Source organism: Megalops cyprinoides, chromosome 15 (genome assembly GCF_013368585.1).
Source record: "Megalops cyprinoides isolate fMegCyp1 chromosome 15, fMegCyp1.pri, whole genome shotgun sequence".
Taxonomy (NCBI): domain Eukaryota; kingdom Metazoa; phylum Chordata; class Actinopteri; order Elopiformes; family Megalopidae; genus Megalops; species Megalops cyprinoides.
The window spans coordinates 1,097,501-1,155,000 of NC_050597.1; the positions used below are offsets into that span (position 1 = coordinate 1,097,501).

Genomic DNA, 57,500 nt, shown 5'->3' on the forward strand with positions numbered 1-57,500 from the left:
CAGTGTGGGAGGTGGTCTCAGTGCATGTGTCAGTGTGGGAGGTGGTCTCAGTGAGTGTGTCAGTGTGGAAGATGGTCTCAGTGAGTGTGTGGTGGTGTGGAAGATGGTCTCAGTGAGTGTGTGGTGGTGTGGAAGATGGTCTCAGTGCGTGTGTCAGTGTGGGAGATGGTCTCAGTGCGTGTGTCAGTGTGGGAGATGGTCTCAGTGCATGTGTCAGTGTGGAAGATGGTCTCAGTGAGTGTGTGGTGGTGTGGAAGATGGTCTCAGTGAGTGTGTGTCAGTGTGGGAGATGGTCTCAGTGCATGTGTCAGTGTGGGAGATGGTCTCAGTGAGTGTGTCAGTGTGGGAGGTGGTCTCAGTGAGTGTGTCAGTGTGGGAGGTGGTCTCAGTGCATGTGTCAGTGTGGGAGGTGGTCTCAGTGAGTGTGTGCATTGAAGGTTTGCATGTGTCTCGCCCCCACTCTGCCGGGGGTGGAGCAGTTGCCGTTGCTGTGGTGATGAGTCTAAATGTGGAACTGGGTGAAAAAGGTTAGGTGAAAAGAGAGATAATGTAAAATAGAAGGTCTTTGTGCCATCAAACTGAACTGTTATTAAATTAATAAGTTATGAAACAACCAATTTAATTCATTCTAATGATTTCAGTCCCCTTGGAATTGTTTTTGGATTGCATGCATTCTTTCTCAGTGGCGAAATGTATCAGAGACAGGTCACAGGAACATGTAGTGAAAGGTTACGCGTACAGCTTTTGATTGGCAGATCATTGTCAGTTGGCAGTCATTAACTCAGTATCAACTTGCTGTCAAATCAGCAGCTCTCAGAATGATTTTGGCCAGTTTCAGAGGAATAGAAAAAAAACGAATACACAATTATTTCCCCCAATAATTACACTGGGGCTGTGTTTGGGCTCTCTTTTCCCAAGTGCAGTAACAGGGTCCGTTTTGGAGGTTCTGTTTGGCGATTCGCCCTGTGAATGAGCAGAGGAGATTCTGCAGAAAACCCTAATGCTTTCCTCTGAAAAATATCATATGCACAACTGCAATTATCATTTAGGCAGTACATCCGTATGGAGCTTGAAGAATTGAAATTGAAATTGAACCCAGGGGATAGGGCTTACTTGGACGAGCCATGCGTATGGCAAATAGATAGTTCTTTCAAGGCCAATTTATAAATTGCTGGTCCCTCAAACCACACACAAGCTGGCTGTTATTTTTTTTCACAGATCCCAGATCAGGTGCTTTGCAAACAGAGCTGCTGAAATGACTTGTCTCTTGCTCTTGCCTTCACGGTTGCTATTGCTACATGGGATGTAAATTTAGATGTAAATTGGGAGTGTAGTCACACAGCCATTACCAGCGTTCCTCCCATCCGCGGGCACATTACTATGTATCAGACACCTTGTCCCCACGGGCCCTCATGTTCCCATTAAATCCACAGACAGAGGAGTTACAACCAGCAACTTCACACACATAGCAAAAAAGCTTCTCCCATTTCCCTAACACTCAATAACCCTGACACCAAAATAACCCTATAGCCCCCGTAACATTCAGCCGTTTCGGCTCCATTTAGAATTTCAGAGGGTGTCTGCTCGCAATTAAACAGAGCTGTAAGTGGCATGCTGCGTGCGCATCACGCCCTGTGCCACTGCACCTGGGGCAGTGGATACACAGCATACAATGCCCTTGCAGTCATTGGGACGCGTGGCTGTGCTTTGCCAGTAAGATCCCGGGTGCAAGAAGCCGCTGCTCCGGCCCTCTCTCGCATCCTCTCACATCTGGCACAGGGATCCTCTGATTGCATCATCTGGTGACTGCAGCACGCTTCCCTCCAGAGGCAGTCTGCTGCTTCCAGCGCTTCTGCGGCTGCTTGAGTCTGCATGCGCGACCACATCCGCTACGATGCATCTCCCTGTACCTGAAGGGTGTGCTTTCATGTCTGACTTTTCTTTTGTCAGGGTTTCTTTTCTCTGTTAAGCTACAGTATGACTAACTCATACCTTTACTGTGGTGCACACATCTCCCTCTCCCTGCTAATTGCCATGATGCCATCAAAGTCAGACTCACAGACTTTTCTCTCTGTGAAACCCAGAAAACTGCTGTTGAACCTCCGCTGTAAACACTAAACTAGAACAAAACGCTGGGGAGTTCTGAGAAAACACAAACAGTGAGGGTAGAAAACAGGAGAGGAGAGTGAAGGAGGAAAGAAGAGAAGACAGGAAAGAGAGAGTGGGTGTGGAACAGGCTCAGGGAGAGTGGGTGTGGGTGTGGAACAGGCTCAGGGAGAGTGGGTGTGGGTGTGGGTGTGGAACAGGCTCAGGGAGAGTGGGTGTGGGTGTGGGTGTGGAACAGGCTCAGGGAGAGTGGGTGTGGGTGTGGAACAGGCTCAGGGAGAGTGGGTGTGGGTATGTGCTGTGTAACAGGCTCAGAGAGAGTGGGTGTGGGTGTGGAACAGGATCAGGGAGAGTGGGTGTGGGTGTGGGTGTGGAACAGGCTCAGGGAGAGTGGGTGTGGGTATGTGCTGTGTAACAGGCTCAGAGAGAGTGGGTGTGGGTGTGGAACAGGCTCAGCGAGAGTGGGTGTGGGTGTGGAACAGGCTCAGAGAGAGTGGGTGTGGGTGTGGAACAGGCTCAGGGAGAGTGGGTGTGGGTGTGGGTGTGGAACAGGCTCAGGGAGAGTGGGTGTGGGCATGCACTGTAGAATGGGGTAGCAGCTAAGACTCCTCCTGTTTTTCCTCCTGGACACCGTGCTTCAGTCCGGGGTAGAGAATGCAGGGCTGCATCGCGCTGGACTCAGTGACCCTCAGTTCGGACCCCTGCAGTGTGAGAGGGTTATTACTGCTCTGCAGCAGGACTCACAGAACTTAATGGGCCCATGGATTGCTTTACTGAAGGAGCTGCTGCTGACATTTAAGCACTCAGAGAGGCGAGCGGATTGTTTCAAAACTTCAGGGATGACGGCTCAAGCTATGGCTTCTTCGCTGACCTCTAAAGAGCATTCGCACAAACATGAAAATATGTTGCTCTCTACCCTGTCTGACAACACCTCCCTCTGGCCATTCTCTTCATTAACTACATGAGTATATCCTAAGCTAATGACGCCTGAGAACAAAGCTCCCTCAATGAAGTTACACTTAGTGTTTTCATTAATGATTAAAATTCTGTTTTGAGGAAAGAAATATACCAGTATTTGCAGAAGCATTTCAAAACAGTGCAACAGGTTTAATTTCACAGAATGTTATTTGTTTTCATTATTAAAAGCCAATCAGTGAAAATGTGAGTTTTGAATTTTAAGTAAAGCAGTTAAATAAATGGTCCCTGTCTCATGCTAATCACTGCATAATTATGGCATCCAAACTGCCATCTCAGCAAAAACATTTCCAAAAACTGGAGCTGGTGTGGAGTCATTAATAATAATGAAGATGTGTGTATGGTTTTAGATGAGATTTCCTGATGTTCTACATCCTTTGTAGGTTGTGGCGGACTTCAAAGATAATTACATTAGAATGTTATAAAATTTCAGTAAAACACCTGCCAAATGTTAAAGGACAATTTAAAGGAATGTTTTCCAAATGGTCTTTGAATGTAACAGCATTGTGGTAAAGGAGTCTGGCTAGCTGTGAAGAAGACTAAATGCTCTGTTGATGGTATGGGTATGGGTAAAAGCTTGTGATTCTTGCTTTAATTTGATTTCTGTGGTCAGCAAAGTCAGTTGCAAAACATTGTCTAATTGTGGGTTTCATCAGCTGTGTTTAGGCACAGCGTGATGATTGAAGGAACACACTTCCTGCCTTCTGCCCCAGTGTGAGGACGACAGAGTGAACACTGCCTATTCATCTCCTTACCATGCCTCACGGTGCTCCTTTAAGATGTCTGAAAATTTCCACTTTTAATGTAATGTGTTCCAACATTAACATTTTAATTTGAAATATTGTACGATTAGCACAGGCAGTAAGAGAGTTTGAAAACTCTGAAATGGCACTGAGGGGAGTGCAGTTTGGAGTGAGAATGGTGAGAGCTTGCAGAATATCTGTAAATGGCACAATTCGAGTGAGGATTTGTAAGGGAGTAACAGACTGAGCTAATGAGGGTATGGATTTGCTCTAGGGCTTGGGTCAGTATCTCTGCATGGCTGTGTCTGGGAGCCAGTGGGACTGTCTGGCAGCCATGGGCCTCTCTGTTCTAATGTAACAGAAGCATCTTTGTGTTACCAAACTGTCACATTCATGAGCGTTAGAGTCTGTGTGTGCAGTAACAGTGACTGAAGAAGAATCTGCTCAACACACAGGCTGTGGAAATGCGATGAAGAGATCATAAATGCTTGTGAGATCATAAAGCTCTCCTCCACAGATAAAGGTCCAGGTAATGACTGAAATGCGTCAAAGGTCATTTAATTCCACTAATTTGTTCTGTTCATCTCCCTGCATTGTAAACTGCCAGGACAAGAAAGGCATCCCCTGCATGCTGGATGTGCGGGCTGGATGTGCAGGCTGGATGTGTGCAGGCTGGATGTGTGCAGGCTGGATGTGCAGGCTGGATGTGCATGCTGGATGTGTGCAGGCTGGATGTGCAGGCTGGATGTGTGCAGGCTGGATGTGTGCAGGCTGGATGTGCAGGCTGGATGTGCATGCTGGATGTGCAGGCTGGATGTGCAGGCTGGATGTGTGCAGGCTGGATGTGCATGCTGGATGTGTGCATGCTGGATGTGCATGCTGGATGTGTGCAGGCTGGATGTGTGCAGGCTGGATGTGCAGGCTGGATGTGTGGGCTGGATGTGTGGGCTGGATGTGCGGGCTGGATGTGCGGGCTGGATGTGCAGGCTGGATGTGTACATGCTGGATGTGTGGGCTGGCGGGTTACTCGACAGCAGAATTGTGAGTCACGCCTTACCCACAGGGCAAGCTCAGGACTGCCAAATCTCATCATCCCCCCGCATTACAGCGCCGCTTCCAACTTTGATATTTAAATCTCTGCCTCCGGAAATCTTCCTGCTATTATTGCCAGTAATTTCAAATTCCACCAACTCTCCTGCAGAGACTCCCGTGAATAAGAGGAGCAGTTAGGCTGCTTTGGGTACACATCTCCAGTGAGCGTGGCCAGCAAGAGCCGAGGCCCACAAAAAAGTGCATGAATCACCACACGCTGGGCCAGGCTCAGATACAGTATAGAGAGAGGTAGAGTATTTCACCTATAGCTTTGAGAACTCTTTGCTGCTGATGCTTCTTAGCTGCAATCTCATCTCATATTATTACATTACATTTATTATCAAGATAGACTCATATAGTTCACATATCATCCATCCAAACAGCTGGATGTTAACACCTGTAAAGTAGGTTGAGTCCCTTGATTAAGGGTACAGCAGCAGTCAGCACCACCTGAGAACTGCACCAGCAGCTACTGGGTTACAGAGCTGCTCCTGAACCACTACCCCACACTACTACTGCTCATGATGGCTTCCAGAGTCTCACTGTCGTCTGCAGGCTCGGGCCACTGGCTCCACAGAGCTGAGACAGCCTCAGTGTTAGAACTGATCCCTCCTCCCAGGGCCCCTGTGAGCAGCCCCCACCCCCCAGGGCCCCTGCCACCACCCCCCAGGGCCACTGCCACACACCACCAGGCCCCAGAGCCTGAGAAAGGAAATCAATAAGGTGCAGACCAATAGGAAACTCTCAGGAGGAAGTCTCCCCTTCTCTTCTCTATTTAATTAACTGATGATCATTTCACTATGAAAGCACAGAAGATTTCACCTTCTGCCTTCATCAGAGTGAGTGAGTTATTCCGTCAACCTACACACAACAGATGTCAAAACATGTACAAAAAACCTAAAAGCATTAAAAGACTTGGAAAATTGCATCCATATAGACACATGTGCAAAGATCATATAAAACACTAATTAAGACAGGAGATGAAACAGGAATTTCCCCAATAAATAAAAACAGTGAAGGATATAATAAATGAATTGTGATAAGCATACAATTCAAGAGATAAAGATAAACTGTAACTAAGCAGTACAGTAGATAACAAGCTATTCAAATTCTGCTGTTACCGCTGGGCTTTTGCGATAAGATGCATGGCCGCATATATACTGAAACGCTCATTCATGGTGACTTCCAGAGCAGTGGCAGGGATGGGGGCTTGCAGGCGCAGCTCAGGAACGCAGCCGGGAGCTCTGAAACAGGCCGCCCACCCTCCGAGCTCCACGGGAGGAGGGGAGACCTGAGAGGCCTGGCTGGGCAGCGCGGCGCTTCTCCGCTGAGGGAGGATGGAGATGCGGGGTGTGATGTGCACAGTTAACACTCGCAGCCTGAATGCAACAGCATGGCAGGTAATTACAGACACTCCCGGAGGAACGCTGACAGAACTCACAGTGGGCCCCTGTTTCCAGGGCAAACAGATCCGCGGAAGCACCTGAGTCCACAAGGAGGTACGTTTAATGAGCCAATTAGCGTAGAAATTACACTGAATCATTACCAAAGTGGAAATCCATCCTGGCAAACTGAATGGCCAAAGCCTCTGAGGAAGCATATTAGGAATTATAATTTGTGTCAAAGATTCAAATTACTTATTTGAATAGTAATGTGTGTATAAAGCTTATTCATTACTTACAACACTACCCCTGATCACAGAGCTGACATCGGACCAAACAATAACTCACAAGAGTAACGCCAGTGTGCAAACCACCACTACACTCATAGTGCCCAACTATAACAAGAAAGAGCCACATTATACCACATCCCACCTGGAGGGAAGACCAGTAAAATGCCCCCCATAATGGCGGGTATTTTTGATCTCAGGAATATTTAGCACAGTGTATATTAAACACACATTTTCATCACAGAGAGTTTTTGTGGAGTGATGACAGGTTAAGGGGGGTAAAAACAGCCTGTGGGTGAGTGCAGTCTTTCAGGTGCAGGTGAATCAACAGCTCTCACCTCTGGAGCTTTTCATTCACGTATGAATTGTAAGATCAGGGTGTGTTTTACTCCCTGCTGTCTCGATAACCACTCCGCTTTCTATGATTTAACTCACTGAAGAATGGTGTGTCAGATGAGTTTATCTCTGTTTGTAGAGGCCTAAACCTCAGAGTAAGCAGATCATAAGAATGACTGAAAGATCAACGCCGCGTTGACCTGTCATCCGCTGAACGGTGATGCCAATGCCCTCAGGCTATGGCACTGACACAAAATCTCGCAAAAAAAAGCAAATAACATCAGCTTGCAGGCAAATGTTTCTCTTCTTTCTTGCTCCTTTTTCTCTGTATGATCCCTTATTCAAAAAAGCCACACTAGCACACTGAGAACAGCATGCCTGATATTTTTATCAGGGATTTGTCCTGTCATTGCAAGTTACACAGCTAGGTATTCACTGCATTCTTTTAATTATGAATCATCAAGTTCATACATAAAGTCAATTAATTATTCAGGTAATTATTGCCTGGCTACATAATCCATAATGTATGCTAATGAAACAGATAAAATAGACTTGGGGATTTAAATGTTTATACCTCCCATTACAATATTACAACACATCAGCGAATTTCCTGGCAGTTAATTCCAGCTGTATTCTAAAAGCATGTTCCCGTGGCTACAATAACCTGTTTTACCTGGTCTACACTATGGTATAACCAATGCGTATGCCTGCAGTCTCTCAAAAGAAGATTAAATCAGTTCTACACTGATAGGCTGCATAACTAAAATACTTTCTTAAACCGTAGCTCCCTCTTGGATTCAGCTAACATTCAGCTAACGTTTGTTAACCCCTTCAGCAATCTGTTATTTCACTATGCAGTTACGGCTAGACTTTTGGTTTTAGAGCATTTTTGGGAATGGCCTTATGGCTGGATCTTGGGGTTATGTTTATGGATGTAAAGTCAGGCATAAACAGAGTTGTGAATGGGTTAAGATTATCTTTGAGGGTTGGGTTGGTGAGAATATCTTTTTCAGAAACATCTGTGGACATTAACATATGTCCAAACTGTTGTGGAGGCATAGTCTGGACATAAACTAACCAAGGGAAAATTTCATCTCTCATTTCTAGTATTGTATGAATGAGATGCAAAGAATGATGTCAATCCAGCCAAAAACCATTTTAAAAACCCTGTGTGCCCTCACTTTTGATATGAGAACTACAGAATTTCTCAACCAACAATTCCTCAGAAAATCTGGGAAGACTTTCTGTCACAAGGAAATATGATGGCTGTAAAAAGGTTTATAACGCTACCCATATGTGCAACTATTTTTTTCACTGTTCATCTAAATTTTTGAGCTCACTAACACTGGTTCTTCTACCCAAAAGGAAGGCATACATCCCTGTATGTGGAGGAAAGAAGAGATCAGTATTGTAGCTTGGAGAGGTATCAGCAGAGAGAAATGCTTATCACAAACTGTACCAAATTTTGGTAGCCTAACATTAAAAATTGAAAAGCTCAAAGTCCACAGCTTTAAACAGGCTATGAAAATGAACTGGTCAAAAGAAACCAGACAGGTCACACACAATGTGTATTTTATCATTATGCATTCCTTTACATTTATATATAACATTATGAAAATTAAAATGCACTATTTTGTAATTGTCCTGTAAGTGTTTCACCAAATAGCTGTGTCCCTGAACATTCCGTTTGCACACAAGGTCTTTTTTCCCCCTGTTATCACATTTTGGATGCCCTATGTATGAATACACTCTAGTGTTCCTGTGTGCAGTTACAGGCCAGCTAAGCTTTTTAGTTAGTAAGCTTTTTAGTTAACTGATGAACTTTCAGGCTAACCATCAGTAATCTTGTAATTAGTAATTGTGTACTTAGTTAGCTAGCCAGTACCCAAAATTCACAGGGGCTCTTTCAAAGTACAACTGAAATCATTTTTAAATTATGTTTTTCATTGTCGAGCTACAGGTTTCTAACCTGTTGAGCTCAGATATGCCTAATCAAACCAAAGCACTTTCTGGGGGAATTTTCTTTCTAAACAGAATGTTACTTTAGACATAATTTTAAAAACAATATATATATATATATATATATACGTATATATATATATATAGAGAGAGAGAGAGAGCGAGAGAGAGAGAGATACATACATACATATAGATGGATTTTATTATGGATATTGATCCAATATTGATGGATATGACAGCTGACAGCGTTTCTGGTTGTGGTCATGTTTCACTGAATCCCTAACCCTGAGTTGCTCTGCCTCTCCGCCAGCCCCACTGAATCATGGAAGAACCAGAGGCTAAGATCCTATAGCAGGATGGAGGACATCCAAGCGGGACAGAAGGTATGGAAGTAAAAGAATGTTTTTCTTATATGTTTGCTCAGGTTGCTCACATTTTGAAGTATCCTCCAATATATATTTTTTCATGTTTCTTGAGAAAGAAAGTTCACTAAATGTGGCCATTTGTTACTGCAGACTGCCCAGGCCTGCTTGTCCAGGCTTTGAGGTGAGTGACGTGGTGATACTAACCTCCTGCAGAGACAGCTGTATACAGTGTCGCTTGGCTACTGTTGCCATCTTCAGCAAGTAATAGAGAGCTTTCAAGAAAGCAATTATGTGAAAATTCTAGGAAGCCAAGAGCACGCTTTAGCTGACTAATAAGATGATAAAGAAAGAAGATGAAATACACAGTACTTTAACCAACATAAGAGCAGATGGTTATTTTCGTTTAGGATTTGTACTGATATGTTGTCTACCAGCTTTTCTGGGGATGTTTTGTACCCCCCCTTCTGACCTGATTTGCTGTGCCGGGCTGCGGGCGTGAGAACTCCACCCACAACCCTGGTTCCTGTTAGTCAGCCTCAGCGTCGTTATGGTCTGTTGCATGGAAGTACACGTCCACAGTGTGCTCATCTGGCCTCACAGCAAGAAACTGCAGAAGAATCTGGAACCATAGTTCTGCCTAGCCCCACAGCTCCTTCACTCTACCTGGTACCGGAGTTCCATAGTTATGCCTGATCCCAGAGCTCTACAATTCTACCAGGTTCCAGTTCTAAAAGGAAGATGCCCCTTGTGAGACCAATCATGGGCAGCAGTGTAGCATAGTGGTTAAGGAGCAGGACTCGTAACTGAAAGGTTGCCGGTTCAATCCCCGCTGGGACACTGCTGCTGTACCCTTGGGCAAGGTACTTAACCCACAGTTGCCTCAGTAAATATCCAGCTGTATAAATGGATAACATTGTAAAGAACTGTAACCTATGTAAGTCGCTTTGGATAAAAGCGTCTGCCAAATGAATAAATGTAAATGTAAATGTACATGTCAACAGTTGTATAGTGTGTCTGTATTTCAGACTGAGCAAGCCCCACCTGTATTCTCCTTCCAATCTCAGCTGTCTGGTTTAGTCAGATTTGCTGGTTCAATAACAGTGAGGCATTCTGCGGATGTGAACAGAATAACAGTGATAACTGCTGTCTGTATGCAGCAAAACTTCCTTCTATTAGACGGTATTAAGGAAGGTAAAACAAGTTTTGATAGTCTGTTTTATACGTAAGTATGTAGAAGTGGACAGATTCAAAGCTTTCAATCTAAATGCTGGTCTTTAACGTGAGTCTTGGGGGACAGTGGAGGTAAAAAATATTTGTCAAACTATCGAAACTGGAAAAGCTGTCAGTGTCATTGTTATTCATGCCGCTATAAACTCCTTGGTTTCTTGTCACACACAAGCCCTGCAGACTCAGGTTGTCAGAATGGCTGTTTTTAACAGGTGTAGCTGCAGAGACTGCCTCACACATGCACTTCTAAGGCATTAAATCCGAAGGACAATTAGAATGTTTCCTTGTGCAGGTGTGAATTGACCTGTCCGTTATGAAGAGCAATGGCTCACCAGGACCTCATCTCCAAAATTCTTCCTGTGTTATGCAGGTCACAAATTTTCATGCATTCTCACAGCTCGGCCTTGTATGTGGAAGAAAGCAGCATCCTGAAGGATCATTCACATCATTCTTGAAAGAAAAAAAGTAATCTAACACAGAGCCTCACTAATCAGAGGCAGGAAGTAAAGTAATCTAACACAGAGCCTCACTAATCAGAGGCAGGAAGTAAGGAATGTAACACGCCCTGAACCATTCCCATGACATTCCCTCCTGGTTGTCGGCAGGACTTTTCTTCCTGTGCCTGACTTTATCTAAGGTGCACAGCACCATCCGATGGCTAATTGCTGAATTTTTTACAGCGATCTGCAGTATTGGCTCCACAGCCACGGTGCCCCCCCCGCAGCGCTGAGCAGCAGACCGTGAGCTGACAGCGCGGCTGAGCCCGGCCGCCACAGCGATGGCGGGGGGTGAGGAAGGAGAGAGAGGGCTCTTTATTAATACTGCATGGAAATGAATAAAAGAAGAGGGAGACGCAGAGTTTATCTAAACGAAATTCTAAACCCTGACACTCTCTCTCATCGTCCCACGCTGAAACGCAGGGATCACACTGAGCATGCTCGGCCACACCCAGTGAGGACAACCCCGGGCCTCAGGAACATCTCTGCCCAGGAGCCAAGCCTCACTGCACACCCCATTAACACAGGGGGAGCAAAACACAGACCAAACCAGATTCTGTTCCTATATACCTGGAGCTTGTGTTGGGGAAGCTCTGGATCTTGCAGGAGATTACGCCACAAGTCAAAGGCTCAGCCAGGCTTTTTATATGAACTCTGTGACCGAAAATAAACAGAAGGATGTGCAGCAGTTTCCTGTGGAGACACAGGCAGACACTGAGAAGGTTGCATGCCTTTTCTTTCCTTCTGAGAGTAACATTGTGTCATCAGGCAGTATGGGTTTTGATTTCTGCCTGGAAAGGGGTGGTTAATTGGGTTGAACAAACTGAACAGAAGTTTCTTCTGAGCCTTCCCCAGTCTGTAAGTCAGCTGCACCTTTTTCTCATAATTGAGGGCTGAGCTTGTGAAAGCAAATCAAGAGAGAGCAAGAGAGAGATGGAGTTTCTCAGATTTTAACAAAAAAACACTAGTCGAAAAACACTAGTCCTCTCCAAGGTGTTAATGAGATGGCTTTCAGCCAAGAACAAAAAAAAACATGATCTTCAAGCACAAAACTCTGACACATTGAACCTCACAGACCTATTGCGCCACAATGTGGACCCATTCAGATTTTTGTGCAACATGCTGCATACAACTTTAGTACATATCAGTCTAAATTATGGGGGCAAAGAGGCCAGCACATGGCTGCTAAGGGTGTCTCAGGAGCTGTCACAGAGCTGGTACAATGGCTCTGTCCAAAAACATGTCCCCTGAGCGATGGACGGGCATCTGCCCGTTCGGTCAGCGGAGCGGCAGCGCCCTCCCAGCCTGGTTTGTCTGCTTACTCCTGCTACAGGAGCCAAACTGCACACAGCCAGGGGGAAGGATTAATATTTATCCCCTTTGCATCTTTCCCTGATTCAGTTATGCAAGACAATGGGAATATGGGTCTGTCAAGGTTGTTTACTGAAAATAGCCTGCCGTGCTAATGCAGACGCTGCTTTCTTACAGCGTTGTCATTTTCTCTTGTTAACTTTTTACATGTGACATTGAAATAAATCGTTTTCTATGAACCGCTGTCTGGAAAAGGCACGGCATTTTCAGGGCATTGCTAATATTGGCCTGAATGGAACAACAGTACTGCCACAACCTTCAGAATAAAGAACGAAAAGAGAGAGAAAAAAAGCAACTGAACATCAAGCCAGCCCTGAACTGTCATACAGTTTCTCTCTCCACAAAGCTTACCTTTCTCTATCCCTCTAGAGAAAGGGCCAAGGCCAGACAGACGCACAGTAATATCACAGAAAGTATAACACTGGTGAGAGGCATGAACTCTTCTCCCTCTGTGCTGTGGCGTCTCAGTCAGCCAGCATCTGTGGCCCTGTAGATTTGTTCAAGAGTGATGAGGATAGTTATGGTTCACATATAGTATTTAACAAATAGCACTTTCATTGGGTAGATATTCTCTTCAGTCTCTTTTACAGAGCATCAGTCCAGCTCATTCTAATTCTCCTCTCCAAGGGACTAATGTGAGTCGACATCAACTGGCAGATATATCAGTGAAATTATCTCCACACATGACTTACTGCAAGATAATGAAATATTCTACCCATCCATTTACCAGGCCTAAAATATTTATCTAAAGTTTAACCTCTCTGTGCCTCCATTACAGGAGAAGCACTGAGCGGTGCGGAGAGAGAGGGCAGACCGTGCTTCTGCGTACCTGATCGGGGGGAGAGAATCGCTGTGCTCCAGTTGGGGAAGGTGTTAATGTCCGCTGCACTCGTGCCCGGGCCTCTGTTTTGTTATGAATTGTGGGATCCCTGAGGCATCGCAGTGAGAGCGTGAGAGGAGCTCAGCATGGGCGTTTGTGCCTGCCACCAAGCCGAGCCCCTCCCCTGAGCGTGTCACATGTAACCCCGCCCCTTCGCCTCCTGTCTCCGCCTCCACAGCGAGGAGGAAGCTGCTGTCACAAACACACCGGCAGCATCGCTGTCTTCCGCCACAGTCTCGAGTCACCGGACCTTCACATCACGTTACACTGTCGTTTATCCAACACTCTTATTCAGAGCAAGTTACATAGGTTACAATCCTTACATTTATACAGCTGTATATTTACTGAGGCAATTGTGGGTTAAGTACCTTGCCTGAGGGTACGACAGCAGTGGCCCAGTGTGGAATCAAAACAGTAACCTTCTGGTTATAAGCCCTGCTCCTTACCACTACACCACACTGCCACTACCCAGCTGCAAAATCATGCAGTCAGGTCCCCAGCACCCTTCGGGCAGGAGGGAAAAGCAGGCTTTTAACAGCATGTGAGCTCCTGAAATGACAGTAGCGACTTTTTACAGAGCGACAGTAAAAAGAAGAAGCTGCCGAATCGGTGTTTGAGCCTCAGAGCATCCCTGCAGCTCGGAGCAGATCAGAGATCGGAGCAGAGTGGGCCTGCGAGGTTGCAGGGAGGCTGGTACAGACGTGACACTGCGCAGCCTCGCACAGAGCCGTCTCTCATCCTGTCTGAGCGAGCACAGATCATCTGGCCCCCCGCCCCTCCTCCCAGCCTGCCTACTACCACTCCGTGCATTTTTAACGCTGTCAGACTGGCGGCAGGAGCGTCGGCCTCAGGCTGTGAAGAAGTGAACACAGCGAGTTCAGCTAACCTAATCAGAGCTTCTTCCTCGTTTCCAAGGGAGACACAGGCTCCAGAACCCTCAAGCATCATTGTTTTTGTGTGTGAGTGAGTGTGTGTGTGAGAGTGTGTGTGTGTTTGTGTGTGAGTGAGTGTGTGTGCGTGAGTGTGTGTGAGAGAGAGAAAGTGCGTGTGTGTGTGTGTGTGTGTGTGTGTGTGTGTGTGAGAGTGTGTGTGTGTTTGTGTGTGAGTGAGTGTGTGTGAGAGAAAGTGCGTGTATGTGTGTGTGTGTGTGTGCGTGTATGTGTGTGTGTGTGTGTGTGAGTGTGTGTGAGTGAGTGTGTGTGTGAGAGAGGGAAAGTGCGTGTGTGTGTGTGTGTGAGTGAGTGTGTGTGCGTGTATGTGTGTGTGTGAGTGTGTGTGCGTGTATGTGTGTGTGTGTGTGTGTGAGAGAGGGAAAGTGCGTGTATGTGTGTGTGTGTGTGTGTGTGTGTGTGTGTGTGTGTGTGTGTGTGCGTGCGTGTATGTGTGTGTGTGTGTGTGTGAGTGTGTGTGTGAGAGAGGGAAAGTGCGTGTATGTGTGTGTGTGTGTGTGTGTGTGTGTGTGTGTGTGTGTGTGTGTGAGAGAGAGAAAGTGCGTGTATGTGTGTGTGTGTGTGTGTGTGTGTGTGTGTGTGTGAGTGAGTGTGTGTGCATGTATGTGTGTGTGTGTGTGTGTGTGTGTGTGTGAGTGTGTGTGAGTGAGTGTGTGTGTGAGAGAGGGAAAGTGCGTGTATGTGTGCGTGTATGTGTGTGTGTGTGTGTGTGTGTGAGAGAGGGAAAGTGCGTGTATGTGTGTGTGTGCGCACATTTGGGAGACTTGATTAAAGATTGTGAATTGATAGCAGAGAGATGAAGCCGTTTCATGGACAGACAGATTATGTATCAGCATTAATTTTTTTAACAGCCTCCAGCGACCTGCTGAAGCATTTTTCATTTACCTCAGCAGAGAGATCTCTCAAGCTACAGACTTCTGAAGGAGTCTTTGTTAGGACTGAAAAAAAAACAATTATCTAAGGGACCACCAAAATAAATTAAAATGCAGATTGGTGAAATAAAAATGATTTTAATGGATATAGAATGTAAGACTTATGAGAGGACTAAGGGATGGATGTGGTAGCATATCATATTGCTAGGAATTAAGGAATTAGATTTAAAATTGCATATACGAGTCTAATTGAATATCTGCAGTATGTGTCTGAATGCAGTCAGATAATTAAAATAGCCACTTAGCATTCTGATACTTTCTAGTGTACTCATTGCATTAAAGTATACTTGTTGCATCTTTGTTACACCATCCAGCATCCTTTGTTTGCTTCTAATCTCTTACGTTGAGATGCTGATTTGTTAGAGTGCTGTTTAGTATCACAGTTCAGCAATAATTCATTGTAGGTTGTAGTGTTATAAACACACTGCGCTCATGGCATTGCCTTTCTTCTTTTTCCTTTGCTTCATATACAGAATACAATCCATTAATGCTGTGAACCCCCACCTCTAGTTTGCCTCATCCTTAACAAGTGCTGGCATTTTGGCCACCCTATGATTTGTCCTCCACAGTTCTTTTTATTAATTCCCAAATTTTAATAAGGAATCCACTCTGCCTACCCCCAGCCAGGATGACCTCTGCTGTGGTGTGAAACAGCGCCATCCTTGGGACAATTTTAGAGCAGTTAGGTTAGCTTCAAAAAAGATTGTAAGCACCATAGCTCTAATTTAGTTTACCAGTCATTTGTTGGTGTTTACTATACAGCTGGAGCCTGAGGCAAGGCTATGACATCACTAACAGGACAGCATTTTCCCCATAGCTTTGGTCCGAAATCCCAGCAGGCTTATAATAGCAGGCACAACCCTTATGGCATCGGACTCCCAGGGCCTCAGTACACTTAAAGATCAAGTCTCCTTATCTTTGGCCTACCGGCATCATAACAAGAAAAATATTTCACATCTATATTTATATTCGCATATTACAGAGACCACAATAATCAGTTACCCTGCATAATTGGCATGCATGTCCACATTTGATTCTGGTGGATGATATTTATCTAATTAAAATAAATATATATATATATAAGACTGTTTTCTAACGGGAAAAGGCCAAGGTTTTTTCTGGCTCAGTTTCCCCTATTATCACACACACCCAGGTAAAAAAATAAAACTTTTTGCATATTTTAGACTTTTTCCCAGAGGTGAAATGAGATGCATGAGATACCTTTGCCCTGTTGATGGAAGGAACATGACCTCTCATCTTTCTGCCAGTTCTTGTTTCATGTTGGTTCTTGTCTTTTTTTCTGTCCCTCACCTGTGTTTCCTTCAAGCATCACTCATACTTCAAAAAGCCCATTCACACCACGCGGAAAGCAATGGGTTGCATGCAGCTCCCAGCTACCTGCTTCGGCAGGAGACCTCATCGTGATTGGCACACATCTGAAGTGAGGTCGAGTCAGTTCAAGTCATTCCCCAACAGTCCTCTCCAACATGTGGTTTGGAGTGGGCTGAAGACAGGTTTCACCAAAAGTAAAAGGAGTTTGATCCCTAATAAAGGTATACTTCGCTCTGTATTCAAAAAAGGGTTTTGGAGCACGCAAAAGCCATACTGAAATTAAACATCTAAAGAATGATATCTAGAAAGCTGTTAAACTTAGCTAATTAACAACAATAAGTAACTTAGATAACTTAGATAAGTTGAAAGAAAAAAGTGAGTAAGAGGCACTTTGTTATATGTAGAGCTTTTCTCATGTCGTCAAAGTGAAACGGGATGAGTCATCTGTACATGAGATAATTTTCTTTCATTTGTTCAGTCTTTTTTTCTTTTTTTAATTTGGGTGTGTAATTCTTTTTCATTTTGATCCATTCTTCTTCGATTCTGGGCTCAGGGGATTCATGTCAGGCAAGCACATCGCTCTGTGGAGGCTGGGGAATAGTTTGTGAATGCTTGCATAACCATTTTTGTGGCCAGTTGTGGACGGCATCATTGATAGGTTTGGTGTAAAAAGAGTTGACAGCTATTTAATTCTTCCAGTTCGCACAGTAAGACAAATAAAAATAAATATAAAAGGTATTGATATCTCACAATATTGCCTTGTAGAATAAGCTTTGATTTAGCGGATAAAACAGTCTAAACTGAGTCTGAGTTCAGAGGATGAGGGGAGATTAACTGGAAGAACAGACACTCAGCTCCAGAGTAGCAGAGCACTCAGAAACAGTTAGATCTGCCTCAGAAAATCCACATATGTAAACCAGAGTGAGGCCCAGCTTATGACAGATATGGGAGTACACCACCACAGACCAAAAAGCCCTCCACCTTCACTTGCCAAACAACAGAGTCAGTTCTCAGGGGGAAAAGATTCATGCTGTAGTGTTTCATTGTCATGTTTCTGCATTGCAGTGGCTGATGGGGAATGCCTCATTGTGTCGTGGTTAACTGGCACTTTAAACATGGCTGTAAAGATGATTTCAGACCAACAGACTGTGACCATGACAGGCATGCACTCTTGAGTGTCCCTCATTCTCGATCATTTAACTACAGCTCCTCCTAATGCTCTTCTCAGTCACCAGCCCTGATATAAGCTTACAAATTAATACTATTATTATTCAACATTAATAAATTACAGTCATTATATAATCATCAGTAATTTATTAATGTTTAGTAATAAAACTTATAACAACTACATCAGTAATACTACTATTAACATATATGACATTTTTATCCTTTGACGCACACAAAATCCCCTTTCCCACTCATGCTCCAACAGATGGGAGCAAAGCATGCTGGGACGGCAGCATAGCCCTGCAGTGGAGCCGGCCCGGTCCTGCCTGGCTGAGGGTCTCCCCCCTCCTCTGGACTGTGCCAGGGGCCTGCAGGGTCAGCACAGCACAGCTCATTACGCCTCTCTCACACCACACGGCCGGACAGGGAGGCTAACGGATGCCGTCTGAGCTGCGGGAGCCACGCTGGTGAGCGGAGAGGAGAGTGACTCTCGTGTATGATGAGATTCGCAGGATGCAAGCAGGGACACCGGGGGCATGAGGGGCGACTAGCCGCAGCACCGCGGACCACCGCCTGAACGCTGGGCTCTGACCATGTCACTAACACTGTCCTCAGCGCAACGACCAAACGACCAATCACGTGTGAGAGAAAGGGCAGGGCCTTCTCCAGCAGCAGTAACATGCATTACAAGCAACACATCATCTAAAAATAAAGCAGCAAAAATGGAGAACATCCACAGCTCTGTATGCTGCGCTTGCTAAACGTGGTAAGTTATGGTCTATAAATAATATTAATGGGTGTCATTTGACAGTGCTGTTCCTAAACTCAAAAGCTCAGGAAAGAGAGGAGTGTAGTGTTTGAGTATGAGCCATTAAAATACCAAAGATATACAGAAACAGATTATGCCAAACAAGATGTAATGAATTGGCCGGAAAACACTGAAGTGCAAAGGGCACCATGGACAACGTGAAGAGCCAGGCTTTAAGGGCCCCGGTTTGCGTGATTTTGTGGATATATTGGATAAATAATGTGAAATGATGAAGCAGCACTAAACTGAGTCTGGTTGCGTTTGCCATCTGGCCAGGAGTTGGGTGAAATATGCTGTGTTGGAATGCTTTAAAAGGGAAAACTTGTGGCAGTTTACTCCTCATAAATCCCCTTGATGAAGCTTGATTTATCCTTTTCACTGACAGTTGTACAGTCGTCTCCGCTCCTGCCCCCCCGCAGGGTGCTAGTCTCCCCATCCTGCTCTGCTTCCTGCTTTTGATCTCAGATCACGCTCCTTTTGGATGACACACCCTTTAGCTGAAATATGTAAAGCGCACCAGTACTGGAAAGACCAGCCCCAGAACAGCCTCACTCAGATCACAGAGCCTCTGTTTGTGGTGCCGGTTCCAGGCCAGCTTGAAGGTGTGTGGGTATTTTTGAAGATCAGTCCAGCAGCTGGTATTAAAATTCATTTTGTGAAAATGGTGCCCCCGCTGTGTCCTAGACATGAGTTCCACTGAGTGTAGTTCTGACCTACAGACTATCCTCTGCTAGACAGGGAAGTGCTAACACACACACACACACACAACATACACAGCACACACACATGCATGCAGCACACACACACATGCATGCAGCACACACACACACATGCATGCAGCACAGCACACACATGCATGCAGCACACACACACACATGCACACATGCATGCAACACACACACACATGCATGCAGCACACACACACATGCATCAGGCTGCTCTGCTGTGAGGCTACAGCAAAGACTCTGCATTCCCTCAGATCACAGGAGAGGGCAAAACGCCACGCTCCTTTCGTAGTTACCTGGAGCTCCTGGATACCGCCATGTCCAGTGATCAACAAGACAGACCAAATCCACCTGATGCATTTGGTCGATATCACTTTTATGAAATGAGATGCAATTCAAGAATTTCATTAGAGACCATCTTCACCAGGCCGCCTGCATCTTCAAATATAGATATAAAAACATACTTACACAAGTAACAGTGATTCCATTTTAAAACTCCCCTGTTGAGACAGTGACTGCAGACCTGTCCTGACATTAACTCAGACCAAATGACTGAACACAGGGGAAATCTTTGATATCCACACACAAAAGGCCAGGTTCATGTTTCCAGCAACATAGGAACTGACTAAACTTCACTGAAGACAGCACTGTAGCTACAAACCTCCACCAGGACAGCAGCTGTGGACCAACAAGGTTACATGTTTAGCATGTTGACAGAGTCTCTTCCCCTGGAGGCGTAGGCTTTCCGCGCTTTGATCACTTCAGACTCGTAGATTATGCTACACCTGTCAGATGTTTGATTTTCCAAGTTTACTTCAACTTTACTGCTATACGGAATGGTGCAGTGCTATGCTGACGAGAAGGCAAGGCTTCAGTCCAATTACAGAGAATAAACCTATTTATAATGCATCCTCTGACCTTCGTTTCTAATGTATGCATGCTAATAAACTACTTCAACAGAATGTTTTTCTGCATTGCACTGGCTCCATTAAATGCACATCGACTGTTGATAAATATTTTATGTGCACAACCACTGCAATCCCATCTCTGATGCACTGAGGCCAGGTCTGTATCTATGGTCTGTCGAGCAGCATTTTATCACTATGTTGTGTATCAAAATTTAGAAACAAAAAAATTGATGAGATGTACTGACACATAAGGTGTACTGAAAGTAGCAATTTTATTGTAGTTAAAATTATTTACATGTTACCAAAGACAATATTCTTGAAACCGGTACAAACTTTTGTTCTTCCTGCAGTTGGCTTTTTGTTTGTACGTATACGTAACAGTATAAAACAAAAACAGGATTGGATTCAGAAAAGTTGTCTACCATTCTAAATTCCATTAACCCATATTTACACAAGTATTTACAATGAATTCCATTCATATTCAGATCTGTAAATAAACCTTTCGCAAAACATCAGGGTTTGCTTCAGTTTTACAGAGGAAAAATCCCTACTGTTGGTATGGCTCTCATTCACTTGCCAGTGTTTGAGGAGTCCTCACTTTGACTGAGGAATTGTAAGTCTTGGACATTTGATTCAGTGAACTGCACACTTTGGGCCAACTGCAACAAGCTCACAGAGGTTTAAACTGTGAGTTCAGGTCACTTCGTTCTGCTACGTTTGGAACAGCTGATTCTAATCTGAACCCAATCGAAGCCCCTGCTAAAGTCACTGCCGTTGCCTTTGTGTAGGCGAATTCAAGTCTGAAATATGCGAAACAAGACAAATGCCTTTAAAAGCATCACTCACAATGAGTCCTCTGCGTACCCTGTCTATACCTCCAAAGCTGGGATTGATACTCTGACCTGCAAGGGGTAAAAGTTTAGAGCAGACAGTGTAGAGCAGGGCAAACTGCTCCTCCCGCCCTGTGGAGTCTCTGGGTACCGGGGCCCGTACGTGGCACATGCTTTAGCTTCAGAATCTGGGGGTGATGGATCAGCATGAGCTCTGTTACAACCTCCATACACAAACTGCTCATTTCAGCAAACATGTCTGTGTCTGAGACTGGAGCCGAGTTCATTAAAAAATGGTCCATTTCTTTCCACAATGGAAAACCCCAAACAATCTAACTGGATAGAGGAGACTGGCCGCTACTCATGAAAACATTAGGTTGTGAACGATACCATTTTTTTTATTTCAAGTGATTTGTTTTAAACCTGTAGAATTAGAACCTGTATTCCAGTCCTGCTGATTTATTTTGTACTTAAATTAAGATAAAAGTTCATATGTACACGGAAATCAACTGGATCTTCAAGACTGAAACCTGCTGTACAGTACAACAGCAACATACTCAATCAGCCTTTAACTCTCAGCTTCCACGTCTGAGTTTACACAACTCACAGTGAACACGGGCTGGACAGGAGCACGGGGGGAGAGGAAAGGAGACTCTCTGTTAAAACTTGCACTCCTTAAAAATAAAAGTTTGAAAAAGGAGCACCCTGCAGAGACGGAGAGCACCCAGTGGGTATACGGGGAGGAACATTCCCATCATGCACTGCAGGCCACCAAAGGCCCAATGTGCAAGACAGTGTGGATGTTCTGACTGTGGAGCACCTGTCAATCATTCTGAGCTTCCCCTCAGTGGAGCTGCTTAGAATTTATTCAACATTTAGTATTAGCTTATCAACTTATAATGAACTGAAAACAAAAACCAGCACATGAAATCAACACATGTTAACAAGTCGTACTAAGTGGGCATGTGCTGGATTTGTTTCTGTGGGTCATATTTGGACTTGAAAAACAAAGTCCACACAGGTCCTTTTATGAGAGTGTAACATTTTCCCTTTGCCAGCCCTCTACATTAACCAGACCTGGGAGCAAACGTCCCAATCCACCTGCACTTTCATACCTACTGAATGAAACTGAGGCAGTGATCTCAGAGACAGTGACCTCGCTGAGAGCGTCACCACCTTACCGAGCCAGCAGCTGCATGCAGGGCCGAAATGCTGGCAGACCAGCACACCACACAATCCGGAGCCGAAACGCCCAGCCGGGAGTCTGAGCGAAACGCCCAGCCGGGAGCCTGAGCGAAACGCCCAGCCGGGAGCCTGACCGAAACGCCCAGCCGGGAGCCTGACTGAAACGCCCAGCCGGGAGCCTGAGCGAAACGCCCAGCCGGGAGCCTGAGCGAAACGCCCAGCCGGGAGCCTGACCGAAACACCCAGCCGGAAGCCTCGGAGCCTGACAGAAACACCCAGCAGGTCTCCCTCACACAGCTATCAGCCTCGTCACGGCTCACGAGCCGCTGTGAGAGTGAGTAATAACATTCCCCCTCTCCTCCTGTGTGTACACGCTTGTGCTCAGAACTGCAATACAGACGGCCCTGCAGCAGCTGCTGCCTGTGAGCACAGCTGGAACGGTCCGGAACCTCCGCTGGCATTCCGTGAAGCTGGAAGGCGATGAGCTCGAGGGGACGGTGACGGCGTCTCTCTGGTGCTCCTCTCTGCGTGCCGTGGCTCCAGTGTGAGCCGGGACCGCCAGGCCACTAGCAGTGTTCCAGGTAATCAATGACCCGAGAGATGGACTTCTGACCAGTGGTACCCACAGCACACTGCAGAGAGACCGAGAGACTGGGTTACCACAGAGACAGAGAAACACTGATACCACCAAACACTGTTACCATAGAGACAGGATGAGAAGGGGCTACCACAGACAGAGAAGCTTGGTTAGCAGAGACATGCCAACAGAGACGTGGTTACCAGACAGACAGAAAACCATGGGTTATCAGACAGATAGAGAAAGGAGTGCGACAGGGACAGAGAGACTGATTAACAGGGTTACCAGCGAAACACAGGGACTGGCTCACCACAGATAGAGAAAGACAAGGTCACCACAGACAGAGAAAGACTGGCTCACCACAGATAGAGAAAGACAAGGTCACCACAGACAGAGAAAGACTGGCTCACCACAGACAGAGAAAGACTGGCTCACCACAGACAGAGAAAGACAAGTTCACCACAGACAGAGAAAGACAAGGTCACCACAGACACCACAGACAGAGAAAGACAAGTTCACCACAGACAGAGAAAGACAAGGTCACCACAGACACCACAGACAGAGAAAGACAAGGTCACCACAGACAGAGAAAGACAAGGTCACCACAGACACCACAGACAGAGAAAGACAAGGTCACCACAGACAGAGAAAGACAAGGTGACCACAGACAGAGAAAGACTGGGTTACCATACAAATATAAATGCAGAACAGGTCTTACGGTAAGGTTCATGAAATTCAAAAACTTCTTGAGCATTTCTGTCATGATAGAGAAGTCTCCTTTAGGTAAATTTTCCCTCACAGTAGTCACATTCATCTGAAAGACAGAACAACCACAGGGAAAGTTGTGTTAGTGTACATTCAACCGGTAAAAGTCCAAAATATTTCAATGTTCAATGCCTGAGAATAAGGACTGTACATGAAACCCACATTAATCAATGTGATGTGGAAGAGTACTAGATGTGATGCATTACTACAACACTATGGCAAAGATGTCACTGCTGTCAGTGTGCAGTGCAGGGCACCTTTATAAAGCAATGCCGAGGAAAGCGGTGTTTTTCACTGAAGTGGCTTCATTTAACCAGAGGAAATCTGTAAGGAGTGACCTTCACACAAAACCTCAGCCAACCGTGCGGCTTTACACAGGCTTATCAGTGGAAAGATAACGACTGGCAATTTCACTCATAAACTACGTCCCACTGGAGTGTTCATCACTCATAACGAATCTAAGCTCAAGGCGGTATTGGATTGCTAATAAGGTCAGTAAAGAACACACATTAGAAACAAAGGAACATTACAGCCAATTTAGTTTTGAACATTCATCCTTGAGACTGATTATTTACGGCAAAATTCAAGGTCCTTCAGAGAAGTCATAAAATAACACCCTCGTTAGTCAGGTTACTGATGAGAACACACAGTTCATGTGAACATACTGAGAGTGTGACTTACGGGACTCCCCCGTCAGAGACAGCCCAATAAGAGGGCAGTGTGTGACTTACGGGACTCCCCTGACAGAGACAGCCCAATGAGAGCGCAGTGTGTGACTTACGGGACTCCCCTGACAGAGACAGCCCAATGAGAGGGCAGTGTGCAACTTACGGGACTCCCCTGACAGAGACAGTGTGTTCTGAGGGAGTGACTTACGGGACTCCCCTGACAGAGACAGTGTGTTCTGAGGGAGTGACTTACGGGACTCCCCTGACAGAGACAGCCCAATAAGAGGGCAGTGTGTGACTTACGGGACTCCCCTGACAGAGACAGCCCAATGAGAGCGCAGTGTGTGACTTACGGGACTCCCCTGACAGAGACAGCCCAATAAGAGGGCAGTGTGTTCTGAGGGAGTGACTTACGGGACTCCCCTGACAGAGACAGCCCAATAAGAGGGCAGTGTGTGACTTACGGGACTCCCCTGGCAGAGACAGTGTGTTCTGAGGGAGTGACTTACGGGACTCCCCTGACAGAGACAGCCCAATAAGAGGGCAGTGTGTGACTTACGGGACTCCCCTGACAGAGACAGCCCAATGAGAGCGCAGTGTGTGACTTACGGGACTCCCCTGACAGAGACAGCCCAATAAGAGGGCAGTGTACGAGGCCACAATGCTGTCCTCCATGTGCTTCCCAGCGTGCTGGAGAGCTGCAGAACAAGAGGAGCAGAGACGAGCTGTGAGCACCAAGTACGAGGGAGTGAAACACACAGCGTGCGCACACTGACACAGACACAGACAGACACAGACACGCACACTGACACAGACACAGACAGACACAGACACAGACACGCACACTGACACAGACACAGACAGACACAGACACGCACACTGACAGACAGACACGCACACTGACACAGAGAGAGACACTGACACAGAGAGAGACACTGACAAAGACACAGACAGACACAGACACGCACACAGACAGACACAGACACAGAGAGAGGAGGTGTAGAGACAGGGACACAGAGAGAGGAGGTGTAGAGACAGGGACACAGAGAGGGGGTCCTTTACCCTTGTTGAGGTCCAGCTCTTCGTCCTCCTCCTCTTTTTTCTCCTTCTGCGTGCTGTTCTCGTTCTCCGTGTTGTTTTCGGAGGCGACCCACTGGATCTCGCCCGATGTCTCCTGCCATTCTCCGCTCTGGTCCGGCTGGGCCTTCGGCGCATCCTTAATGAAGTCATCCGTCTCGGCCTCCGCGAGAACAGCTGCACGCTCGCGCTGCAGGAAGAGCTACACACACACACACACGCACACGCGCACACGCGCACACACACACACGCACACGCGCACACGCACACGCGCACACGCGCACACACACACACGCACACACACACGCACACACACACACACACACACACACACGCGCACACGCACACGCGCACACACACACACACACACACACACACACACACACACACACACACACAGGGCACTGTGATCCATGCTGCAAATAAGCTCCTGCAGCACAACAGCCATAGCACTACAGGCTCAGTGTCCTTTTCATACATAAACACACATGCACGTAAACACAGACACGTACCTGCACCAGTGCTGCGATGGCGCTGAAGGGTCCCTCTGTCTTCAGCCCCTCCCCCTCTCCCAGGAACAGCGAATCACAGGGTGGCGTGTCCATCACCATCTCCACCAGGCAGTGGCGGTTCCTGGCGCTGTACTCCACCAGATTAATAAGGAGACCCAGGCCCTGCGAGGGAGCACACACACACACACACACACAGCACAGAGGCACGCACGCACGCACGCACGCACACACACACACACACACACACACACACACACACACACACACACACACACACAGGGTTAGCTACAGTAAGAGCCCTGCAGCGGTGTCCTCTCCTGCTGCGCGCTGAGTGGGGCGGCTCGGCTCACCAGCACTCGGATGTCAAATCTCTGCTCCTGAGGTAGAAACTGAGGGACTCGCAGCACACAGTGCAGCGCTGTGACGATGAGGTCCTCCTGCTCCCCCGTCTTCGTGCTCCCCCACTCTGGGAAGAGAGAGGAGAGCAATTCCCATGACTGCTCAGCAAAACGCTTCTCAGGCTTTATTTTGATTGGCACACTGCAGACTACACGGTAGCAGAGTGATTAGGCCTAGACAAACCAATTTTAGACTGTTTTTAACTTTCCCACAAAAATATTTCCTACTCTGCAGTTAAGGTCATTTTACTGACCATTTCCACCATTATGCTCCCTTTCCTTGGAGTACTTAACTGCTTCTGTGCCAAAGAACAGCCAAAGTAAGAGGCCTTTAAGATCTGAAAGCTTCTGATGCTGAGCTGCATCTTCTGCTTGGACAAAGCGTTCCTTTTAAAGTGTGCTGCACAGTTAATTATTCATGACACATGCACACCGCCACAGACACTAGGAACTGAAACGGCTGGAGACAGATTAGGGCTGCAGACAAGAGGGCACCACAGAGAGAGAGACAGGGCACCTCAGAGAGAGACAGGGAGAGCCACAGAGAGAGAGACAGGGAGAGCCACAGAGAGAGAAACAGGGAAAGCCACAGAGAGAGAGACAGGGCACCTCAGAGAGAGACAGGGAGAGCCACAGAGAGAGAGACAGGGAGAGCCACAGAGAGAGAGACAGGGAGAGCCACAGAGAGAGAGACAGGGAGAGTCGCAGAGAGAGAGACAGGGCACCGTCACAGAGAGAGAGACAGGGAGAGCCACAGAGAGAGAGACAGGGAGAGCCACAGAGAGAGAGACAGGGAGAGCCACAGAGAGAGAGACAGGGAGAGCCACAGAGAGAGTGTCAGGGAGAGTCGCAGAGAGAGAGACAGGGAGAGCCACAGAGAGAAAGTCAGGGAGAGTTGCAGAGAGAGACAGGGAGAGCCACAGAGAGAGAGACAGGGAGAGCCACAGAGAGAGAGACAGGGAGAGGCGCATAGAGAATCAGGGCACCTCAGAGAGAGATGCATGGAGATCCAGAGAGAGAGAGTCAGGGAGAGTGGAGTCTCACCGTTGTCGTGCGTAAGGTTGAGCAGCACCCCGATGACAGCACGCATGCAGTCCTCCACAGCCTTGCCCACGTTGCTGAAGCTGCAGTGTGGTGTGGCCGCCGGGGCCCGGGACCCCTCCCCCTCCCGGCTGTACCTGCGGATCATCTCCTCACAGTGCCACAGGGCCCTGCAGGGATCGAGACACCCACAGCCCCGTCAGAAACCACCGCCGCACGCGCGCACACACACACACACACACACACACACTCACACACACACGCGCACACACACGCGCACACACACGCGCACACACACACACACACGCGCACACGCACGCACACACTCACGCACAAGCACACGCAAACTGTGTCAGTCCTAAAAGCAGTGTGTTGAGTGTGTTGTGTTTTGATGTGTGTGTCTGAAGGAGACCTTCACACCACAGCAGGCAGGTGAGAACACTGACTACACCTGCAGGAGCTTCAGTAACGGGCGCTGCGCAAAGCAGAGCTTTCTGTGGAGAGGCATGCGGCCTGAATCTCAAACAGAACAGAGACAGCAACACAGGAGCTGCAGGACCCATCTCTCTCCAACACCACAGCCTTTCAAATTCCACACATAATATTAGTAACAACCACACCCAACGACACAAAACTGCATGAAGATCTGCACGGACACAGCGATGGCGATCACAGGCAGGCGACCGTACTGCAATTTGTATCATATTTCAAAAGAAAAACAGCACGTACAAAACAATGCATATTTTAAACACTGAAAGTTTAGATTCAGGTCAGATAAGCATGTATTTTATTTGCAGGGGAAATTCCCCCTCTGACTGCCTCACTGCGAGTATCATCTCCGTTCTAAATCTGTCATTACAGATCTCATCACGCTATCGCATGGGGACCCAGGTGTCCACAGTAAACCCACATCTTATCTTCAAAATCACCTGAGCTCCGCCGCCCCCCTCACCTGCCTTCCCAATCACCCCCCCAACCCCACCCCGCAGATTTCTAGCTTACGAATACAGGCCCTGAGACACGTTACCCGCCTCCTCTTCATACTGCTGCATCAACAGCCACAACACAGGGGGCTACAGGCTGAATGAGTTCACATCAGTGAGCACACACACATCCTGTTTTTCCAGAGTGCTCAGAGTTCAGAGCAGAAAAAGAAAGGCAGAGATACCATTCTGTCACGAGGAGATGAGCACCCCTCATATTTACCAGGAAAAATATCCTTTTATATTCCCCACAGGCAAATCATATCTTTTAAAACACACTAAAAGCACACTGACAATGGAAGAACGTTAGAGCAAAACTGGCTGTGGCTTTCACCTACATTTCCACAAACCCCTAAAAAAAGAGGATCAGTAACACAGGCTGAGAGTGGACTATGCGTTTACACTCAGTAACACAGGCTGAGAGAGGACTATGCGTTTACACTCAGCAACACAGGCTGAGAGGCTGCTATCCCTTCAGAAAGGGCTGGCAGTCTTCAAGCTTAGAGGGGGAGCACAGCCCTGTCTTATGCAGGTTACCCATTTCCCTCTGTCTCTCCCCATTTGGCTTCAGTTCTCTGATCAGGAAAATGTGTCCTGCCGCGTGCAAAAATGCACAATAACTTACACTACATCTGGCTGAGTTAAAGGTCACATCCCTGCCAGAGGACCTGGTCACAGTGGGGCTGGGGTGAAGCTGGAGAAAATGCATTAGGTGTTTGGTTGTAACGGGAGGAACTGCAGCCAAAAACCACAGCTGAAACCAGCAGGAAGGGCTACACTCAGATAACCTGAGAGCTGAGAAAGATCACTGAGACAGCAGTAAAATGAATGTGATTTACACAGACCCTCAGGGAGATATGCACACACACACACACACACACACGCCACAGCTGAGGGACACATATTTTGATTTTAGCTTTTAAATGCACTTATTGGGAATGCAAATACAAACAATATTTATGAATCATTAATTGGATGCTCTACTCCTGAAGAGCTCTTAAAATGCTAATTTCCCCAAAGAATGCCAATCTAATTGGGTTTTGGGTTCCCTTATTCCTGATTCAGATTCAGTTGTTAGTCTGGCAGACTTTTCACTGCCTCTCGCAGGGCACTTGAGGACTGCCGAGGACGAGCTGCTGTTGAAGTCGAGCTGCAAAGCTCTGTACCCAACCGAGACCCGCTGCAGCGGAAGCCCTCAGCAGACCCACCTGTTCCCGTTTATTTGATGTTAACAATGGCAGGAATATTCTCCGCCCACTGAAGCAGGACACTGACATCAGTGTGGCACTCACTGCTCAGACACGGCCTGCTACGTTACTGGCTCAGAATGGATGACTGCAGTGCGGTGTTGACTATGCAGACCAACGATTTCAAAGCTCTTTTTCACCGCGCGGTTGATATAGCTACCAAACTAGTGTTGGGCTGCCAGAGCCAGTATTGGATTAAATCCTCTTCTTCCTGAAGAAGTTTCTGCATCCAATTCCACCCAGCAGATCACAAGGTTGGGGTTCATGTTTGCCTCGTGAGGATACCCACCTGACTCTTCCTTTCTCTGTATTAAAGTTGAGCTCAGCCTGATTCTTCCTGTGAGTAAATTCCCATTGTGGCGGAATAAAGTACAGCCTGTCCTTAAAGACGCCCCCCCCCCCCCCCCCCCCCCCCACACACCATGGGCTGCGTGTCCCCTCCCCCGACCCCCCCACACCACAGCCTGCATGCCCCCCCCACCCCCCCCGCACACTGCAGGCGCTCACCGTGCAGAGGAGACAATGAGCTGCGAGTCCTTGTAAGCGATCAGGTAGCTCTGGTTCTCCGGGTTGTGAACTGTAACCTGCAACAGACAGAAGGCAACAGCATATGATGACTGGGAAAAAAATGAAACGAGCCAAGGCTTCATTTTAAAGCCTCTGTAAGATCGCTCCATTCAGACGTGCCCACAAGGACGCAGATATTGGATTTACCCTAAGAACAGATCAATACGCAGACGCCTAGCATCAAGGCTGGAACACACTGATCTGGGATCATTATACGGCTAATCACAGGGCTGGCCGTGCGGGTGTGTGAACGCTGGCGGAGTGTTTCATTAGCCTGGGTGTCCCTAAGCTGGGGTTCAAACACACCAGAGGCTTGTCCAAACGTGTAATGCAGTCCTAGCCTGAGGCTACAGAGGATCTGAAAAGCAGGGCTTAGGATATCAAACCTCAAACTAATGCCCGACTTACAATTGCTTATCAAGTCAACTTTCAACCAATACAGGTAAATTCTTAACCATTCTATGTACTGATTTTCACCTGCAACACCAGTTAGTTCTGACACTAAACACTGACACGTTACAGTTAGAGGTAAATGAGGTTGTGGCCCTGCAGGCAGGCAGCGTGACACATTTGCTTTCTGAAGTGAAAAAGCGCACTTACACTCTCCAGCACTCGCAGACACCTCTCTGCCCCCCACAGCGACGCCACCAGGTTCTCCTTGTCATCCTCCTGGTTCAGGTTTTCCACACACTCCTTCACTGCAGATGAAGCACAGAGACCTCGCGCTGACATTCACTCTCCCTCCCCGGGCCACGCTGTGAGAGGCCCTGCAGCTACTCTCATTGGCCCATGGGACTGAGTGGGTGTTACCCTGCGGCCACTCTCATTGCCCAGTTGGACAGAGTGGGCATTACCCTGTGGCCATTCTCATTGGCCCACGGGACTGAGGGGGCGTTACCCTGTGCCCTGCGGCCATTCTCATTGGCGCACGGGACTGAGGGGGCGGTACCCTGTGCCCTGCAGAGACGCCCACTCACGGTGCGGAGTACGGCACGCTGCCCACACTGCCGCCAGCTCCAGCTGGCGCTCCCAGATGGGCACGAGACTCAGAGTAAAGGACCGATCAGCAGAGAAGCTCAACCCACAGCAGACAGCATGGCTGACGGCACACCCTGCATTCAGAGGCGCGAGGCAGGACGCTGTTTACCTTTGTCTACGATGTGATCCAGGCCTCCCAGCAATCGCAGCTCCTCTTTGAACCAATCACCCGCCCGCTTGGAGGTCAGTGACAGCAGCGTCTCCATGGCCAAATGCCCCGTCTGGAATGACAGCGCAAACACGTCAGAGGAGGAAGGGTCTGAAAACGCCGAAATCAGACGCTGATTTAACCATTTCCGCCGCATAAGCCCTTTTCAAAAGCAGGAGAGACACACGTTCTGCACAGAGCTGAAGCCACAGGTGTCCTCATAAGCATGCAGCAGCCACACAGATTTCACTCACTGGAAAACTCCTGTAATTACAGCTTCTTTGTATAGATCATAATAAAGCACAACAGGATAATAACTCTGCACAAAAGAGTTTGTGCTGAAAGCCATAAAGAGGCGTTTACAGCATTTACACTTGAATTAGAAAGACCTGATATTTAATCTAACACTGAGTGGAACAATGTTCAGACAGCTAGCTGTTCTTATAAATGTAAATGAACTGTGACAACAGAAAGCACTTCAAACACAATTTTTCCTTCTCTCCAAACTGCACAGACAGCATTTTTGACCTATCCATCAGGACAGAGGGGAAGTACTGTGCAGCTACAATGGCAGCCACTAGAGGGGGCAATGCAGACAGATTCACTCAGTTGGGTTTAGTGTCAGTAATAAAGCGACACGTAAGGATGAAAACCAATTCATTCTGAAGCTTATGTAAGGATGAAAAGCAGCTATTGCGATCACTGCATGAAAGGCCCATCTGTGCATAATGCGCGAGCAGAGGACGCAGTTCTCACCGTGATGTTCTCCAGGTCCAGGTGCTTGTTGTGCACCGTCTCGCACAGCTTGCGGATCTTCTCCTTGACCTTGCTCATCTCGCGGGCGCTCAGCTGGGCATCGGCCCGGTCGTCCTGCTCCAGCTCCAGCAGCCGGATCATCAGGTCCAGGCTGGCCCGGTCCAGATCCATGTTCAGCCGGTCTCTGCTGAGGATGTACATCAGCGAGGCCGTGCACAGAGCCAGGTTCTGAGAGAGAGAGAGAGAGAGAGAGAGAGAGAGAGAGAGAGAGAGAGAGAGAGAGAGAGTGAGAGAGAGAGAGAGAGAGAGAGAGAGAGGGAGAGAGAGAGGGAGAGAGACAGAGAGAGAGAGAGAGAGAGGGAGAGGGAGAGGGAGAGGGAGAGGGAGAGGGAGAGGGAGAGGGAGAGGGAGAGGGAGAAGGAGAGGGAGAGGGAGACGGAGAGAGAGAGGGAGAGAGAGAGAGAGAGAGAGAGAGAGAGAGAGAGGGAGAGGGAGAGAGAGAAAGAGAGAGAGGGAGAGAGAGGGAGAGGGATGGGGAAAAAGACCAACAAAGTCAACAAAGAGACAGACAGACAGACAGAGACACACACACCAAGCAGTGAAGAAACAATAAAACCAGACCAGAACATTTCTAGGCAATAAACATGAGGCAGTGTTATTTCTGGCAGAGAGAGAACTTCAAAGGCGGAGGCGGGAGGGGGGAGGGCGGAGGCGGGAGGCGGGAGGGGCAGGGCGCGAGGGGGGAGAGGCGAGACAGAAGCATACCTGGTGCTGAGGGGCGTCGCTCAGCATTTTGAAGACCTGGGCCACCTTCCCTCGAGCCCTCAGGTGCATGCGGAAGCTGGGCATGGCACACCGGGTGGCCAGGCTGATCACACTGCGGACCCAGAGAGAGCAGTCAGGTACCCCTGCCTGGGCAGGGCCAGGTGGAGCATGAACAATCAAGTGGTGTGTTGCGGATCAGGTGGGGTGCGGACAGTCAGGTAAAGCACAGACGGTCAGGAGAAGTGTGTGTGGTCAGGTGGAGCGTGTGTGTCAGGTGGAGTGCAGACAGTCAGGTGGAGCATGTGTGGTCAGGTGGAGGGTGTGTGGTCAGGCGGGGCGCAGACGGTCAGGTGGAGCATGTGTGGTCAGGTGGAGCGTGTGTGGTCAGATGGAGCGTGTGTGGTCAGATGGAGTGCAAACAGTCAGGTGGAGTGCAGACAGTGAGGTAGAGCGTGTGTGGTCAGGTGAAGTACAGATGGTCAGGCAAAGTACAGACGGTCAGGCGGAGCGCAGACGGTCAGGTGGAACGCAGACGGTCAGGACCTTACCTAAGGCACCGTGTGTTGAGGGGCTGGCTGCTCTTGAGGCCGGTCTCCAAATACTCAAAGTCGTCTGTGAACTCCTGATTCTCCCCGAACTCCACCACGTCGTTGAAGTGCTTGACGTGCTGCACCACAGTGTACAGCTGGCAGGAGCAGACAGAGCCGTCAGTGCTGCAGCGTCACTCTGACAGGCCCCTCAGCTGCACCAATCACACTGCAGGAAAGGAGGCCCCTCAGCTGCCCCAATCACACTGCAGGATTGGGGGAGCCATGCCAGCCCCATCACTGCAACCCATCAGAGGCTCTCTGTCCCAGCGACAGGTCCGAGATCAGCTGCTCTAACCAAGACAGCAATGCCTCACGGCCAACAGGCGCGTACAAACACAAAAGCCAACATGACCGGCACTCAGCAAACTGCACAACGTTGGACCCGTATCAGCTGCCCTATCAGACATGCAGAACATTCATTTCTGTCACGTCACTCTGACAATTATTTCACCAAGTTTCAGCATTTCCATTTCTGGCCAGAAAGACACACATCATCACGCTGCCTCTGCTGTGCCTAGTGGTGGTGGAGCTCACTGGACATGGAATTCCACAGCATGAAACGCTCCTTCCCGAAAATCAACGGCCCTGCAAGTCATGGCAAACGACTCGTGACGTGTGAGCAGAGACAGGCTAAGGCCTCCCTCAGACGGCGCTGTCCTCACCTCCTTGTGCTCCGTCCTGCACTTCAGTGCGGTGACGATGTCCTGGTAGGGCTCGGTGGGGATGGTCACGGACTTGATGACTTTGGGTGGCGGAGGCGGGGCTTTGAACACGCCGTCATCGCTGTGGGAGCTGAGCTCCCTGCTCCCTCCTGATATACCGGCCTGTGGAGAGAGCAGCTCTCAGTGCTGATATACCGGCCTGTGGAGAGAGCGGCTCTCAGTGCTGATATACCGGCCTGTGGAGAGAGCGGCTCTCAGTGCTGATATACCGGCCTGTGGAGAGAGCGGCTCTCAGTGCTGATATACCGGCCTGTGGAGAGAGCAGCTCTCAGTGCTGATATACCGGCCTGTGGAGAGAGCGGCTCTCAGTGCTGAATACCGGCCTGTGGAGAGAGCAGCTCTCAGTGCTGAATACCGGCCTGTGGAGAGAGCGGCTCTCAGTGCTGATATACCGGCCTGTGGAGAGAGCGGCTCTCAGTGCTGATATACCGGCCTGTGGAGAGAGAGGCTCTCAGTGCTGATATACCGGCCTGTGGAGAGAGCGGCTCTCAGTGCTGATATACCGGCCTGTGGAGAGAGCGGCTCTCAGTGCTGATATACCGGCCTGCGGAGAGAGCGGCTCTCAGTGCTGATATACCGGCCTGCGGAGAGAGCGGCTCTCAGTGCTGATATACCGGCCTGCGGAGAGAGCGGCTCTCAGTGCTGATATACCGGCCTGTGGAAAGAGCGGCTCTCAGTGCTGATATACCGGCCTGCGGAGAGAGCGGCTCTCAGTGCTGATATACCGGCCTGTGGAAAGAGCGGCTCTCAGTGCTGATATACCGGCCTGTGGAGAGAGCGGCTCTCAGTGCTGATATACCGGCCTGTGGAGAGAGCAGCTCTCAGTGCTGATATACCGGCCTGTGGAGAGAGTGGCTCTCAGTGCTGATATACCGGCCTGTGGAGAGAGCGGCTCTCAGTGCTGATATACCGGCCTGTGGAGAGAGCGGCTCTCAGTGCTGATATACCGGCCTGTGGAGAGAGTGGCTCTCAGTGCTGTCCCAGCAGATCAGCAGCCCGCTGCTGTTACACAACAGCCGGACCAGCACCCAGCCCCCATAACGCAGCAAGTATCAGCGTTCACAAGAGCAGTACAGCACTCACAGGAATGCTAAACCAGCTGTAATTAATCACTAACCTCAAAATCTAACCTTGCTGTCTGTTGTATCCTCAAACACATTTCCTATATCCTCCTCCTTTACGCCTTTCCCTTGCACCTACTATGGAACATAACGTTATGACTCTTATTATCAGACTGTGACACTTATGATACAGTATCAGCTCTGCTCTTTTGCTAACCTTTTTGTTTGAACCCTTCCGAGTCGCTTTGGGTAAGAGCATCTGCTAAACGAGTGAATGTAAGGGTAAGAGCACTCACCGGGGCGGTGTGCGATCGGGACAGGGGAGGTGGGGGCAGCTCCTCACACTCAGGCTGGTTCCAGTGCCTGGCGTTATACACCGCCTTTGCTGGAGTCTGAGGGGCAAAGGAAACGAAGGAATGAGAAACCGATTGTCAGGCTGAGCTCAAATTCATAGTGTCATTGACTACATTACGTTTCACAAAAAAAAAAACACATGTAGGCTGTACTCTTACATTCTCTTCCTAATAAAAAGCACACCCACACCAGCCGTGCTGACGGCCAGCGCTTCGCCTTGTCTTATACCTGCAGACTGTTGGCTTCTGACACAGCTTCTCACGCACCACACTTCCACATCAGGGAACACAGCGTTCACACAAAGCCAGTCTGCTGGGTTCAATTCCAGTCAATTTCCATAAAACCTGATCTGGACTAAAACTTTTTGTTTGACTGTGTATGACAGTCAAGTGAAAACTGTTCACAATAATTAATCTGTAAAAATGTATGTGCAAATTACTCCTCTGCCCCAAAGCAGTAAATACTTCTTCGTTTTGGAAGAAACTTAGAAGAAAAGACAACAAGTTAGCATTTTTTTTTAAATCTGCTTTTTTTTTTTTTATTATCCCTGAACAGAATTAAACATCACAGGTTCTTAGTAAAAACATAGACCAAGAGACCAACAGAAGAAAAGCATGATACTAAAGATTCCCTATCATTAGATGGATATTAGATTACGTATTTTATACTGAAAATACACCTTGTGCGCTGACCCACGGCTGCTAAACGCAGTACACTGAGAGCAAGGCTGCTGCTTCTCACATACAAATCTAACTTTAACTAACACAAGCTCAGCAACAACTGGCTGAATAAAATGAAAGAGGCCTCATGCTCACAGTGCTCATCATATGCCTTTAAAACGGCAACATAACAGCAGCAATCCTTTCCGACTGGCCTTGTGCAAGCATGCAGGTCAGCACAGGACCTCTGTAGAGTTTCAGCTTGTGTAAAGAAGTACAATACAGATACAGAAAATACGCCAGCACACAAAATGTGTTTTGGCAAATTGCATTAGAGCACAAAGTAACCACAGGGAGTCTTTAAATGAATGCGTAACGAACATAAAAGCCAAGTCACAGCAGTGCTGGCAGTGTGTCTGATTAGAGACAACAGCCAACACACAGAAAGAAAATGGCTCCAGTCTTCTGCTTAGAGCAGCATATCCTCTGCTTGGCAGAGTCTTCCAGTGGAATACTGTTACTTTCACAGGGAAAGCAAAAAAGCTGGCAGTGGGTGTTGTGCTGGCAGCGATGGCTGATGTAGCTTATCTTAATGTACCCTTATTAACCACAGTGCCGCTCATCCAATAGCACATTCCCCTATGCTGCCCCCCACTGGGCAGGAGGTCACGTGCAGCATGCTTATCAGGTCCTCTTCAGACGCCTCAGAGAAAACAAAAAAACCAACAACCGGTAACAACCAGTACCTCTGTGACACAGAACACAGCACTTACATAGCTGCTAACCTAAAAAAACAGGCTTTCATTCACAAAACCTCACTGCAAATGGCCTTCAGTTCAGACATTTCAAATGCAATTATGGGCTTAATGTCTTGAGGTTGAATTAGACCAACAGCTGCAGACAGAAGAGTGCTTTTATAAAAATGACTGTTACTCAACATTTTTAAGCAAAACAAGAACAATAGACATAAATACTGCTGTAACTCAGATAAGCCCTCCTGATCTGCTTCTGGTAAAAGTCTGATCTCTCGAAATCACCCGCTAGATTACTGAAGGCAGCCACAAAAGACAAACAAAACGACAAACTAAAGGAGGCTCTGTCCGACCGAGAGAAAACAGACTGATTTCCCAGGTGAGAAGGAGCACAATGGTACACTCTCATTGGACGAAACTGAACTCTGCTCTCGGTAAGAAGTCAACAGCCAAGGCAATCTACACTTAAAGCTAAGCACATATAATAAACCACTTTGACTATAGACTATAATTATGGAGCTAATTACAGTTAAATGTAGCATCAACACTCAATAATAAAGGGCTATAACCTAAGCAAAGCAAACTTAAAAAAAAAAAAAAAACACACTAAAGGGTTTTAGTTTGAAGCCAAGCCATTCAGCTACCCCCTTCTACATACGTGGCTTCTACAGGCTATCTGCTATGGAACTACCTTGTGACAATGAGGATGTTGTCTACTATGTGTCACAATGGGTTTAGGGGAAAAAAAAAAACTATCACACTATTGCATCCCTAACTTTAATACCATTTTAATAAAATAAAAAAAAAACAATAAAATAATAAAAAATAATTTTAAAAATGCTAAATTACACAACCTCAACTCTGTGTGTAACTTGTGATATTTTAATTATAAGACCCATGTATAGGCCGGTCCATGAGCGTCTCCTGTTATCAGCCTGTAAGAGGTCAGTAACAGGCCTGTGCTGGCAGGGTGCATGACACTGGCTGTAGAGTAATGTCCCCTCTCTGCACCGGAGAGAGAGCACTGTCCCCACCTGTGGCTGTGTGTGAGAGCCAGGAGAGAGCACTGTCCCCACCTGTGGCTGTGTGTGAGAGCCAGGGGAGAGCACTGTCCCCACCTGTGGCTGTGTGTGAGAGCCAGGCCTGCAGGAGTGCTGTCAGCTGCAGCTTCACTCCAGAGGCACATTCACAGAGCAACAGGAGACAAAGACGTCAGGAAATAACTACTACTGTCTGAGAAACACACACACAAACGCACATGCACCTTTATATTTATTTACGTTGGTCAACTGCTATCAGTCTCTGGTCCAGCTAAGGTGCTGATTATCAACACTACCAGACATAAAAATCTGCTTGTTTTCACATTTAACATATAGTTACATGCTAAACAACATTCTGTTAAAAACAATTCAAAACAATATATATATATATATGAAGTTCTGAATGTTGTACATGTATTTTTTGCACTAATTCCAGTTAGACACAGTTCTTTCTGTCCTCGAATGGAAATGAAAGCCTGTGTTTAACACGAGATGGAAAAGGGCAGCATTTTCTGCTGCTGTGTTTTTTGCATTCGTTATCGTCTCCTAAAGATAGCTCAAGAACAAAAAGCACCCAGCAGATGCCATGTTTTATCAGACCATAATACTGGCCAAATCGAAAGCCATCAACCTCTTTTCCAAGTCATCTGCATCAGCTCCAACCCTAATTCCCCTCTCTGGCTCACTGTCTCCCCCAGCATGAGGTCAGTGCAGGCTCCAGACCACAGCATGGAAGAGACAGAGTGGAGCTACATTTGTAACGTCTAGTTTCTGCAGCGCAATTCAACCCACACTTTCAATACAACTGTTAGCAGCAGAGCTGATCAGTCATGAGAGCAGGACAGTTCAGTGAGAGGCATTCAGCATGTGTGCAGCTGTCAGACCTGGGGCCGAAGCTTCAGCACTGCAGCGCACGCATGCCAAGCACCACACTCCGGGCGGCAGCCACACACAAGTCACCCATCCTGTCCCACCAGTGAGCAGCCATGCTAACGCTTCAAAAACCTGCACAGTGATTGGCTGTGCAGAGCCACGCCCCTTCCCTGGGCCACACGGGCAGAGCCCTCATTCCATCCACATGAAGAATCAGACACAGGAGATGCAAGGTGTTGCGGGTAAACACCCCGCACTCTTCAAAATGTGGGACAATAACCACGCTCAAATTGAGAGATGTTACCAAACATTCATATGCCCACAGGTCTGCATCACACTTCAGAGAATCTGTCTCTGGCCAGCCCGCTCCAATACTTCCCTCAGATGCCAAAGCCAAATGACACAGGCTTATTTTTTTTCAGCTTAACTTGTGTGTAATGATCACATGTCAAAACTAAACATGACCTTTTCCAGAGAACGAACAGCTTTTTTCATATGTTGGCCATTTAAACACAGTGAGGAATTTCGTGAGTTATAGAAAAACAGACAACCTGCTTTAAAGCATTGAAACACTGCAGGGCTTGGCTGTCAGGACCTCTGTGTGTTTAATGACAGAGGTCCCCTGCTGTAGGCCCGGCGTTCCATCATATCTGCACTGAAACTAGCAGTGGTGCCATTAGCAGGTAAAGTATACAAGTCAAAATGTCTGCATTAGTTTCATTTGCCATTTCAGGATAATGATTTATTTCTTTTTATTTGTCTGAATTTTATTTACTGAAGACAATATAAGTTGCCAGATAGCAAAGCATAGCTGATACTTCATTTAGAAACAACTTGCCAGATAAGAAGAGCTGCCCAGGTCCGACAGAGCTGTGACCCACACTCAAGGGTTCATCTCCTGCCAAGACCAGTGCGACTTGACCAAGCTGAGTCACTGACCCTAATTATTCCTTTATGATGTTCTCTCTAAATGCAGTTTTTCCTGACTGTTTTTCCTGAAAACAGACAGTTAATCACCACTACAGGTTTACCAGGACACACTAAGGCAGGAAGCCACATGCAAATGATTCTACGTGCTTGTTTTAGAACAATGAGATGAAGCATCATTATGCATTGTGACATGCCACATGTCATGCCATCTGTCATGCTGCAACCTTTCTATTGCAGTTAGGTTGGGACGATAATATTGTACATCACGACACATGAAGTGCTTTAATTAATTCCTGTATTTGTTGTGTCCCAGTAAACTGTAATGTTCAATAATCTTCACGGTCAGGCAGCCTCCTCAACACTGCAAACGAGCAGCTGTGAATTCCTATGCTTTAGTTCTGCTATCTGAAAATCAGGTTTGGGAGTCACTGTTCGATACCATCAGGTGAGTTTAGCTTCATTTTAAATAATTTATCAATTTAGTGAAAATTGAAAGTGAAATGTCTGTCACCCCACAGCAAAGTTTGTAAGTTTGTAATTTCACCCCCCCCCCCCCCCCCCCCCCCCCATTTTTGAGCATCCTTTCCCCGAGGGGAACATTGCTACAAACACTGCACTAAGGAGAACTCTGCTGCCGCCTCGCACTGGGACACTCCGTTCACTGTACCAACATAAAAGCAAAGTGCTCTTCTGCGCATGAATGAAAACGCATTCACTGGTCTCCTCTCCAGAGCTCAGGGCCAGAGCCCCAGCACTGCTCAGCACCATCAGTACGCATGACCCTGCCTCAGACTAACCTCTGCAGCCATGATCATGCCATCTATTTAAACAGCCTGCCCCACTCCGGGACACTGCTCACTACAGAGACTTCAGAGCTAATAAGGCATGTCTGAATGCATGTTCTTTAGTGGCGCTATACGTTACCACTGTTCTGTGCAGAACATTAAGACTCCTCAGTAACCTCATTAGTAACGCCACATGATATAACCATATCACACGTCTGCACACACTGAGAAAGACACAGTTCTGCAAATGCACTGTGAAGCAACCATATTTAAAATGTAATTCAACTGGACAATTCAAAGCGAAATGCGGATTTACTGGGCCTATATTAACTGCACTACACTGAGCTGGATACTTATCTTCAGCTTAATAAAGCAGCAAGAGCATTCTCATGTATAACTGGCTTCTGTGGGGGTAAACATCTCTGGAGTCTTTACTAAATGACCACGATTTGCTCCTATGGAATATGAAACTGAGGACCCTGCTGGACTGAAAGCAGGACTGACAGGAGTTCAGCACAGAGCACATGAAGCACCAGCCTGTGCTCCCTCACACAGCTCAGCAAGGAGACATGCTCATGACAACGCGTATGACAAGAGGCACCATTTTAAACCTTCAGAGCAAAGACTCATAACTAGCAAAATTATGCATACGCAGCAAAAGATAACCTGTAACACCACTATTGACAGGCGAATGCGCCAATTTCCATATGAAAACTAGAGCCGAAACACTCTAGCTCAAGGGGTGCCGACAAGCAAAACAAGACAGAAAAACTGCAGAATTGCGATTATCTGCATGTAATCATCCAGCTGAAACCATCACTCGTGTGTATGCGGTGAATCCATTTCTGCAGGCTGTGAGACACACTCTCAGCGGCACCGGAGAGACAGACACAGCAAAGTACAGCCAGCAGCAGCTCATACCTTTTTAGGGCCGCTGAAAATCTTCCTGCTGCTCTCCTTGGATTTATCCACCTGTTTTCCCAGCAGTCTCTTGGGCGCTTCGGGCACGGCAGGAGACGATTCGTCTGGGAATTCCAGAATATCTGATGGCAGAGTCAACAAGAGGGGGATTTCAGCACCATCACCGAGGCACAGGGAACACTCTGCTCCAGCAAAGCCTGCATTCCCCACAGGCCAGAGGGGAGGAAGGCGCGTGAAAAGAGCTCTCATTATTTTACAGCGTAACTATAATACTCCAGCAAATCAGAGTTCATTCTATTTCAAGTCAGCCCATCGAAGTAAAAACACACAGGACTTGTATACTCCAATGTTTCTGAGCTCCATTAAACTTGACGAGAAGCCAATAAAAATATAAACGCCTGCATTTATTCAGGAGAATACAGCTTAACTGTAATAGACAGACTCCATGATTCTGAGACTGCAGTTTAACTCTGCAACAGGTCACAATGTCGTTCCCCTCAGATTTTTAGATAATAGATCAGATATATTACTTCAGCATAATTATTTCTCAAGCGCATCATAAATAAGTGGTCAGCTCAAGCTCTGCCACAGATCTGCCACACATCTGAATGAAGGGACCACATAGCTAAAAGCTGTAGGCTCCATTGATATCCAAGAGTCAGTGGTAAAATAAACAACATATATCAGCTCCTGATATTTGGAATAGCTGCAAATACATTTTTTTACAGTTAGCATCCATACCCCACCCTTAGGAGGAGATAGGTACCTATCAACCACCTGCAGCATCATCCCTGGCAACCACTGTAAAACAGAATAAATTCATAAAAATTTATAACCGCACAATGACACTCACCTCTGAAGTCAACACCAAGTCATGCACAGGGAAAGAGATTCCAATCAAAGCTCAAAACAAAACAAAAAAGACTCCCAGATTAATCTGCCACCATGTTAGATTAAAATGTCCTTTAGGCTTAGTCACAATCACCACTGCACCTTGAGGCAAAAACTCCCTTTGGTGTAAAGGGCATCCGGATAATGAGGAATGTTGTTTTTACAGATACTGAGTAGCTCCTTCCTACTCCATGGCTGTCAGTGTTCAGTGAATGAGGGGGCAGTGCTCAGTGCTCAGTGAATGAGGGGGCAGTGCTCAGTGCTCAGTGAATGAGGGGGCAGTGCTCAGTGAATGAGGGGGCAGTGCTCAGTGAATGAGGGAGCAGTGCTCAGTGAATGAGGGGGCAGTGCTCAGTGCTCAGTGAATGAGGGGGCAGTGCTCAGTGCTCAGTGAATGAGGGGGCAGTGCTCAGTGAATGAGGGGGCAGTGCTCAGTGCTCAGTGAATGAGGGGGCAGTGCTCAGTGCTCAGTGAATGAGGGGGCAGTGCTCAGTGCTCAGTGAATGAGGGGGCAGTGCTCAGTGAATGAGGGGGCAGTGCTCAGTGAATGAGGGGGCAGTGCTCAGTGAATGAGGGAGCAGTGCTCAGTGCTCAGTGAATGAGGGGGCAGTGCTCAGTGCTCAGTGAATGAGGGGGCAGTGCTCAGTGAATGAGGGGGCAGTGCTCAGTGCTCAGTGAATGAGGGGGCAGTGCTCAGTGCTCAGTGAATGAGGGGGCAGTGCTCAGTGAATGAGGGGGCAGTGCTCAGTGCTCAGTGAATGAGGGGGCAGTGCTCAGTGCTCAGTGAATGAGGGGGCAGTGCTCAGTGCTCAGTGAATGAGGGGGCAGTGCTCAGTGCTCAGTGAATGAGGGGGCAGTGCTCAGTGAATGAGGGGGCAGTGCTCAGTGCTCAGTGAATGAGGGGGCAGTGCTCAGTGTTCAGTGAATGAGGGGGCAGTGCTCAGTGCTCAGTGAATGAGGGGGCAGTGCTCAGTGCTCAGTGAATGAGGGGGCAGTGCTCAGTGCTCAGTGAATGAGGGGGCAGTGCTCAGTGAATGAGGGGGCAGTGCTCAGTGAATGAGGGGGCAGTGCTCTGTCTCTCTCTGAGGCGTGGAGGCCATGGCAGAGGCTGCTCTCACCTGTGTTGGTGCTGGCCTGGCTGTCCTGGGAGTCGGTCAGCTGGAGACTGTCCACACTCGAGGACATGGCCGCCGCCGCCTTCTTGGCCCTGCGTTTCTCAGCGGCCTGGGACCCCTCATCCTCGTCACTGTCACTCTCGCTCAGGTCATCGAAGCCAAAGTACTTGATCTTGTAGTTGGCGCTGCCGGAGGCCGTGGGGTCTCCCTCTTCTTCCTGCCCTTCGCTGTCCTCAAAGCCGAAGAACTCCAGCTTACTCTCCTTTTTCGACTTGCTCTGCGTGGGCCTGAACCTGCCATTCAAACAGAACAGCCTCATTAGCATAACCACCACCGTGGCGTTTCCAGAGAAGCGTGCACGCTGGGCTCTCACGCACTCCTCTACGGCTTTGGTACTAAAATACAGAGGCTGCACTGCTTGGAAAGACGGGAGATGCTGAACATACATCCACACCGTGTAGAAGTGCGTTTAAAGTTCTACGTTATCTGTTACAGACTCACTTTCTTCACCCCCTGAGATCATTTGCAGGTAAGTAATCACTCCGTTAGGTACTGGGATCAGGCTGACATCCTTACTCCACACTAGCGCAGCATCCTCCCCAGCCCCATCCAACTCTGTTGTTATTTATTATTTATGCCTCTATTCAAAGATCCTTTTTAGCTGGGCTTCTTGGGTTATTTTTGTAGTCGATATATTTGGGCTTTTGCGTAAGACGAATGGTATTTAAGGCAAAATAACCCTTCCTTCATAAACTTCACTGCCCTCTCTCCATTTCTCAGCTCTCAAAACTGACATAAAGGCAGTATCTCTGGCACTATTTTGGAACCAGTGTCTCCTGAATATAATGGTTCAGCTCTGCCGCTGGTTCAGTTTTAATGGGCACTGTGAGCTTTAAATACTGTTCCTACAAAGCGTGACATTTTCCATGTGGTATTTATAATTAGCGCCACAAGTGAATTAATTAATAACATAATAACCGGCCACATCTCCACCTGTCAGACATGCTGTAAAGCAATCTGAATTTTAATGAGTGCATTCATGACGGTATATGCTGTGAACGTTCATTATCTGGTGGTCTACGAAGACTGCTGCTTCGAGTAACAGCAAGGAATGTTCAGCTGCGTTAGTACGCACTAAATCTATTTACTGATTTCCTTACTATACACATAATGTTTATGATGTGTGCTGTTTGCATTCTGATTAGAGCCAGCAGTCATCCATGATTCCTGGCAGAGCACAGTGCCATCCACCTGAGGCAAACAGCCGGCCTTCTGCCTTCTGCAGAGGCACATTACAGCCAGGCTGCACATGGCTTTATGCGCTTAACTACTCAGGAACAAATTTTTATCAGTAGTAACTGCACTTCAATTTATCACGTATAACCTTTACTTTTGTAACGCTCTCTCTCATTGGTCTCACTACGCATTTGCACATTTTGCTAAATAAATAAATAAAAATATAATAATATATTATTGCAAATCTATGAACAAAAGTCATTGCGGGTTGGTAGTAAATGGGGCACCTGGCAGGCTTGGTGGGCGGGGCTTGTTCACTAACTCATTGCGGATTGGTAGTAAATGGGGCACCTGGCAGGCTTGGGGGGCGGGGCTTCATTCTTCTTCCTGAGCCGGCCAGCCTCGCCGGGGTCGGCGGTGGGGGTGGCGGTGAGCTCCTCCATGCTCCTCTCCATGGAGTCCTGGATGGTGACGTTGCAGACGGACAGGCAGGACGGGTGCAGCACGGTGTAGTCCCGGGTGCGAGCGCGCCCGCCGGGCCTGCTGTCGGCCGCGGACCCGGAGCCACCAGGTCTGGCTGTGGTCACACCGCCGCCGTCGGAGGGCCTGCCGTCCCCGTTCCCCGCGCTCGGCACCTGCTTCCGCTGGTACGTCCGGCAGTTGGGCGGCCGGAGGGGAGGGGGGGAGTGGGTGTCCGATTGGGAGGGCTCGAGGGGCACCTCCGGGACCTCCTGGCTCAGCTCGCCACTGCCCAACGTGTTAGAACAGTCCCTGTCCGGCTCGGAGCCAAGCTCATCCTCGCTGCAGGGTCCTTTGGTGTCGTCGTCGTCCACGTAGCTGGACATCCACACCGAGTCTCTGCCCTTGGGAAGCTCCGCACTGGGGGAGCTGGACCTGAGCCCTGCCACTGAGCTCCAGCTCTCCGACGGCCCCCTGGCCTCCGTCTTTAGGCTGGTGGTCTGAGAAAAGGGCTTCCTGTCGCTTTCCGATGCGTTTTTGTACCAGGTGTAGCTATGCTTCTCAGTGCCCTCATTTGCTCCACTTTGCTGCGTCTTGCCTGGGGAGAGAAAATGAAGACAGGCAAGCCTGTTACACAAGGCAGAAATTTTCCACACATTTCAGGCCAAGAACCGTAAACACAGCTAAAATAAAGCAGAACCGATCAAAGGAAACCCTCTTCACATCAAGCCTTTTCACAAATCTTTTAACAGACTCTCCCTGAACCCAGCATCCCAGTTACATAAAACTACAACAAACAGCCCGATGCTGATCTGTCATCAAAGTACAACATCCAACATATCAGGTACAAATATTAAGCAGAGTATGAATTTACATGCGTTAAATGTGATTACATGCTGATTTCACTTGAAAAACAGTATAGTGTGATGTGTTATGTGCGGACAGGATCCCTGGCTCTGATATGTGCACTCAGACGCCTGCCTGCATGCAGACAGCCTGTCAGCTCACAGAGTCAACAGTCTACCACTCGCAAGGGACAACCCAGGAAAACATTTTTAATGTTTCATGAATATTAAAAAATGTTAAAATATATCTTTTCAAAGGCACCCACAAACTAATTCCAGAGTCCAAATTCTACAGTACATCTTCTAACAACATCCAGCTTTGAGGTAAACTGTGGCCAGGCTATTCCCCAAAGGTGGGCAAGCGAGACTTTCACCATAATGGCCCAGGAAAGGAAATGACTGCGTAGCATTTCAGCAACAGGTAAACCGTTTCTCCTTTCCTGCATTTAACAGGGCTACAGACAGCCACCGCAATGAGGCTGCCAGCCACTGTAGCTACTGTCAAAACAGACTGTGGTCTTTCAGGCTGTGTGTCACTTCCAGCTGCCACATGCTGAAAGGCTGAAAGGGTGTTAGACATCCCCTCTCAGGTAAAACACTGCAGCAGATAAAACACACTCCAAACATGGCAAATCCTAATTTAGCTCATCGCATAAAGACGTTCAGCTACAGCAGTAACTTGCCACATGCAAGCTCACTTGCTGTAAGATCTCTCATATGAAAGCTTCAAATCCCAAACAATGTAAGGGAATAACAGGGCAACCCCACTACACATGCAGGCCACCGTGTGACAAGAGCGAGATTAGATTCAACTTTATTGTCATTGTGCAGCGTATAATAGGTACAGAGCCAATGAAATACAGTTAGCATCAAACTACAAAACCATCCAAAAAACCACAGTCACATTGGTAAAGCATACCGCAATACCACCTTCGGTCAAATTCCTTGCATGATGTCACTTTAGAGCAAATTTCAAATGAAATAGTTTTATACTGTATAACCTTTACAAGGGTTTTTGGCTGTTCCAATCCTTTGGTTTTATTTCTAAAGTTCTGAAAACACTCATGGAGGTTTTAGATGGGAAAACTGTCTGAAGTCTGACTGTGATGTGCCTGTGGTAACCGGATTTATATGACTTGCTCAGAGCGCAGCTGAAAAACCCTCCTACAGAGTGAGTTACACCGGCTGAGCACAGTGCGGCACTGTGGAGGAAGCAGGGCTTGCAAGGGCAAGGCAATGATGCAAGCGAGATAACAAGCTGACAGCTAATGACTGTCTTAACACTCTGTCACACTAACTGCTCCCTGGCGCATTCTACTCATATGACAGCTCATCGAATAAGATCATTCAGTCAGTGTAGGGAGGCACTGAGCCCTGTCCGGGCACTGCTCTGGTCACTGCTGTGGGCCCTGCTCTGGTCACTGCTGTGGGCCCTGCTGTGGGCCCTGCTGTGGGCCCTGCTGTGGGCCCTGCTGTGGGCCCTGCTGTGGGCCCTGCTCTGGTCACTGCTGTGGGCCCTGCTGTGGGCCCTGCTCTGGTCACTGCTCTGGGCCCTGCTGTGGGCCCTGCTGTGGGCCCTGCTGTGGGCCCTGCTCTGGTCACTGCTGTGGGCCCTGCTCTGGTCACTGCTGTGGGCCCTGCTGTGGGCCCTGCTCTGGTCACTGCTCTGGGCACTGCTGTGGGCCCTGCTGTGGGCCCTGCTGTGGGCCCTGCTGTGGGCCCTGCTGTGGGCCCTGCTGTGGTCACTGCGGTGAGAGCATGTGTCCCTGGATGCCACGCATGTGCTGATCCAATGACTTCTTTTCAAATAATCCAGAGCATGACTCATTTTCAAGGTAACGGGGAAATGTGTCACATTCTTGCATCAGTAGTATGTGATCTTATCCACAGGAGACATTCCTGCTTGGTGACAGTGGGTCAGATGTTTAATATTAGAAAGGATATCCAGGGTATATGGTTCAGGAACAAATGAACCGCACAAGCTAAATCACAACAACTTTCCAACACAGCCTACACATCTTCCTTAAACACAGCAGACATTTAGACCATAATTTGCTCCTCGTCTGAATTTTACCAGGGTTACCAATTAATTTGGTCATGTTTCTAAAAGTAACTGTATTAGGAAGCAACTGTGATAGTTTGTTACTGAACACTGCCACCAAATGTATCACTTAGTACCAATACTTGTCAAAGTCATCTCTCAGTCTTACACAAGAAGGTTTTTTTTTCTTTCCTGTTCAGAACATGTATCTCTCAGGAAAAAAAAAATATTTTTTTCTTGCAGAATTCGCTAATTTGTTGTACTAAACTAAAGGTGATGATCTCAAATGGAAATTGTATCTTTTTTTCCTTCCCCGCGTATGAGAGGGACAGAGTGCCGTAAACGGACAGGTGGAATGAGAGCAGCAGCCCTGACATTTTAAAACACCAAGCTTTTCACTCATGATTCACCCGCGTCAGTGTTCCTGCGTTCCAGCAGACCGCCATCTGCTCCTGCACAAACGCGGGCTCGAACAGAAATCAGCCCAGAAAGGCGTCCAGTGCGGACAGAGCCTTTCAGACCAGGCGAGATGTAACTCTCCCTGCATGATGCAGTGAAGAGCAGAGTGTCCTGCTCCATTTGTAAATAAATGGTCAGTAATGATCAGGACGAGATCAGTTCCTCTTTTAGACAGAGCACGCGCACCTGACACTCCCACTGAACTCCCATCATGCATTTTGTTGCACAAACCAGGCCCCTCACACCACCGCTCACTATTGGACATATCCCAGCCCAGCACCTGTGGTTCAGACCCGGCATGAGGAGCTACTGCAGCTACAACTGTAGCTTTGAGCTGCCCACCGTGGTGCATACCAGGACCAGCTAGCTCATCTGATAGGGCCTCTTGGTTTTCAAGACATTTCAAGCCTAAAAAGCTTCATTCGCTGGGTGACTCAGCTCTTTAATTAAAAAACAGACCATTTTCCTTGGCTTGGAAGCCACATATTTCTCCAGCTGGCAGGGTCTCCAGCTGGGAAACCTCTGAATCAGAGACACGCACACCCGAATCAGAGACACGCACACCCAAATCAGAGGCACGCACACCCGAATCAGAGGCACGCACACCCCAATCAGAGACATGCACACCTGAATCAGAGACATGCACACCCGAATCAGAGACACGCACACCCGAATCAGAGACATGCACACCTGAATCAGAGACATGCACACCTGAATCAGCGACACTGTGAGAGCGAGACAGAGAGGGAGAGGAAAAAGCGCGAGGGGGCAGCGAGGTCCTGGAGCTGCTGCCAGCCAAGGGCCATGCAGGAACACACCCATCACCCCGTCCCAGCACACACACACGCACGCACTCGCACTCGCACTCACACGCACACGCACACACACACAGCTGAGCACGGCACAACACACTGCAGCGCGGTGCACATCCCCACCAGCCGCTGCCTGCAGAAAACTCCTGGAAACTACTGGAAACATACCAATGAAAACAGAGTGTTCATAAGCTGTATCGCTCCAATGCAATTCATTTAAATGTGTGGTACGTTCAGACTTTATCCCATGCATCTGAATGTCAAAAAAAAAAAAAGACTTAACGAACATTCAACTGCTATCATTACTACTCTTACTTATCTACTGCAGCAAATTGCATAGCTTTAAACAGCTGTGCCCAGCTGGGACCCCAGCTCGTAACCTCTGGCTCTCAAGCACAGTTACAGTTACTTTCCCAGACCCCAGCCATCAGCGCCACTGCGCTTGTATCCTGCGCTGCAGAACTGAAATAAGCTCATCACCCCCCTTTACCCAGAGCCACCTCCAACACAAGGCCGGCAGCAGTAACTGACGGTATCACTTCCATGTGAACGAGGGTCGACGCTAACCGCAGTGCTTTGGTTCCAGCAGCGCGGGAAAATGCTGGCACTCATGAAACGTGAAAAACAAACTCAGCCAGCAGCTACCGTGTATTAAACAAACTTAACATCAACCTGTTCATCATGATTTATCACAAATTATTACAAATAAATACATGCACAACAGAAAACAGCTTCACTACACTCACTTCTAAACACAGCAACAGGACCGGGCAGCACTGCACTGCTGTTAAATTAACACAAAGCCCAAATACAGATCCTCCTGTAACACTGCATTCGGAGTTTAATTCCCACCGGTAAAAACAGAGCGAGTCAGGTGTCTGTCCCGGACAGTGTGACTCTCACACCTGAGACGCTGTGCTCCAGGCTCAGGGCTTTACGCTCTACCCTTCACCCTGAGCACGGCGTGGCTCTTACCTGCAGCCCTGCTTCCGCTGAACGCTGCGCCGCTGGGGGGGTCCGGGCCCCGTGCAGCGCTCCCATCACTGCCGGCAGCCTCCTGCCCGGCGAGGCTGTTCTGCACCTGGGCGCTGCTCGGCCTCTCAGCGGGGCGTAACTCCGCAGACGGCGGTCTGACGACGCGGGATGTCACCGGCTTGGAGTCGTCATCGCTGTCGAAGCCGAAGGGGTCCTCGGAGCCCTCCTCCTCCGAGAGGCGCGGCCGCTTCGGGGCCTCGCTCACCTCCAGGGCCCCGCTCGTCCGCTTTGACACCAGCTGTGCCTTGAAGGTGGTCTCGCCCCATTTGGTGCTGAGCGTCGCCCTCTTATTGGACAGAACCTCGTCAAACTTGGAGCTCCCGTCGCCTCCTTTGCGGCTGTAGGTTTTCCCAAATCGTGATGTCATGGTGACAGCTGTTACATATTCTCTATAAAGGCAAAGAAAAACGCGTTACTATTCATAATCACAGAATCATGCCACTGCAATTTTTTCAACAGAACATAATTACTGAAACCTGCTATTAACCTTCGTGCCATCTGAAAACCTGCAGGTTTGTTGATCTCTCAAAGAAACAACGCTCTTGTGTGGGCTCCACTGCACAATTGACCAATATAAGTTTTGTGGCAATAAGGGGTTTTCAAGGATGCACAGCTTAGCGTTGGTGGAGCAAGAACCAAACCCGGGTTTCCCACTCCAAAGAGCACCAACACTTCTGTAACGCCAAAAGGCCAGGCCTGAGAGCCAGACAGGAATGTCTGTGATAAAGTTCTTCCCAGAAACACCTTGCTGCTTGAGGTCCCCTTTAACTGAGTGTTCTCACACCTCTGATTCCTCTGTTCACATCACAGTCCAGCACCACTGTGGTAGGGCCTCTGGAGGAACCGAAGATCTTATCTGCTGAAGCTTGGAACTATACCCCGGTCAGTCACTCTACAGAGCAGCAATATTTCCATAGTGTTGACAAGCAGAGAATTCAAATACTTAGCTATACATCCCTGGGCTGACTGACTAGCTTTGCAAGATGTGCATTTTTTTCTGCAATGCATACACTTTGCAGACAGTGTTTCAACGCGTGCCAGTCATTCTTCTACAGTAAATGACTTATACTAAGTTGCAATCATTACATTATATATTATATTCGTGAAAATAACATGGAAACATGCTTGCATACATTACCACCCTCATGGTCCTGCACAAAACGTGACTTTCAGTCAACAATATGCTCTAGCAAGTCACGACAATCACAGCCAAGTTGCACGGCAAACGTTGGGTGCTAAAACCAGATTCGTGCTTGGTCAATACAACAAAGACTTTCATTTCACTGTGGCAGCTACACAAAACACCTATAAGTCGTTAGCTGCGGCTCCCTCTGTTTCGATCTGAATGAGACAATCGGCTCTCTGGCTGACACTGAACACAACACTCCTGCCAATCTACTGATGCGAATATACAATGCAAAGCCAATCATGTCATTCGTTTCCGTGGCTAGGTGGTTGGCTAGTTCACCCGGTGCTGATGGAATCAGGACTAGGCAGCTCACCTTAGTCAGATGCCTCTCAAATTTTCTACCTAGGTGGCGATGGATATCGTGCCAATGAACTTGAGACAGGTACCGACAGTCAGTTAGCCAACTTAGCTAGACAGATAGCGCTTAATAAATCAGCACTGAAAGGTCACCGTTAACTAATGTTCCGCAATACAGTGCTGACTGGTTAATTACCCAGCTAGTCAGTTAGCATAACAGCCATTTATGTAATCACTGTGGATAACAGAGCGATGCTCGGCAGCCCATTAGCCAACGTTAGGCCTTAGCTAACCAGCTTACCCGACCCACCAGCTAGGCTAAGAGATAACGCTGAATGAAGAGGCTGTATTAAACCAAACATCTGTGGCTAGCTAATCAGCGACCTCTCGCATTTAACTGGCCACCCAACAGACGTGAAAATTAAATTAAAACGAATGACTGGTGGTGTAATCGGCGCTGGAACAGGCCGAAGTGCGACCGCTCACCAGCTCCAACTCCGAGGCAGCCGCTCCTCTCCCGGACCCGACCGGGCCTCCTCGGCTTCCTCGCCTGAAAACAAGCTGGCGAATACTTCCAGCAGAGCGGCGCACAGCCTCTCGGAGTGGTACAACGAGACCTGCGACAGCAAAGCCGGTAACGGAGTTTATTTCCGAACTTCCGTTCTTGGTAATTTTATTTTTTATGTCAAACTCGACAGACTCATTTCGGCTGCGCCGCTGACTGCCATTCGGATTCCCCCTCCCTCTTTCCTCCGCCGCCAGCGCCACCGTCAATCGCCGCAAAACATCACTAGCCAATCAGCAACTACAATGTTACTACGTTACCTGGAATACGTCACAAGCAGAAACAGTAAACGAAGGTATGATTGGGTAAACGCGGAGGGAAACAGTTACGGATTAGAAACGAAGGCCAGAGAATGGGCGTGGTGAAAGAGGGGCGTTGTCCGAGCGTTCTGTACCGTCATCACGTAAGGTACTAAGCGATGATGGGAGCTGTAGTAAAAATGAAAAGACAGCAGAGTTACATAGGTCGGTCGAAGAAATAGCCGAGTTTTTTTGTTAACGCTGCTTGAATCAGAGTGTGAATCAGCTGTATCACTCTCCCTGAAAGTACGCCACATGAGCACCCTTTACTAATCCATACACTTGTTTGCTTATTGGTAATATTGTTGCTTTCAAAGTACGCAGTGGACTGCAAGGTAATGCCAGGGAAGACCTCTGAATGGCATTTCCCGCCATTTAGCCATGGTGACGAGATTAAACAACAACACTTATTCATGAAAGTGATCTGAAAGTTAGCAAAGTCCAGTGTGTGTCAGAAGGCTGGGTGATAGTGTGGAGATCGGCCACTGGAAGGGAATGGGGTGTCTGAGGCAGGTGCACTGCAACCTTCCTTCCAGCGCCAGCTCTGTACAGCACTCACACTGTACTTGCCAAGGCAGTAAACAGAAATTAGGAAAAATAACAAACAGGATCACATTTAAATTAGCAACAGTGTCAGACCAGGTTAACAACACTACCAGATCAGTGAGTGTGAGCATAACACTCTTTGAGCCCTACTGCATTTACACTTAGTTGCTTAGCACACTCTTATCCAGGCAGCCTTTTTACTAGGTTACAATTCTAACATGCTATCCATTTATATCACAGGGTATTTATTGAGGCCACTCTGGGTTAAGCAGCTTGCCCAAAGGTACAATGGCAGCTCCCCAGCGGGAGAATCAAACCAGTAACCTTTGCATTAAAAGCCAAGCTCCTTCCCACTACACTATGCTGGACATTACACACACAGCATTGTGGAAACCATAACCACTGATCAGAGCCAGTTACAAACATAGTTAATTCTGTTCCAGAAGCTAAAGATCCCTCTTTCTCACACTGTCTGTATCTTCAGGTGGCTCCATAAATTGTATTTTTTCATGTGCTTATTAACCTTGGCTTGGCCTGGCCCAGATGCAGTTTGTGGTTTATCTAATCTTGCTGGAATGATCATATTTTACAATGGGTGCGTATACTTACTGTCATATTCTTACATTTACTTACTGTTTCCTTCAAGACAAAAAGAAACCTGTTTTGTGTGGTGCCACAAGCCAATAATTGACGCTTCAGGATGGAGTGCTATACTGCCATCTAGTGGTTGTAAAACCTGGGGCCAGTCAATCCCACGCTGTCTGCTGAGATTGGGGGTGCATCGGTGTGCAGTATCTGTGCATGTGTGCGGACTGATTGCTCATTTCACACAGATGTGCATGCACCCTGTTCAGCCGTGACTCTGCTGTATGGCACAGCGTCTGCGTCCCAACTGACTGTCAGGTGCACACAGGAGGGGACAGTCCGCAGGTTCCTCTGCACCCACAGTTGCTTTAATTCGTGGATGAAGATTTATTTATTTATTTTGCTTTCATTAACAGAGACTATAGTGCACATCATGTAGCAAACACAAATATAATTTGTGTGTGTGTGTGTGTGTTTGACAGAGAGAGAGAGAGAGACACTGTGTGCATATGTGCACATGCACCATGGTAGATTTAATAATAAAATGTTTCTTCTTCACTGGGAAAATAGGCATTTGTTGAAACACCAATAAAAAACTTTTCATCTACTTTGTATTCTATTCATCTCCTCTAATTTGAGGTTACCATTTTGGAAGCTGCCTACTGTTCGAGCGAATAATGAGGATACCATCCTAGTAAAATCCTAGTGAAGTGAAATGATCATAAAAGAAAATCTGTTTTATCCATTGAGTTTGGTGACTTAAACAGAGGTGCCATCTGGTCACTCCCTCAGCGGTACAGCTAGGTCCCAGATCACAGACGGCCCTTCTTTCCCCATTACCCAGCAGCCTCTGGGGCTCTCACATGGAGTCTGATCAACAGACATCAGAAGATGCACTGGGCCCCAGTTCCAGTTTCCACTGAGTGCTGCTGTCACTGTTTCCTGTGTCTGATGCCCAGCTCTGTGTCACAGCACACAGGCACAGGGAGTGACAGCATGACAGACTGCACCATCCTTACCCACACACACACATACCACACACGCACACACACACACACACGCACGCACACACATGCACACACCAACATGTACGCAGACACGCACAGGCACACATACCATACATGCACACACAAACATGTACGCAGGCACACACACACACATAAACACATGCACAAGCATAAACATTCATGCATATATGCATGGGCACATGGATTCACACACATACAAATATACTGTAGATATACAGAAAAGCCCATGGACATGCACACACAGACGTGTACATTTACAAGCACACATACATGCACACACTGTGTACACAGCTACTCAGTCTAATCACAGTCTAACACAGAGCTATGTGTACAGTCAAGTTCTTTTTATGGGGAAAATTTGAAATCATGCAATACCTTGTCATAATGCACTACCTAACAGGAAATATGTGCATTTAATTCCAGTCCTTCAACAAATGATGCCAGTAAAATAATAATGACTGGTGGTTTTTGTAACTTTGGCAACCATAAAACAAAGTCTTGTCCTTATCTTTAATTAAGTAATGTATGTGTAACAGGTGTGTAACTCAAGACCAATATCAAGTTTCTGTTTGTGTCCTCCCTGTGTATGCGCACATGATTGTGTTAGCTTCCTGCAGCCCTGGTAAAGCAGTCTTCGCCATGGTTAATTACTCAAGGTCTAAAACTGAAGATTCCATTTGTAGCTCTGTACTGCTAGGTTATTGCCCTTGAAATAGTTCTGTCAGTTCTTCTTTTTTCAGATTCTTTCCAAATTGCACATGCTGTCATTCTGTAATTTTTGGTGTAACGTTGTAAAAACATTTGAGACATCTGGTAGATGGCTTCCCCTTTGGCCTGAACGTGAGACTGTGCCAATGTCTCTGTCCCATCATCCAAATACAGTCAGACATTAAGCATTTATGCAATGTGTTCTGGGAGACTGAGGCAAAAAGCCTCAGTCTCCCCACACAACTTAAACAGTTTGTGCAAAATTTACAATCAAAGTCATACCGCCTGTGGCTGAAAGGCCAAGCACAGCAAGCAAAGATGGGAAATACAAGAATCTCAAAGATCTCAGTCTGACTCATCTTCTCATAACTAAAGGAAAAGAAACTGTTTATAAGGGCAAACATGTCAAATCAGTGCCATAGTGCTCAGCCTGCAGCATTCAACATATTCATCTTTATTCCTGTATTTAATAGACTAATTGCACCGCAACAGGTGGGATAAATATGACAGCAACACTCAGTGAGATGACAAGTATGCAGTTTATAGTTTGTCATTGTCTGATATCGAAATCAATCCTCATGTTCTGGAATATGGTTTTTTAAAGAACAGCAGCTGCTGACATGAAAGACATGCCTTAAGACTTCTTCTTTTGTTGAGAAATGCTGTATAGAGGAAAGGAAGTCAAAAACCAGTAGAAATGCGCGTCAGCGTCACAGCATTGTATTACATCATAACAGATTTCCCTCTCCTTCCTCTGCTGAGTTCAGAGTTCAGTGTCCACCCCGCTGCTCCGTCCCCTGCTCCCCCTTTGAGAAGATCCACTTTGTGTCAGTGTCTGCGCAGCTGTGCTGTTGCCACTAGGTGGCAGGATTTAATCAATAATTTATTTCAGTCCGTGCAAATAATTCTGCTGTGAAGGATCTGCTTCGCCTTGCATGTTCTGAATTGAATAAACAAATCAGATCATTTTCAACCAGTCTTGTTCTTATTAAACATTATTTGAAAGAAAAAAGATTTTGAAAAGTGGATCCCATTGTGACATTGTGCATTAACTGGAGCACGCACCTAACAAGAGTGAGATAATTTATGAAGATGAAACAGTGACACGCCATTTTTAATTCATGAATTAAATTTCAGTAATCCAACGATTGCAAAGCAGGGTTGACGCATATGTACTACACGCCCCGTAGTGCTTTGCTCTCTCGCAGCTCCGCACCCCGGCCCCGGACGCACGGCGCTCCCTTCACTCTGAAACTCGCTCGGAAGTTGTCGGATGGGGAGATGGGTTGAAACTGAAAGACAGATCACTATCCCCACTCACTGATCGTGAGCGTTACTGAACAGCACACCAGAATAGGTAAGTTTGACTAGCTGCACAGCTCAAAGCTGCGATTCTGCTGTTCACTTGAGTGATGATGACAGTGTGTGTTATTTTGTCAATTTGTTGGATCACGCCAAATTTGTCAGTGAGCTTAGCTAGCTAACCTGCTGTTTGGAAATATAGTCAGATGTCTATCAGCAAGCTAGCCCCCAGCCAGATAAAACTGATAGCTAACATAGCTAACCGGCTACATTACATGTAATGGTTGGCTGACTAGCTAGCTATCGTGTTAGCAGTGTAGGAAAAATAATAGCCGCCCAGATTAGCTACAAATGAAGGCAGTACAGCAAAAGAGCCTGGATTTGGGTTTGGTCGCCTGATGGATTTCTGGTTTAAAGCAGATCTTTGTAGGAACCTGCATGTCTTCCTTACAGACAGGTCCTGATCTCACACCCTCATCGTGTTAGTGTCCTGAATATCTTAGCTAAGGTTAATTTCAGCGGCTGGGCAGTCTGGCTTCACAATGAGAGCCAGACAGCTGGCTTATGTTAGTCAGTTTGCTAGAATGACTTAAAAAAATGGATAGTGCTCGACAGGATTGGATTTTGTGAGATTACTTAACAGTGCCTCGAGTTTGGTCCTAAAATGTAATGACATTAAAGACAGACCGATGGCTGGTGCTGTCTTTGGCTCCGTTCTTCCACACTTTACCCGATTATTTACTGTGAGTGCAGTTAAGCTGGTTCAGAAGTCCAGTACTGGTCCTGCACTGTTTCTTTCTCT

At 47.6% G+C, this 57,500-nt stretch overlaps 2 protein-coding genes across 3 annotated transcripts in view; one reads left to right on the plus strand and one right to left on the minus strand.

Moving 5' to 3' along the window:
• Nucleotides 1–21,446: 21,446 nt before the first annotated feature.
• On the minus strand, nucleotides 21,447–52,396 carry wapla (WAPL cohesin release factor a). Its single transcript, XM_036546917.1, has 20 exons — nucleotides 52,152–52,396; nucleotides 50,120–50,568; nucleotides 44,880–45,585; nucleotides 43,296–43,585; nucleotides 41,287–41,408; nucleotides 35,269–35,364; nucleotides 33,852–34,013; nucleotides 33,148–33,284; nucleotides 32,600–32,711; nucleotides 31,835–32,062; nucleotides 31,040–31,151; nucleotides 30,493–30,590; nucleotides 29,833–29,909; nucleotides 27,099–27,265; nucleotides 26,007–26,122; nucleotides 25,657–25,818; nucleotides 25,130–25,346; nucleotides 24,677–24,765; nucleotides 23,353–23,448; nucleotides 21,447–22,689 (listed from the first exon to the last, which is right to left on the minus strand). Exons 2-20 carry the CDS (start codon nucleotides 50,544–50,546, stop codon nucleotides 22,624–22,626), a joined length of 3,480 nt encoding a protein of 1,159 aa, XP_036402810.1. The 5' UTR covers nucleotides 50,547–50,568; nucleotides 52,152–52,396; the 3' UTR covers nucleotides 21,447–22,623.
• Nucleotides 52,397–56,650: 4,254 nt separating this feature from the next.
• Nucleotides 56,651–57,500, plus strand: part of LOC118790515 (pleckstrin homology domain-containing family A member 1-like) — a 20,149-nt gene continuing 19,299 nt past the window's right edge. For both annotated transcript variants that reach the window (XM_036547453.1, XM_036547454.1), the window contains exon 1: nucleotides 56,651–56,753. The gene's annotated coding sequence lies outside the window, so the exon portion shown is untranslated. The remainder of the gene's footprint in view (nucleotides 56,754–57,500) is intronic.

Excerpts from the sequence above, each read along its gene's own strand:
- wapla (XM_036546917.1), bottom strand. The coding sequence starts at position 50,546 with ATGACATCACGATTTGGGAAAACCTACAGCCGCAAAGGAGGCGACGGG. Across the intron at positions 35,365-41,286 it reads TTTTCAGCGGCCCTAAAAAG|ACTCCAGCAAAGGCGGTGTA; the intron begins GTATGAGCTGCT and ends TTTGCCCCTCAG. Across the intron at positions 23,449-24,676 it reads GTCTCTGTCAGGGGAGTCCC|ATGAATGTGACTACTGTGAG; the intron begins GTAAGTCACACA and ends TCTGTCTTTCAG.